The sequence below is a fragment of the Humulus lupulus genome, chromosome 4, assembly GCF_963169125.1.
Source record: "Humulus lupulus chromosome 4, drHumLupu1.1, whole genome shotgun sequence".
Classification (NCBI taxonomy): domain Eukaryota; kingdom Viridiplantae; phylum Streptophyta; class Magnoliopsida; order Rosales; family Cannabaceae; genus Humulus; species Humulus lupulus.
The window spans coordinates 19,906,090-19,976,478 of record NC_084796.1 but is presented as its reverse complement, the minus strand read 5'-3'; the positions used below and the strand labels follow the sequence as shown (position 1 = coordinate 19,976,478).

Genomic DNA, 70,389 nt, shown 5'->3' with positions numbered 1-70,389 from the left:
GTGGTATAACATGTCCTCCATGGCGGAGCTGGAGGCCGCCTTCTCTTTTTCAAGGGCGGCGTTAGCCTCCTCGGCCTTGGCTTTTGCGGTGTCCAGCGCGGCCCGGGTAGTCCTGGCCTCCTAGAGTTCGGCCGTTACAGCGGCTAGGGCGGCCTTGTTAGCCTCGGCCTCTTCCAGCTTGGGGCGGGACGCTTCCAGCTCGGCCCGCGCGGCCGCCAAGGCATCTTTGGCCTCCTGTTCCTGCTTTTGGGCAGTCTTCAGGGCGGCCAAAGTAGTTTGCTGGACGGCCAAAACAGCTTGATGCTCGCCCCTCATGTCCTCGAGGCGAGCCTTGGACCTGGATATGCTCTGGTGAAGAGCCAAGGCACCCTGCAAAGCAAAGAGGCAACTGCCTTAGAAAAGAAAAAAGAAAGAACGTACGATGCATGATAACCAAAGGGTACAAAGTGTAAATCCAGCTTACCGTTAGAGCCATGCCCAGTGAAGACTCCATCACGCTCTCCGGGCTCCTTGTTTCGATCGCCCGCAGGTCCCTTTCGGTGGCGCCATAGTAATGGTCGACGGTGTAGGTTGCCGTCTCGTACACCATCCCCCGAAAGACGTCGGGAATTTTCTTCAGGGCCCAGGGGTCCACCGGAATGCGCACCTCGGAGGCTGCGGTGGCCAAAATCCCGGGCTCCGCCCCCATATCCCGAACAAAGGCCGGAGCTTGTGGAGGAGGCGGGGGCATCTTCTCCACTGCGGCAGGAGGTGGAGGTACCTTGGCCTGGGCAGCTAGGGTCTGGTCTTTCCCCTCTACAGGGGACTTGGTTGGGGTCCCAGCGGCCTTCTTCAAAACCCGGAGCTTCTTCATTTTGGGCCCAGAGGCCCCAACAAAGGAGTTCCCTCCGGCGAATATAGCTCACAGGTCCTATTCCCGGGCTGAGACATTTCCTCTGGAAAAATAAAGACAACATTAATATACAAGTAAGCATTCATGCAAGAACAAAAATAAGGGGGAAAAAAGCGGAAGTCAAGTATATATATTGAAAGGGATCCTACCCCCCGAGCTAGAAGAGGAATCTATGGTCACGACCATCGGCCCCGGAGCTTCTGCGAGGGAATCTAAGACAATGACTTCGCGGGCTGGCATGGGTTCTGGGTCCGAAACTGGCTCAGGACTAGACTCTTCTACGTACTGCCTAAGACCCGGAGCTACGATACCCTCCCGAAGCGAGGGCCATGACCGAAGATTGGTCCCATACTCCTCAAATAAGGCCGACCAAAAGGCTAAAGTGTTGTCTACGACTACGGTACCCCTAGGGCAGCTGCTCTTGTAATCCAGCACGAGTCGGTCGACACATTGGAGTAGGGTTACGTCGTGGTCTGGGTATTTCGATGGCGTTGGACGGGCTGGTTGGGATTAAACCTAGCTAACCGAGGATCGGCGGTGGCCCTATCTAAGCCCCTGAACATGTAAGGATTACCTTGCCCAGAGGGACTTGTGGCTGCTCCAGACCGGATCCTCTCCTCGTCCGTTCTTCGGGCAACCTCCAGCGCCCGCTTCCTCCTCGTCCTTAAGAGGGGCACTTCGTCCTCCTTGTCCCCATCCCTCGTGGCCTCCTCCTCGGGGATGGGCCTCATCTCGCGAGCTGGGGGAGGACCCCGGAGTCTCCTCAGGGCCAAAGTCTGGCCTGGAGAGATCAGTTTGCACGCCAACATTGTCTCATCTGTTATGAGCTGGTGGTAGTCCTTTTCACTGGGGGCAAACCTGCCAGTGTCTCGTACTGACTCCTGAGGATCACAGACTTGTCTGTCCTCGCAAAAATGGCTGCAGAATTATTCTAAGTCAGAAATGGATAAAAGGGGGGAGTTAACCGATACTTAACTTACGAGCTAAGAGAAAAGGTACTTACGAGGACGGTTGAAGTAGTGCAGTTCGCAGTTGCGAAACCCCTTGGACATAAAGAACTGGTCTTTGAAGTCGTTGGGGTGGCTGGGCAGCTCGATGACCGCAGCTGTATTTGGAAATCGGGTCAAGTAATAGAACCCGTCGCCTCGCCCCCGCTGCTCCGGGCTGGCCTTGAGGCTATAAAAAAAATATAGGATATCTGCCGGAGTGGGGACCTCCCACTCCTGTTTCAAGAATAGATATCTCAACCCCGCCAACAAATGGTAGGAGTGGGAGGGGGGGGGGGGGGGGGGGGGGGGGAGCTGGAAAGGAGCCAACCTCACGTAGTTGAGGAAGTCAGTGAAGTATTGGTCCAGCGGGAGGAAGGCCCCAGCCTTGAAGTGCTCGTCACTCCAGGCCGCGAACTCCTCGTCGAGCGGTGCGCAGCTCCGCTCACCTTCTGCGAGAGGTCGGGCAATCAGGGCGCCCCTCCCCAGCTCGATGTTGTGGGAAAGGAATATTCTATTCACTTTCCCCTGGTCAGTGATCTTCGAGACGATCCTCTCGGCCTCAAAGAAAGCATCGGGCGCCACCTCGAGCTCCTGCTCCACGGCTGGCCCAAAGACGGGGATTGGGAAGTCTTTCATCACCTCATTTCCTTTAGATTGTTGGGAGGACGAGCTGCCTGCGATCCTCTTAGGAGCATTCCTCTTGGGTCCCATCTGGTCGCCTAGCGAACAAAAGAAGAAATTTTAGAAAAGGCGACCTAAGCATAAGGGAGAATCTAAAGAGAAGTGTTTCCTTTGCACGGGCTGAGGTAATCTCAGCCCGTGGAGAGTGAGACCACGCGGTTCTATGAATACGCGCCTGTGCTCCCAACAGATCCCCGATTACTCAAAATTCGTGTATCAGGAGGGTCAGGATAGAAATTTTCCTTGGAAGGAAAGTTCCAGTAGGCAAGAGGTGCAAAACCGCCTGTGACGCATGTCCCCTAAGCTACTCGGTTTTGCACCCAAAGTACTGGATATTTTGAACAGGCATACCCAAAAATCTACCCAGAAGGTTTCCCCAGAAAATGCACCATATTGAACCATGCTCCTAAATGTTTTTCTTCTACAATCAATGCCCAAAAATAAAAGCCTACACCCTTCATACCCACAAAAAACCAACAGAATATTGCATGCAGCTACAGGAACTATTTACCTAGGCTACAGTGAAAAGAAAATTTAAAACATGCACAGTCAGAGAACTTACGAAGTGTTTTGCTGTGGGGGAGATGAAAGGGTCGTCTGAGTTGGAGCCTCGCCGGAGTGACTGGTTCCAAGACCTCAAAGGAGTCCTTGCGACTGATCTTCTGGAGTGCTGGGAACGGTAACCGGGAGGAAAAGAGTTTTTTTTTTTTTTTAGGGTGAGAAGAGAGAAGAAGATGGGAGATTTGGAAAATTTTCAAAGAAACGGGTGGCCCATGCGTAAGGTGGCCACCCCTTTTATATACGTGAAAGGCCACGTGAGGAGGGTTGTTGGATGGCCCTGATGTAGGATCCGAGGCTCTCCACTCGAAAGGCAAAACAACAGCTGAGTATAGGTTAGGCCATTTAATGCGGTTCTCGGAAGACGTACCGTCACCAACCACGATGTTCCACGTATTCGGCGCCTGCGTAAAAGGTGGAATATGGAGAGTCCATGGAGAAGCCTAAAAGCCTCTACTATGGCCCTACACGACGTCGTGTACCACGAGCAGGGGCTTGGGGGGCAGATGTACGCCCTGATTTTCCAATGGGCTATTAGCGAGCTAAGATATGCCTAATTACATCAGCCACGCGGATACCCCATGACCGGAGCTTCCGTCGTCAGGTCCTACCTCTTTAGCTCGAGGTAACCAAAGGTTCATCAAGATTACTCAAGGGTCGAGTCAGGACTATGAAGGCCGCAGGTCGAGAAGGCATGTAGCTCGGGGTACGAACTGGAGTTGGAAGCTATGACCTTTTATAAAGTCAACCACGCAATGTAAACGTGCATATATCAGACATCACGTGTCTGATATATCCCTGAATTCTTGGACACGCAGCATGAACGTGCGTATTCAGGAACCCACGACTGGGTTGGGCCGTGCGGCCCATTATCCCCCTTACCTGTTGATTAGACCACACTTCATTTGTCAGGGTTTAGGAATTAATCATGAATGTCACAGAAGTGACATGATGGGTAAGGAGGTCACGGGATGACCCCCCTTTACCAACTTCCAGGTGCCCTCTCCTATAAATATGGAGACCTTGGGAGTTGTAAAGGGTTGGATTCTATTATGTAACAAAGTATCCTGTAAAGAATACCAAAAATATAGCAATAATACTAGCTGGTGGAGTAGAAGGATTTTAACCTTTGAACCACCTAAAAACGTAGTCGTGTCATCAGTCCATTAAAAGATCATTTATCTATTTCGGTTCATGATTAAGCACTAATCACTTTCTCTTATTTTCTTAATTACCTGTTGGCAAAGAACCGCGTCAACAGCATCAAATTTTGTTTGAACTATGGAATGAAATCGCAAAAATGAACTTTCAGCCTCATCTTTAGTTTTTGATAAATAAAGCCAAGTGAACCAAGTAAAATCATCATTAAACAATCCAAAATATTTATGGCTATTAATAGAAGCACCCCATAAATCAATATGTATTAGATCAAAATGCTTAACAACTCTAGAGTTTGACATTTGAAATGGAATACGATGTGTAATGCCCCAAAATCCCTATTGAGGTTTAATGGTCGGATTAAAAGGCCAGGAGGGCCATAATTGATTTATTATGCCATTAAATGATTATATGCATGATTCTGTGAGTTATATTATTATATGATGATAAATGCATGCATGTGGGTCCATTTTTCATTATAAGGGTATTTTGGTAATTTGGCCCGTTGAGGGCATATTTATATATTTTCATGCATGTTGGTGAATTATGGATGAGGCCACATTATTATATGGATATGTTCGAGCCATTCGGCATGAGATGATCCTAGGATGCAATTTAGCGGTTTCGTCATAACAGGGTCAATTACTGGGATATTGGATAATGAGAATGATTATTTGATGATATATTGGGAGTTAGTGAGATTAGGAGGAAATTCTGGGGGTTTTGACTATTTTGCCCCCGGGGACATTTTTGGGACCCCGAGCATTAGGATTTACTTGAGGTTACTTAAGCTTGAAGTAACCTGTCGAAAGGAAAACTATGTTCAAACACCTTTTCTCTTTCTCCTGTTATCCCTTTTTACTGTTCATCGCCTTTTCGAAGGAAACTTGAGTTTTAGGTCTCGAATTCAATAGAGGATTGAGGCATAGCGATTCTAGGAAAGAGTAGAAGCTTTTTAACTGGAGGATTTAGCAAGAAACAACTCAATCAGAGGTAATTCAAGCTTTAAGTTTTGAGTTTTCGAGTTTCTAAGTTTTGAATTGGATTTATGTGTTGATGGGTTTTTGATTTGTTTGAGCCTCGTGTTTTGATAGTTTTGGGCCATTGGGATGTTTGGGAACTTTGATTTTTGGATTTAGGGATGTTTGAGTAGGTTTTTGGAAGGATTTAAATAAGAAAAACGAAGATTTTGGTTGGGTTTCTAGGTGGGGCCGCAGCTCTGTTCTAGGGCGTCGCGACCCAAACTTAGTGCAGAAGTAGGGTGGAGTTGAAGGGCCTTGGGACCGCATCGCATGGTGCAGGTGCTTGTGGCTGGCGCTTCTGTTTGGGAGGCGGGCCATGACTCAGTAGGATGGGGTCGCAACACTTAGGGGAATTTGTGGCCAGAATGATGTTTTAATTGTGGGAACTTGAACCTTAGGCCTCGGGATCATTCCTACTACCCGATTTAGTAGGATTCAATGTCCTAGAGGCTAGTTCTCGGTTCGGGAAGCTTTTATTACTCATTTTATTGATGGGAGTTTATATTTGGTTATGACTAGGTGACCGCTAAGGGACTTAAGGGCCGATCGTTCTCAAGGGTCGTTCTTTTATTATTCCATGCTCGAACCAGAGGCAAGAAAACTGCACCCAATATGTGACATGCATGGTTATTGATGAGGCATGTTGAGTTCTCTATATGTGGATATTGATTGCATTTAAATGCTTAGCAGTCTTGCTTATCTGTGAATGGTACTGACTTATTAGTCAAAATCGGCAATGGTGTCAGTATTAACTGTGAAGCTGTGACTTATTAGTCAAGTTTGGCAGTAGTACTGAACACTGGTCGTATGGGATTCACTTATGAGTCAAAATATGGTATTAGCGTGTTTAAAGCAAGCTGAAAAGATTAGATATAATTGACATAAGCATTATCATCATAAGCATGAAATGCTTGACCGACCTTAAGTTCGATGAAAACAAAAGCGCTTGTCTAGTCTAAAGGCTAGTTATTTAGAGCCAGAGCCAAAAGGCTAAGGTGACCGACATGTCATATGGCTTAGGGAGCGAATCCCCAGAGATTGACTTATTAGCCATCAATTTAAGGAGCAGAACCCTAGAGATGGACTTATTAGTCATCTATACAGGGAACAGATCCTTAAAGGTTGACTTATTAGTCACCTGCACAGTGTGTGACTCAATAGTCACTTATTTGATTAGGTGCAGAGCCCTAGAGATAGACTTATTAGTCATCTATTCAAAGTATGACTTAATAGTTAGTTATCTGATTGGGCTGCAAGCCCCAGCATGATTATCAGAATCTTTATTGATCTTCACTTATCTGATTTGGGCTACAAGCCCAGTATGATTATCATAATCATTTGTTGATATTGAATACATGCAGTAATAAGTTTTTTTGTTGAGCCTTGGCTCACGGGTGCTATGTGGTGCAGGTAAAGGGAAAGAAAAGCTCACCCAACCTTGAGTGGAAAGCTTAGGTGGCAATGTGTACATATGCGGCCGCTTGACCACCACGACCAAGGTGTTTCTCAGGGGAACTAGGGTTTAACCCTATATTTTGCCGCTTAGGTCAGCGGGTTGTAATTTTTACACTGTAATGACCATTTTGGATTGTAAATAACTTGAAAACACTTTTATGGGTCCATGTACAGTTCAATATTTTAAATAAAATATATACATTCCTTTTAATAGATTTTTTTTCACCCCGGCCTATTAATAACACCTAGATGCACATTTATAACCTAATGACTCGTTTAGCAAGTTAAGCATTGTTTAAAGCTCACAGTAACGGTCTTGGAGTAACCAGGGCGTTACACGATGGCTCTTGGCCAATTGATAGGAATTACAAAAATCAACAATCGAGTTTGTGTCCCGAGAGACATTACAAGAAATTAAAATGCGTTGAAATACATCAAAAGAGGGATGTTTGAGTCGTCAGTGCCAAACATTGGGTCAGAAGCAAGGGCCAAAAAGGCAGAAAGAGAAACAGAAGAATGAGAGGCTGGTGAAGATGTGGAATGTGGCTTGTAGAGACCATGATCAAGGATGCCCTTGAGAAGAATGTGATGACTGACCTGAGATTTGACCAAGAAAAAATCAGGACAGAACTCGACATAAGCATGATTGTCACGACATAAATGAGAGACACTAATCAATTTTTTTTGAAATAGCAGGGGTATGATAAACATTGGACAAACAAAGAGGAGAAGAAGAAGTTGGTAAAGAAGAGTTGCCAATATGAGAAATTAAAATTGCTTACCAACACCAACAATTAAATGCTCACCTCCCTGAAACGACATAGCATAATCAAGCATATTTAAATAACGAGAACGGTAGTGGGAAGCACCGAAGTCCATATACCATGTGGCATCACCAACGGTATCAGCTGTAACAGTATAAGCCACAGAGGAAAGAGAGGCAGATGGTTTAGCATCAAGGTAAATAGAGGTTGTGAAGGCTTTGGGTGGTGGCAGTGTTGGTTGATAATTAAGTTTAGCACAATGCTAGCAAACATTAGCTGCATGGCCTGGTTTATGGCAGATTTGGCATTTTGGTTTAGAGTGATTTTGGTTGTTGTTTCCATTGTAGGAGGACTTCCATTGATTATAGAAAGGAGATGGTGGTTTACCGAGGACACTAGTGTGAGATGGGTGTTGTTTAGAGAAGTTTAGAGGTGGACGTGGTGGTTAGGAGGAGTTGGGGGAAAATAAAGGGGTCGGGGACGAAGACTGAGTTGATTTTTGGCAAGAGATAGTCAGGCTAGGTTGGCTTGAAGGGAGTTCAATGGGTTTGCAGTGTCTTGTTTTTCCAAATGAAAATCACAGCTCAAAACACAGGTTATATACTTCCTCCATGGAAGGTCTGTCAGCTCTGGTTTGCATAGAAGTGATAAAGGCATTATGCTTTCGCCCCAATCCTTCAAGAAAATAAATCAAGTTGTCCTTGTATGACACGGGTTCACCAATGGAAGCAAGTGTGTTGAGAATTCCTTTGAACTTTTGTATATAGGCAATAGCAGAGAGTCCATCCTTCTTTAAGGATTGCAAAGAACCCCGAAGTCCTGTTATCCGAGCAAAAGAAGAAGATGAGTAGATTTGATCCAAAGTAAGACATATTTCAAAAGATGTATTGTACCCCACAATCTGAGACGTCATACCTTCAGTGAGGGAGGCATATATCTAACTCATGATCAACCTGTTATATCTTTGCCAAGAGGTATACTCTGGATTCAACATTTTATTTGCAGCATCAAGAAAACGGGGATGATTGAGTCGAGAACCATCTATATACTCCTCAAGAACATTTGCAATGAATATATTCAACAACTGAGTTTTCCATATAATATAGTTATAATTGTTGGAAATGTGCCCTGAAAGCATATGTAGTAGACATTGTTTTATGAAATAAATAAATAAATTGAATTTGTTATGCATATATTTTATGGACTATATTATTCTATGATAATATTATGTAAATATAAGGAAAATTCCTAAGTTCATGTATGTAATCTCAAACACGTATTAGTACGAGAGGATTGTGTTTGAGATAAATGAACTTGAATAGTTCGCAGTAAAATAAAGTTATGGAATCTTTAGATTAATTACTGCAAGTACGGTCCACTAGTATTATGAATACATGTGATCTAGATCCGGATCACTAGTGTGGTAGGACATTTTAGTGGAGGTGCTTTATATATTAGAGAATATATAGAATTGGACCAGATATGTTTATTAATACTTAGTTAAATACCGTTTCGAAGTATTAATTAAATATATCAACTGATGATCATATACAAATAGATCTTAATCTTGAAGTTACTATGAACTCTTGTTTATGTTATATGAGTTCTTTGATTCACTTGTTAGGGTCTGTCAGAATGATCAGGCTAAAAACTTTTGTTTTGGGAACTCATTAATATAGATGGCTGGGAACATAGTATACAGATATGGAATCTATACCTTCTCGCAAGAGATTTAATGATGGTTCTCTTAAGGGTTGACTTTTGGGACTGAAAGGTTATTGAGCTCAAATTCATAATTTAGTTATGAATTAACCTTCACTAGTAGAGTCAATGGTACTTAAGGAAACAAGAGATAATTAAAAGGGTAAAACGATAATTTTATTCCCGATTAATTATGAACCATTATTAGAGGGTCAAGTTGTATGCAATGATTATATCAATGAATGCTTTATGACTATAAAGTACTCAGTAAATGAAATGTCTATAATTACAAAAGTGCAGTCTCATATTTATAGTGGAATAATCATGAGATTAATAAATTAAGATTATTTAATTAAAGAGTTTAATTAATAATCTCAAATTTATTGGAGCTTGCAATTATAGGTCCATAGGTCCCCATAGCGGCTCTATCAACACTGTTCAAGGTAAGAGTTGATATGAAGGGAAAATAGTTTAAAGACACATTTAAGAAGAAACTTGTTCTTCAAGCCAAATATGCAATTATATGATAATAGTGATTAATTAATTAATTACAAATTAGTTGTAGTTAACAAAATTAATTAATATTTAATTATTGTATAATTTTCGAAATTATACTAAATAATTAAATTAAATTAAATTTCAAAATTTAATTAAATAATTAATTAATTGTAATTTTTCGAAATTATGATTAATTAAATATTTATTTTCGAAAATTTTGGATTTAATTAATTGGTAGAATTAATTAAATATCTTTATTTGAGTGGGAGAAAATAATCTGATAAGTTCAAATTGGATTTGAATTTAAAAGATTAATATTTATTCAAATAATTAATTATATTTGATAATTAATTAAATAGATAATTAATTTGAATTCAAATTTGAATTAGTTATCAGGTTGTTAGAACTTATCTGACAAAGTAATTTGAATAAATAATTGAATAAAATTTAAAAAATAAATATCCCTAGAAATTAGGAAGCTACACGTTCACACACAGTCCAGGACTGTGTGTGGCGTGTAGCACCAGTGTTTTTCAGGGATGAGATTTTCAATTTTATTTATTTAATTAATTAATTAATGGATAATTCAAAAATTGGTTTTTAGATTTTTTCATTAATGGAATAATTAATTAATTAAAAAGTAAATTGTAAAATGGTTACAGATTTATTTTTTAAATTTTGAATATTTTCTGTTAAGTAAGACTGATCAGATTATTATTCAAAAAAAAGAGAAGTGAGTGTGAGACAACTCAGAACAAAAAATAGAACGATAGTTTTCTCCTTCCCTGAAAATAAAGAACCAATTCTCAGGCCTATTCTCTTGATCTCATGAGTTGAGTACATCAAGTAGAATCACAAATAAAATATCCTTCATTCTCTAAATGCCCACACATTTCTTGAGGTGTAGAGAACGCTTTGGAAGATCTTGGTGTGAGTACGTGGGAGCAGCTTGGATATGAAGATCGTTCTAAATACGAAAAGATAGCAAGGACACTTGATAGGCTTCAAGATGTATGATTTTTATTAGTATCTTATGATTGATGTATGTATATTAATGGATCCGCATATTTTGAAAGGTAGTTTAAATATGTTACAAAATTTTTGTTGTACACTGGGCCAACCACACCACCTTTCCGCAGCGTATTAGGAAACTATTTCCTAACAATAATCATCTAACTTAACATTGAGTGGTTGATTCATGGAGGGTAACATGGGATGAGGGGGAGTGAGACATGGAGGGATTTAAGGGAGTTGAAATTGCGAAGGGGTGTGAAGACCGACATTAAGAGCGCCAGTGGTAGTAGAAGTTGCAGGGCGAAGACCAGACGTGGCTAAAGGTTGCTGATAATGAGGAGGAGTTTGAAAACCAATAGTATTTACTTATTGAGAAGCTGACGACATGAAAGATGAAGAAGATATGGTCGGCGGTGTGTGACTCATGATATAATGAAATGGTTTATGAAATAGGGATTTCTTGAAGAACGATGCGTATAGTGCACATGGAAAATGTACCCTTTTATGATTCATTCTTGGAATTAGAAAATATTAAAAAGCATTACATAAAACCATGACCTGGAACAGCTAGTACTAGGACCACATCACGTGTAGTATAAAGGAAAAAGGCAAAAGCACACAATAAATAAAATAACATTAAAACAGCTATAATAAATTAAGTAATGCTCTGATTATCAGTATTAGTATAAAAGTAAAATATGAGATTGTCGATATAGATAATGATATGCGTGATGTTGAAGGAAAATGAGAATAACATAATGAGAAAAATAAAAAGTTTAAGGGAAAGTCAGATGCTTGACAATTTTTCAGTAGAATTGTTGGTGGTGATCCCAATAGTCATAGAGCACCATGTAATTTTTGTGAGAATACTTATGCCGCTTACCTTAAGAATTGCGGGACTAGTATTTTATGAAATCATTTAACTAAGTTGTAACGACCCCAAATTCGCTAATGATTTTTAAAGGTCTTGATTAGTGTGCCGGGAGAGCATAATTGGGTTAAATGTGGTTTGCATGAATATATTGATTTAAATGCATAATTATACAATTAATAGTGCTTGTATGACTATATTGGTATTAATGTGATATGTATTTATGGTAATTGTGAGAACCACATTATTATGTGGGTAGGTCTGCAGAGCACGACTCGAGACAATCCTAGGACTAGTTAGCGGGGAAAAGTCACAACAGGGCTTAACAGCTGACTTTGGATAAGTCAGGGGTATTTTAGGTATCGGGTAGTTATTTAGACTATCGGGTTATGAAAATAAATATATGTAGATATATTTGAGGTTAGGAAGTCTAAGCGAGAATATTGGGGAATTTTACCATTTTGCCATCGGGGACGTTTCGGACACCCCGAGCCTCGGAATTGACTTAATGGGATAAGATTAGACTGAGGCTTAAGGAAAAATAGTAGACAGAAATTAAACCGACCTTTATTTTCAGCCTTTCCTCTCTATTCTCTCTCAAGGAAAACACAAGGAGAAAAACATTGAAATCTTAGGGGAATTCAGCTGGAATTCAGTGGATTGAAGGAGTGGTTTAGAGGCTTAGCTCAAGAATCAATCAGGGAACTTAATCAGGACTAAGGTAAGCATTGAATTTCCTTTTCTGTGGTTAGAAATTCTGGGTTTTGGTTGGGTTTTGAGGTGATTGTGATTTTGATGTTTAAGAGCAGAATTAAGGAGGAAAGCTTGAGGATTAGCTTGAATTTGGCTTGGAGAAGTGGTTCAGCAGAAGAGGTAAGTCTCAATTCGTAATTTGAAGGTTTTAATTTGAGTTTTAATGGCTAGTTTGAGTGTTTGTAGTTCTTGAGTTTCAGAAATTGGAAATGGGATTCTAGTGGGTTTTTGGGCTGTATTTCTGTTGGGATGTGTTGTTAGAATCATAATAAAGGTGTTGTGATTAAAGGGTTTTGAATTGGGGAGCTTTGGGATGGCTTTGGATGAGGTTTAGATGTTGGTAATGGTGGGTTTTCCGGGCATGAAGGGAAGGGTCGCGACTCTGTTCTAGAGTGTTGCGGCCCTAGGATGAAGAAGAGCTAGGAGGGCTCGGCCAAGGGTGAGCGCCGCGACACCCAAGGCAAGGGCCGCGTCGCGTGTCTCCTTTCAGGCGTGCCCTTGGTTCTGTTTTGAGGGCAGGGCTGCATCCCTTGGGTGTACACTTGAACATTTGGGGATTTTAGGCATTGGAATGTGGTCTAGAATGCTCGGGATCGATTTCACCACCGTGCTTGGTGGAATTTGGATTCCCGGAAGTTAGTTTTGTAACTGGAAACCCTAATTTGAATAATAATGGAACCCTATACCTTGGTTGTGACTAGGTGATAAAAGCTTAGGCTCGGGAACGGATCGTGCTTGAGGAACGTTGCTCGTAATTCGAAACCGCAAAGATTAAAGGTAAGAAAACTGCACCTGGTTGAATATCTGTGACGGGACTAAGGGTTCCCTATTGTGTATGCTTGAGAAGATGGTATTATGCCATGCAAGCTAATTAGTGAACCAACGGCCTAAGGGTGCCAAGGGTTACACTAGCGCACAGGGTGCGGCTTGGCCACTGGTAGCCAAAGACTGCTTAATATGCACTGAGCTCGGTTTAAGCGGGCCGGAGTCAGTGGGGTAAACAGAGGGTGAGGCCTAAGTTGTCGGCTCTGGTTAATTATGTGATATGAATGTTATAAGTGTTTGATTGCATCCATGATTCTGAATAAATGCTGAATGATTAATGTGGTTTGTTTGATGAGAGTTCATGCTTAGTGAATTTACTATTTGTTATTACTGTTTGTGTTGCACATGTTTTCTTGCTGGGCCTTGGTTCACGGGTGCTACGTGGTGCAGGTAAAGGCAAGGGCAAGCTTGATCAGCCTTGATTGGAGAGCTCTGCGAGCAGAATATACATGGCCAGCTGCTCAGACGCCACGGTTGAGGTTTAGGTAGGGACGCGAGACCCAAAGATTGTCCATTTTGCCTTAGTATGGCAAACAGTTGTTTGTATTATTTTGGAAGTCTGTAACCCAACCTTTTAACTCTGTTCCTTTTGGGATCCCATGTATATAACAGTTTAGTTATATAAAATGAAACTTTTGAGACCAAAACCTTTTAAACCCTAGCTCGTACATGTTTAGAGGCACGTTTTTAAACTAATGACTTAATTAGCAAGTCTTGCAGTTTTATAAGTACACAGTGTAGCGGTCCTGACTATCCAGGGCGTTACAACTTGGTATCAAAGCATCCTAGGTTTAAGGGTTCCTGAAGACATGCTGGACATGTGCATTCGTTGCTAGAGACAAGCTCAAATAAGGGTTCGGTAATGTGTATATGTGTTTATGTGCTTGAAATGAACTATGAATGTTGTTATTTACTGGATTATTAAGAAGCATGAGATACTGATAGGGCCTGGCCCTTGACTGTTGTGTAAGAATATTGGGGCATGTTTATTAGCATTGTCGTGCATGCAAATGAATATATGGATGATTAATTGTATATGGTGCATGAGTGAATGCCTATGTTTATAGCTATTGTGTAACGAGATTGGAGGCATGCTTATTAGTAGCCAGTGCATGAGGATGGATGCTTGTATGTTGGTTGTTTGTGATTGGTTATGTTCTATTGATGGATCTTGGAGAAGTTTTTACCCTGTGATCATGGTCTGACTGCCGAGTCGTTATTTGCAGATTGACTTGGATAGCTATGCGTCCAAGAAAATCTACACGACTAGCCGGCACTAGGTCCGGGACCGGGGGTGATGACCAGGGCCAGATTCCTCCGCCAGTCCCTGAGAACTGGCAGCAGTTAATGGCATGCAGGCTCGATTACAGAGTCAGGACGAGCAGATCCATATCCTGCCACAGCAGGCTCCATCAGGGAGTGCTGCCCTTATTGTACCACCTGCAGTGGTACCATTTGTGCAGCCTGGGGAGGTTGGAAACAGGTGGGAGCCGTTATATGAGCGGTTCAGGAAGCAGCAACCCCCAATCTTTGAGGGTGGACCGGATCCATTGAAAGCCGAGCAATGGCTAACTATGATTACTAAAATTCTGGATTTCATGAGGAAAGAGGGGCATGATAGAGTGGCTTGTGCCACTTATATGTTGAGGGAGGATGCCTGCATTTGGTGGGAAGTGGCATCGCAGACCAGGGATGTTACTACCTTAAGTTGGGAAGGTTTCAGAGATTTGTTCAGTCAAAAGTACTACAATGTTGTTGTCAGAGCAGCAAAGGTCAATGAGTTCGTGAGTCTTATGCAGGGCAATATGACTGTTACTGAATATGCCCTAAAATTTGATAGGCTTGCGAAATTTGCACCAAATCTTGTGCATACTGATGCTGCTAGGCAAGATCGATTTATCAGGGGGCTTAATGCTATGATAGCCCGGGATGTCAGAATCACAATGGTACCTGGAGGAACAACTTATGCCCAGGCCGTTAAGAAAGCTCTTACCGCTGAGGAAGCGGAGAACAAGATATGGAGGGACAGTGCGGTGAGGCGTGAGGGCTGCAGGGCGGTGCCTCCTTACTCGGGGACAAGTAGGGGCGGAGGCCCCAGTGACTTCAAGAGAAAGGCTCCTGACACTTCGACCGCTGCTGGTCCTGATAGGAGGGGTCGGGGTGGCCGTCAGGGTGGCGGTGAAGCATGGCCAACCTGTCCAGAATGTTCGAGGTGTAGAAGACGCCATCTGGGTGAGTGCCGGGCCAAGGCATGCTTTGTGTGCGGAGTAGTAGGGCATCTCAGGAAGGAGTGCCCAACGGTGAAGCATGAAAGGTGGATAGCTTAACTCTAGTTCGAGTATTCACCTTGACTCAGGCAGAGGCCGAGGCTAGCCCCTCGGTAGTGACAGGTCAACTTTCTAGTGCTGGCTTTCCTTTTACAGTATTGATTGATTCTGGTGCTACACATTCCTTTGTTTCTAGTAGAGTGATTGATAGATTGTGTAGACCTAGTGAGTATCAGACTGCATGGTTTGGGACTTTATTGCCTACAGGGGAACTGGTAGTTTCTAGGAGATGGATTAGGGCACTGCCAGTGATGATTGATAGTAGGGAACTCTCGGTGGATCTGATTGAGTTAGATATGGAGGATTTTGACATAATTTTGGGGATGGATTGGTTGGTTAGATATGGGGCTACGATTGACTGTAGGAAGAAGATGGTTACTTTTGAGCCTGAGGGCGAGGACCCTTTCGTTTTTGTGGGTGCAGTATGTGGACCCCGCGTACCCATGATTTCAGCGTTGAGAGCCAGAGACTTGTTGTAGGGGGGATGCATAGGTTTTCTGGCCAGTGTAGTGGATACTGCTAGAGTTATGCCGGCAGGGCTGGGAGAGACCAGATTGGTGTGTGAGTTTTTAGATGTATTTCCTGAGGATCTGCCAGGGTTGCCGCCGCGCAGGGAGATTCAGTTTGAGATTGAGTTAGCACCGAGGACAGAACCAGTATCTAGGACACCGTACAGAATGGCACCAGCGAAACTGAAAGAGTTGAAGATACAGTTGCAAGAACTTCTGGATTTGGGATTCATTAGGCCTAGTTATTCTCCATGGGGCGCTCCAGTGTTGTTTGTTAAGAAGAAGGATGAGACTTTGAGGATGTGCATAGATTATAGAGAATTGAACAAGTTGACTATTAAGAATAAGTACCCTCTACCAAGGATTGATGACTTGTTCGATCAGCTGCAGTGAAAGACGGTGTTCTCAAAGATTGATCTTCGATCTGGTTATCACCAGCTGAGGATCAAAGATGAGGACATACCGAAGACGGCCTTCCGGACACGGTATGGGCATTATGAGTTCTTGGTCATGTCTTTTGGCCTGACCAATGCCCCAGCAGCTTTTATGGATCTGATGAACATGTTCAAGGACGTCTTGGATCAGTTCGTCATTGTGTTCATCGACGACATCTTGGTTTACTCCAGTTCAGAGACAGAGCATGAGCAACATCTCCGGCAGGTTCTACAGAGGTTGAGGGAGCATCAGTTGTATGCTAAGTTTAAGAAGTGTGAGTTTTGGTTGCCAGAGGTGACTTTCCTTGGGCACATAGTTGGGGCAGAAGGGATTAAGGTGGATTCGTCCAAGGTAGAAGCAGTAAGGGATTGGACGAGGCCAAGGAATGCCTCGGAGGTGCGAAGTTTCCTTGGGTTGGCCGGTTATTACAGGCGGTTCGTAGAGGGGTTCTCAAAGATTGCTTCACCGATGACAGAGTTGACAAGAAAGAATCAGAAGTTTGTTTGGTTAGAGAAGTGTGAGAACAATTTCCAAGAGTTGAAGTGACAGCTTATTTTTGCACCTATGTTGAGTCTTCCTTCGGAGGAAGGAAAGTTTGTGGTCTACTGTGACGCATCGAGGATGGGTTTAGGCTGTGTGCTAATGCAGAATGAGAAAGTTATAGCCTATGCATCTCGACAACTGAAGGAGTATGAGCAGCGATATCCGACTCATGATTTGGAACTAGCAGCAGTGGTATTTGCACTAAAGGTGTGGCGTCATTATTTGTATGGGGAGAAGTGCAAGATATACACTGACCATAATAGTTTGAAGTATTTCTTTACTTAGAAGGATCTGAACATGAGGCAAAGACGTTGGTTGGAGCTGGTTAAGGACTATGATTGTGACATCCTTTACCACCCTGGGAAGGCTAATGTGGTGGCAGATGCGTTGAGCCGGAGGGGCCCAGGACAGTTGTATAGTTCCACCCAGATCTTGAGATAATTAGCCGATGAGATGGTCAGAGCAAAGATAGAACTGATGGTAGGCCAGTTAGCCAATATTACTTTGCAGTCGACCTTGTTAAAGAGAATCAAGGAGGGTCAGTTAGTGGACACGCAGTTGCAGGAAGTTAGGCAACATGTCTTAGCGGGGACAGCTAAGGATTATTCTATTTCTGAGACAGGTTTGCTTCGATATCAGGGACGAATTTGTGTTCCAACAGGTGAGCGTTGTGGCGCTTGTCTTCTTTCAGGCGTGCCCTTGGTTCTGTTTTGAGGGCAGGGCCGCGGCTAAGCTTCAAGGGCCGCAGCCCTTGGGTGTACACTTGAGCATTTGGGGATTTTAGGCATGGGAATGTGGTCTAGAATGCTCAGGATCGATTTCACCACCGTGCTTGGTGGAATTCGGATTCCTGGAAGTTAGTTTTGTAACCATATACCTTGGTTGTGACTAGGTGATAAAAGCTTAGGCTCGGGAACGGATCGTGCTTTAGGAACGTTGCTCGTAATTTGAAACCGCAAAGATTAAAGGTAAGAAAATTGCACCTAGTTCAATATCTGTGACGGGACTAAGGGTTCCCTATTGTGTATGCTTGAGAATATGGTATTATGCCATGCAAGCTAATTAGTGAACTAACGGCCTAAGGGTGCCAAGGGTTACACTAGTGCACAGGGTGCGGCTTGGCCACTGGTAGCCAAGGACAGTTTAATATGCATTGAGCTCGGTTTAAGCGGGCCGGAGTCAGTGGGGTAAACAGAGGGTGCAGCCTAAGTTGTCGGCCCTGTTTAATTATGTGATATGAATGTTATAAGTGTTTGATTGCATCCATGATTCTGAATAAATGTTGAATGATTAATGTGGTTTGTTTGATGAGAGTTCATGCTTAGTGAATTTACTATTTGTTATTACTGTTTGTGTTGCACATGTTTTCTTGCTGGGCCTTGGTTCACGGGTGCTACGTGGTGCAGGTAAAGGCAAGGGCAAGCTTGATCAACCTTGATTGGAGAGCTCTGCGAGCAGAATGTACATGGCCAGCTGCTCAGCTGCCACGGTTGAGGTTTAGGTATGGACGCGAGACCCAAAGATTGTCCATTTTGCCTTAGTATGGCTAACAGTTGTTTGTATTATTTTGGAAGTCTGTAACCCAACCTTTTAACTCTGTTCCTTTTGGGATCCCATGTATATAACCGTTTAGTTATATAAAATGAAACTTTTGAGACCAAAACTTTTTAAACTCTAGCTTGTACATGTTTAGAGACACATTTTTAAACTAATGACTTGATTAGCAAGTCTTGCAGTTTTATAAGTACACAGTGTAGCGGTCCTGGCTATCTAGAGCGTTACATAAGTTATATCCAAACAAATCAAATAAATTGAACAAACAAAAGAGAACGTGTTAATTTAATTACAATGAAAATTGACAAGAAAATTTGTAAACAATCTATTTTCAAATACATATTGCTAGAGGAGTTTTCGTTTAGGCATGTAAAGTATGATGGATTAGGCAATTGGTTCATCAGTTAGAACCAAGACTTGAAACCATATTATCTCGCATAACAATTGCTAGTGATATTTATTAGCTTTATTTGAATGCAAACGAAAAACTTAAATGTGTTTTGAAAAAAAAGAAAGAGTTTCACTTATTACTAACACATAGACTTTCAATCAAAATATAAACTATATGTGTTGCACATTGGATTGATAGTGATTGGAAGTTACAAAAGAGAATCATTAACTTTTGCCAAATCACTTATCATGAAGGGAAAAAAATAGGCAAAGAGGTTGAGGTGTGTATTAATGATTGGGGATTCATAAACTTTTTGCAATTACAGTTGATAATACTAGTACAAATAACATTGTCATTGAGTATGTTTTGATAAAATTTAAGTAAAAAAAATGGTATTATTTTGAATGGAAATTTTTTCATTTAAGATGTTGTCCTTAGATTGTTAATTTGATAGCGAGTGATGGGCTAAAAGAAAAAAAACCATTCAATTACTAGCTTAAGAAATGCAATAAAATTTATAAGAGCATCACCTTCTAGGTTGTTGAAGTTTATAGAATGTGTGAAAGTGGAAGGAATTAAGTGTAAGAGACTATTATGATTAGATGTACCTACAAGATGGAATTCTACTTACTTAATGTTTGAGTGTGCTGTTAAGTTCTAAAATGCATTTAAGAGAATGGAGTCTGATGCATAATATATGCATCATTTAACGGAGGATGATTATGAAATAAGGAGGAAAAGGTCACCTCATGATGATAATTGGGATGATGCAATAATCTTTGTTTAGTTCAACTTTTTATGATGCAACCTTGCAATTTAGTAGGTCTTCCTATGTGACCTCAAACTTGTATTTTCAAGAGTTTTGCAAAATTCAAAATGAGTTAATCTCCTTGACAATTACAAGAGATGTAATGCTAGCTAACATGGCAATTAGTATGAAGCAAAAGTTTGAAAAATATTGAGAAAAATCAAAGTCATCCAATAGTGCATTAATCCTTGATATTGTTCTTGATCCTAGGTACAAGTTACAATTTGTAGTTGATTATTATGAAGCTTTCTATGGTGTACCATTGTGTGAAACTTGATTAAGAATGTTGAAGGAAACTTGAGTAGGTTGTATGATTATTACAATGAGATGTGTTGTGGTGTGGGACCAAGCTCAACTATAAGTTATACTTCAGTTATTGGTGCTCATGGAGTTGATGTTTCAACTAAACCTAGGGGGCTCGTGTCCAAGTTTATGTCCAAAAAATGACATCTAGAAGATGAAAAATAAACTAAAAAAAAGATTGACAAATACTTTTGGGATGAAATTGAAGACTTTGTTGAGGGTAGTGTTGAGGTCTTGAAGTGGTGGTTGAGATTCTTAGATAGGTATTTGGTCTTATCATTAATAGGTATATGGTCTTATCATTGATTGCATGAGATGTTTTAGCCATTCATGTCACCACTGTTCCATCATAGTTTGCATTTTATATTGGAGGTCATGTTCTTAGTCCATTTCAAAGTTCACTAAGACTTAAGACTGTGGAAGGTCAGGCTAGTGCAATTTGGGGCTTAAGACTGTGGAAGGTCAGGCTAGTGCAATTTGGGGCTAGTTGAACTGGTGCGATTTGCAACTTGGAGGCGTAGGGGAGGCATACATTTGGTTTGATTTGGTGCTTGGGAGTGTGTGGACAATGGGCTTAGCATATAAAAGGTTAGGGAGTTCGACAGGCAGACTTCGGTGATGGAGTCGACAATGGATCTGAGCTTTGTGGTTTGAACCACTTATGGGTTCGGTCCACGACAAACTCCAACCATGGTGTTTTGAAAATCATAATTTTTTATTTTTCCTTTTTATATTTTGATATTTTGAGATTAATGAGTTCGTTGTTAATTTTAGATATTGAAGTGATAAACCTAAGGAATTTTAGTATTTTCTTGAGTTTGTTCATGATTTGTTTTAGTTTTGATTTTTGTATTTTTTTTAATAAAGAATTTATGTTTAATTTTGATTTTGTTCATAAAAATTATTTTTAAGTTTAAAAACTTAGATATAAATTTTAATTATTCAGATATATATTAAGTTTTAATTTTGTTTTTTTAATTTAAATTAATTAATTTATTAAACTAAAGTATTTTGGTAATATTAACAAATTATGTGACAAAAATAGGACCAAAGCATTGTTTCCATTTATTTTGCAAAATAAAGAATCTCAATTATTATTTAACAAAATATAGGCTGCAATGACATAAAAATTGATATTTTTCCCTAAGCTAAATTGTTTAATTTAAAACTTTGAGGACCATACTACAAAAAACGGTAGAACTTAAGGACTAATAGCGCGAAGTACCTTTAATAAGAAAAAAAAGCTCAGAAATTGTTCCACTCTTTCAATCAGTTCCTCCTTGCTCAAGCAAAGCACAAAGCCAGAACCCCAAACTCGGAAACCTAACTCACTGAATCGTCACTGAAAATCGCCATGGAAGGACAGGAGGGAACTCAGCAAGCTCACCTTGTTCTCGCCAACAAGCTCTTTCTTCTCTCTCACTCTGATGTACAAGACATCGAGAAGGTTCGCCTACGGGACGAGGTCTTGACCTCCGTCAAAGCCGACGGTAATTCATCATTTCCGAACGACTATCTGCTTGTTGTGGTTTGGTATTGTTCATTTTCAATTTCAAGTAAATATCTCCGTGGGTGGTTAATGTAGGTATGGCTCCGTTGTACGAAACCCTAATTGCGGATTCGGTGCTGGAATCGGATCAGGCTCTCTTGGATTCGATGCGTGCAAAGAACGACGAGGAGCTCAAGAAGCTTGACGAGAAGTGAGTTTGCGTTTGTATTTTTTAATTACCTTAGACGATTGGGAATAGAACTTCAATTTTAAATTTTAGGTTTTGAAATTTTATGAGTGGCTTTTGAAAATGACCAAGTTGCTTTGGTTGCCACTAATTTTGAGATCCCGAGCTATTAAAAAAGTTTAACATTTTTTTTCTTTCTATAAATCTGCATTTGGTTCTTTCATGCAAGTGCTAAATCTATAAATTGAAAATTTGGGGTTTTGGGGGTAATTCAACCCTGTAGTTTCATTTTCATAGGCGCACAAGGGATCTTTGATATGCTATAAAGCTTAGGAAGTTGTTAAACAAGGGGTATTTAGTTTTTCTTTGCCCAATTGGCGGTAAACGTCCCTTAGTATTATATATATGTTTATACCATGATAATTGGTTTCGGTTTTAAGCTGATTAGAAATGATTTGGCGAGGACCTTTAAATGGTATTTTGTTTCTGCTTTGTTAGGTTTTAGGGTGGTTTCGCACCGCTGGTTAAGAAAGAGGATATAGAGTTCTTAAAAAGGTTCAGTAATTAGTTGTTGTTGGTGTGTGCAATGTTTTTTTGATACTTAGAATTGTCCTAAACTCACTTAGCTGGCCCGAGTCTGCCATGTGTTCTTAAAGCCAATGTTTTGCCCAGTGCTCAAATGTTGTAGTTATGTACGTTGTTATGAAATACACGAGTGTGTAGAGTGGTCGTGAAGATAAATTATCCTTTGATAGGAATAGTGAGTGTGCACAAAGTGATTTCTAGTGTATTAGCATTGTGCTAAAATTCAGATCAATTTTATATCTATCGGTTGCTTGCAATGTATTTTTAATAGTATTCTATTGTTCTCAAACGATTTTCATGTGGTTGGTTGTGTCTAGAATTGCTGATGCAGAAGAGAACTTGGGTGAAAGTGAAGTTAGAGAAGCTCATTTGGCCAAATCCTTGTTCTTCATCCAAGTTGGTGACAAGGTATATTGGTTGTATAATTTTTTGTTTTTAAAATGTGTATCAATTTCATTAGGCTCTTTCCATTTGTGTCTTATTCTACATAAATTTACTCCCTTGTGAGCCCAGGAAAAAGCATTAGAGCAACTCAAGGTAACGGAAAGCAAAACTGTTGCGGTTGGACAAAAGATGGACTTAGTTTTTCACACTTTGCAGCTCGGTTTCTTTTACATGGATTTTGACCTCATTTCTAAAAGTATAGATAAAGCAAAGAAGTAAGTGGATATGTGAATTCGCACAATCTCTTGTTTGTTTTTCAGCTTTCCATTTGACTATTTGTTAAATTTAACATTTGCTTCATGATGACAGCTTGTTTGAGGAGGGAGGTGATTGGGAAAGGAAGAATCGATTGAAGGTTTATGAAGGCTTGTTTTATATGTCGACCCGGAATTTTAAGAAGGCAGCTACTCTGTTCTTGGATTCCATTTCAACTTTCACCACTTACGAAATTTTCCCATATGACACTTTCATATTTTACACCGTCCTTACAAGTATCATATCATTGGATAGAGTTTCTCTAAAACAAAAGGTATTAACAATCTTTTTGACCTTTTCTTTATTTATTTTCTAAGTAACTGGCATGCTTGCTAGTGTTACTAATTCTATTCAATATGTGATAGGTGGTAGATGCACCAGAGATACTGACAGTGATTGGGAAGATCCCATATCTTTCTGATTTCATGAACTCTCTATATGATTGTCAATACAAATCGTTTTTTACAGCATTTGGTAAGTGTGAATCACATTACTTATTGTGTTACTTGTTTATCAGTAATTTGAAAAAGGTCAGAAATATTGGCTTCGTCGGTGAACTTTCATCTATTTTTTCTTTGTCTAACTCAGTTGAGTTCTTATTTGTGCCTTTTTATGTTTTATTTTTTTAATTTTGTCTATGAATATGATGCGGTAACATAAAATGTATTTGATTTTTCCTTGTTATTTCAGCCGGTCTGACAGAACAAATAAAATTGGACCGCTATCTGCATCCCCACTTCCGGTATTACATGAGGGAGGTCAGAACTGTTGTGTATTCTCAGTTTTTGGAATCCTACAAGAGTGTCACCATTGAAGCAATGGCAAAGGCATTTGGTGTTACAGTTGAATTCATTGACGTGTAAGTTTTCTTTACTATTCATTGACGGTGTAGTGCTGGTGTTTGACTTTGAAAGATGCATCTTTGAGCTTATCAGTGCAAATTGATGATATTGTTATTTCGGGTCCAGCCATTAATTAATATTAAATTTTCATGGTTACAGGGAGCTGTCTCGATTCATTGCAGCGGGAAAGCTACACTGCAAGATCGACAAAGTTGCCGGTGTTCTTGAAACCAACAGGCCTGATGCAAAGAATGCTTTGTACCAAGCAACCATCAAGCAGGGAGACTTCTTATTGAACCGGATCCAGAAGCTATCACGAGTGATAGATTTGTAGGTAGAGAGAGTCGTCACATGGTCCTTATTCAATGATAATGAAATGCTGGAGTGTCATTATCTTTTCATGCCTGTCATCAATTAAAATATGCGTTTATATTGTTTTTTTTTTTTGAGAAACCGTTTATATTGTTATACAAGGATATTGTTTTTCTTGGATGATTTTTTTTTGGGGTGGTGGGGGTTGGGGTTTGGTTGGAGAAAGGCCCAAATGGTTACTATTAATGGCTACCTTCTTTGAACACCACATTTTTTTCCAAGTTTGTGCAACTTATCACTCCTCTCACCTACATCTATCTAAAGATTCGATGCGTATCCAGTAGATCATTTCCATTTCATGCTTTATTCATTTACTTTTTTTATGAAAAAAGAAAGAACAATCCCAGCTTAGCTAAGATCATTGTTAGAGCATCTCCTGGTACTCTCTAAGGGTGCCAATTTGGTTATATATATATTTATATATAAAAAAAAGATGGCAATCTTGGCAACATTCTTACTTGGGACCCACAAATGGTAATTGGCTCGGCGCAGATGCTCTTATAGTAATGGTGACCCCACTTTCAACAAGAATGGCAATTTTATTTTATTACTTTTAGTTTGGACAATTTTGATGACTTGCACGAGACATTTTAGATATTGAGTTTTCTTGAAATGAAGACGTAATTGAAAAAGGAGGAAGCTTGATGACATTTTAGATCACATAATAAGGGGATAACTTGAAAAATAGCCAGTTTTATGATTAGTTAACTAAAAATAGCTACTAATAACATTTAGTTGAATATTATCCACTTTTTTAAGTACATTTCTCATATTACCCTTAAAACACTATTAGAAATTCAATGTAAAAATTTCAATCTTTGCCTTTGTCGTGTCATTTACTTCCCCATTTAAATAAGCTGTAGTGGAGAGAAGACAATATGTGTGTGAGGAGAAGAAGTTGTGAAATAGAAGGGGTATAATGGGTAGAGTCAGTAATATTTTGGGTATTAATCTAAGAGTTTTAAAAGGTGGGTAAAAATTAAAAAGGTTAACTTAAATTAGGTACTAGATGTAATTTTCAACATATAATAAGATACTTAAAAAATGTGTTACTGTTGTGAGACTTACTTATACCTTTGTTGATGTCATGTTTTAAAAATTTACTTAATAAAATTATTATTTAGATAATCCCAAATTGTAAACTTTGACATAATTTTTAGGTATCTACCAAACATGTATACAGTTTTTCTTGATAATAAACATAGTCATAATTGCAATGAATGTGATATACAAGGGCTATTACTACTAGTGTTAACAAAACGAAAAAGAAAGAGAAAGAAAAAGGAGAGGATATAATTTTTCTTTATTGACTTAAAAAAAGAATAATAAATACAAAAAAGTCCTCAATCTCCACTCAACTCAATCTATTCTAGTAGTTTGAGCTTTTGAACCTTTTGTTGTTACAAGCCTTACAAGCCACGCATTTAAAAACAACACACTTTGGCAAAACGCTATGCCCATGAGACACTGTAGTACTATGCACTACTCTCCACGACAGAACAGAAGGAGCTCTCGCCCTCGCTGTCTTTTTCATCACCACCTCTGCAGCTTTCGATTCTTTGTTTCTCTTCTTCAACACCGCATTTTCTTTCTCACATATCCATTCCTTTCTCTGTCGTTTTCCCACTTCCAATCTCCTCAGGCTGTCGTTTGATGCACCTTCTAATACCAATACGACAATAGCAAACTCCAACGACGTTGTTCAGCGCAATGCTTCCCCTCCCCATTATCGATTTCAAGGATTTCCAGGATAATTTTTTCACCCGTTTCAGGCCTTGGCAACGCTCCTTTCAGTTTTGGATTCGAGCTGTTGATATCTATACTGGCTACAAGGTCTGTCTCTCTTTTTAATGTGTAATTGTATATGAATGATTGATTGCAAGCTCTGTCGCTTTGGATTTGTGGTAGTTGGTGGATTTATGGGTTTTGTTGCGTTTGTGTAGGTGTTTCAGGTTCGAGTGAGTTTGGTTAAGGATGCACGGAAGCAGGAGGAAATGTGGGAGAGGCAGCATGAATTTGCGGCTGAGAAGATATATTCTATGTGTGCTGACCTCGGCGGCTTCTTTCTCAAAGTACTTTGCTTCTGCATCTGAATTTTAATTCAATGAAAAGGAAATTGTGAATTTCAGATGGGTTTTGGTCTATTTGCTTGCATATGTTTCGTTTTTTGTTCCTCGCTCATAATTAAGGGAGCCATTGAGTATGTCAGCTTAGTTTATTTTAGTCTAGTAAAATGTGAACTTCCCAATGGGATCTCAATTTGTTAGGTTGATGTATGGAGTATGATGAAAAGGGTCCATAAAGTTGATGGTTTTTCTTTTGGTTTCTTAGAAATTATGCTCTATTTATTACCTTGCCGTACGTGTTCTGTTTTTCGTTTGCTTCTTTCAGTCTTTTCTTTCTTGGTTTGAGTGAGTTGTGTAGATTTTGGTTGGGTTTTGAAGAAATCGAGCAATTTACTATGGTTGTTTTGGTTTTATAGTTTTTGAGCTTGATATCAACATGTCTTGGGTGGGGTTTCAATTAGGTTGCTCAAATCATTGGGAAGCCGGACTTGGCTCCCTCTGCGTGGGTGAGAAGGCTCGTTACACTGTGTGATCAAGCTCCTGCTACTTCGTTTGATGTAGTCAAACATGTGCTGGAGAAGGAGTTTGGTCGAAATGTTTGGGATCTGTTTGAAAGATTTGATGAGTACCCTCTTGGTTCGGCCTCAATTGCACAGGTATTTGGAGTGAATTTGGAAATAGATTCTCTGCTTTCAGGATATTTTTGCTAAGTTTACATTTTTATGCTCAAATTAGGTCCATCGAGCAAGATTGAAAAGCCATAAAGGCGATGTTGTTGTCAAGGTGAGTAGAGCTGTAGAGGAAGTCTAGAGTCTGGATAATCTGTGGGCTCTTACTCTCATTGTCTATAAAATTCTAAATTCTCTCTGGTCTATAATAGGTGCAACATCCCGGAGTTCAGGACCTGATGATGACGGATATCCATAACTTACAGGCTTTTGCTTTATATATGCAAAAGACAGATATCAAATTTGATCTCTTCTCTGTGACCAAGGAAATGGAGAAACAGGTATCACATTGTTTCTGATTTAATTTCTATTAAAACCGGATGTGAAGTATGAATTGAAGCATTAGTGTTGGAATATAATCTTCCTGTACTTATGTCATATTAAGATTGGATATGAATTCGACTTCATGAGGGAGGCAAATGCTATGGAAAAAATTCGACGGTTTCTCTATGAGAGTAACAAAAAGACTCCTGTTTCGGTGCCACGAGTTGTGAAAGACATGGTCACTAGGTTTGTAATGCCTCATCCCAATATATCTTGGTCAGAATTTGCTAATGCGAAATGAGATAATATATCATTATCAATTTATCTGAGTCATACATAGATATAGTTGGTAAATGGGTGACTGTCTTTCCAGGAAAATGTGCACGGGTGTGTTTATTTTATAAAATTATTTATTAATGCTTAGCTGTATAAAATTCTCTCTTAGATTCTCAACACCTTATGTGTTTTTGCAGAAGGTAGAGTTGGTAAATAAATATTTTATATCTCATAACGTGTTTCTGCTTATGTACCAGTCATTCTAAAAAAAAAAAATCACTGATGGAACAAAGCATTGTAGCCACTCTACCTATATGATTCTCACCATAGATTGGGCTATGCTATACTTTTTGTGCAAAGACCAATTTTACGACTCTTGTAACTGATAAAAGCCGGATGTTTTTCTTTTATCTTCTTTCCTCTTTTTTTTTTTGTGTATCGATGTTACACAGTGTCATTACTTGTTCTGAAGTATATGTGAAAAACATTTCAGTGATCTCCTCTCTCTCTCTTTTCCTTTGGGTTTGAGCAGGACAGTTTTAGTTATGGAATATATAGATGGAGTCCCAATCCTGAATCTTGGTGATGAAATAGCAAAAAGAGGAATAAATCCTGATAGTAGCGTTGCAGCAGCAGCAAAGCAGTAAGGCTCTGAACTTCCTTGAGCACTGGTGCGGTTTTTGTTTTATTTCTTTATTGGCTTTTTCAATAGGCCTGTGAATTTCTATTTACCTGCATTTACATTAAAGTTATTCTAGTTTCCTTTCTCCCTCCTAGCTTATTGCCCAGTGTGCTTTTAATCAGTCTATGCCTGTCTTAAGATATGTCCATTCTGTGAGTTTCCACATTTTCATTTGAAAGGGCCTTTTTCCTCAATCTTTACTTATTCTTTTTACTCAGTTCTCCTTGTCTAGTGCTGTCAGACCTTACATAGAGCAATATGGCTTTGATGTAACAAGCTTTCACATAGAAGCATTTTGTTTTAGGCGTACATCAACCAGAGGAAAACAAATTTCTATCATCAGTCTGTGTAATGGGTATGCATGGATAGCGCTTATTTTATTTTATGTTGTTGAAAGTGCAGGAAAATTCTCAAGAGTTTAACACTAGCATATGGACAAATGATTTTGAAGAGTGGTTTCTTCCATGCAGATCCTCATCCCGGAAATATCTTGATATGTAAAGGTTCAGAGGCGAGTGAAAACCCCATTAATGTTCCCATAACACTTTGTTCCTTTTCTAATCTTGTTGTAAAATCGGAGATTTGTATTTTGTTATTACTATTAACCTGTACTTTTTTATATTTGTACTTTCTAGTATATAATTTGCTTTGTAGAGATAATGATAATAGGGAAATTTGAAAATGTGTGACAAAAGTAAATAGATTCTGATGCTAATTATACAGTTTGTGTGTGAAATCAATTTCAGTAACATCAGATAATTTTTCTAAATCAGGTTGCCCTACTAGACTATGGACAAGTAAAGGATCTCCCAGATGCGTTGAGGTTTGGATACGCTAATCTTGTTCTTGCCATTGCAGATAATGACCCTAAAAGGGCAGCAGAAAGCTACAGGTAGTAAAGTATTCTATAAACAAACTGATTCATATGTCTCTTGTCAAGTAACCAATAATTTCCCAATATGAGAATAGATAATAGGACATGATGAGCTAATAACCAACAGAGAAGAAAATGACACCCATGAAGATATGTATAAAAAGATAAAGAGATTTTTTATGCTCTCTCTCAACATATATTAAGCATTTAACATTGAATTTAATTTTGTAACTTCTATAACAATTGATAGATAGGTTGATCAATGTGATTAACCGGGTTATGAGTTTTTTTTAAAAAAAAATTATATTAGTGTGAACATTAAGGGCTGTTTTTCTGTTTTGGTTTCTCTTGTGTTCCGTATCTTTCTGACATGCGATTGGCTTGACATACATCATAGGGAGCTTGGCATATGCACCTTGAGCAAATGTGAAAACGAGCAGCAGGAAATGTTCAGGTTGGCAGAGACAATGTTTGACACAAAATTACCCCCCGGAGTGACAATGCTGCAACCTTTCTCTGAGGATTCTTCTATTAAAAAAATTGCTGTTCAGGTGGGCTTTAGCTTCCTAAGCATTTTTGTCATTCACTTGAGTATTTCCAGGATCTTATTATCTGTTTATTAGCTTATCAGCTAGGATATATATTGCAATGTTATTATTTCTTGTTCTAGTCTTATGGAAGAAACTCTTTTGGTTCCTTTGGAAAACCAAGTAGTTGTACCATTCTTCCATATTTTCTGAAGAAGAGCTTTCGTTGGAATTCAACCCCATTGAGAGGTTTAGGGACAGAAGTTACCATAATGAGTAACAAAAAATGCATAAAAAACATAACTTTGTTCTCAAGGATTTTGAGAAATGAGCTGTTGTGATGCTACCTATGACTGATGAATATGTTTTTTTAGCTTTCTTTACGCTCCACAGTGATTAAATTTAACAAAATGGGTTAATGGAAAATGAAAATTTTGTTGCTTTAAAACGATGATCTTTTCAGGGCTTACCTAGTCAATGTTTTTTTTTTATTTTGTTAAATATAATGAGAATAAATAGCAAGTTAAGTGAATTTGAGTTAATAATGGATGAACAAACAATAAACAACATGTGAAATTTTTACCATATTCAACTACAAATCTAATTTCTTTATGTGCTGTGCTTGTGGTAGTCTTTTCCAGAGGAACTGTTTTCCGTTTTACGGACGGTGCATCTATTAAGAGGACTGAGTGTTGGTCTGGGAATCAACTACTCATGTGCAGAGCAATGGAGACCCATTGCAGAAGAAGCTTTGTACCAAGCTGGGAGATTGAAAGGTGACTCTTTTAATCTCATAATTTTAATAAAATCTGGGCATTTTACAATCACATGGCAAGAAAATCATTTTTCTGAGATGGTATTATGCCATTTTATGTATCTATCTATTCTCATGCTATATTATGTATATCCTGGTCATTTTCACTTTTTATATTCATAAAATGGAAGAATACATTTCTGAAACAGGAACTGAGAACACAATGCCCTGTTTTTTATTCTTCTATGCTTATCTGTTGATTTGGGAATATTTCAGCTGATGATATCGAGCGTAGATCTCGTCGACGCGGTTTAGTAAGAAGATTATTTTGGAGAGACTGATTGGCTTCATGACAAACTCTAGACATGAAGTAGACAGAATTTGTGTAGTTTGTTGACACACTCTAATCTTTTCATAATTATCATATTGCAAAATGTAAGAAGAGTAGGAAAATACCATTCAATTGTTGCATATATTCTGTTTTTTGAAACCACAAGCTCTTAAAATTTAATTAAGTGATTGCTTTTGTTCAAGACCCTTTATAGAGTTGGTGGACAAGGTTCAGAGCAGAGTCCATTGATTTGGCTGGTATAACTTACTGTAATTTTTACTACTATCATCATATATATTGTCATGTAGCTATTAGTTATCATTCTTGATTTCTCTGGCTAGAACTATTAAACTTGGAAGCTTATTTCTGGCTTATATTATTATGAAAAGTTTGGCTTCAATTTGGTTTTAAATGATTTTAGTAAAAACACCATACAGTAGTCCTTTGTGAAGAGAAAAATTAGTATATGCTTTTGTTCGTTGGAGAGGGTTGATTTATAAATATTTATAAAAATATTTGCAGAAAAATATATAAATTATTCTATAAATTATATTTAAAGATCTATTTTTCTTTGTACAATAAAAATATATTTTAGCATACACATTCGTTTCGGGTTGCTGGTGAGAGTTTGAATATTGGCTGTCAAGATATATAGAGTATTGAGAAATTAGAATTGGGCTTAAAACATAAGCCCAGTAGTAGTGGTCACAAGCCCAATAGTAGGCCTAGCCCAATAATCCCAAAAGAAAAGTGTTGTGCGCGATGTCATTCCCGCGCCAAATCTAAATCCATTTTTGTCAAAATCAGATGACACAACTCATCAGAGAGAGAATTACAGAGAAAACCAGGGAAAGAGAGAGAGAGAGAAGAAAATGTATGGGCGAGTAAGATCACCGTCTTCTTCGTTGGAATGCTTGGAGTTGGAAAGGTCTCCTTCCAAGTTTCTCAAGGAAGATTCTGTCTCCGTCTATGGTACACACTCTTCTTCTTTCTCTGTGTTCAATTCATCTTTGTGGATGTGTTTTGGTGTCAATTCCTGAAACTAACCAATGCCTTTCATGTTTATGGTTTTGTTTTGCTTGACTTCTCTTGCTGGTTGACCTGAAAAACAATAAAACATCTGTCTAAGGTTCAATGCGTATCCAGTAGTCGTTAGATCATTTCCATTTCATGGTTTGTTTGTTTACTTTTTGTTGAAAAAAGAAAGAACATACCCAGCTTAGATAAAAACATTGTCATACTGGTGACCCCACTTTCAACTAGAATGGCAATTTATTTTAATTTTTTTACTTTTAATTTGTATGGGGCCATTTTGATGGCTTACCTTACATGAGACACTCTGTCGTCTGTCCCTATAGCCTGGCCCTTGATAATTTACTTTCTTGTAATGAAGACGCAATTAAGCAAATAAGGAAGTTTGAGCACATTGTAGACCATACAAACAAAATTTAAATTATGTGTATTCGAGATAGTATCTTTAAGGTGTAACGTGTCTTGGGCGGCCCCAAATTTATTATTGTGAGACTTATCTGTTCTTGTAATAGTGTAATGTTTTCTAAATTTAGGATAACTTGGACAAATTTTGGGTGTTTATCTTTATTGTTAAAAAATCTTTAATTTTAATATAATTGGACATTCACAAATGTGAACTACAACTGCTATTACTACTAGTGTTAACAAATTAAGTAACCTTAGAATAAAGAAAAACTAGAAGATAAAAAAGAACAGAAAAAGAAGAAAAAAAAAAGAGAGGATAGAATTTTTCGTTATTGACTTTAAAAAAGAAAAAGAAAAGAAAAAAGTCCTGAATCTCTACTCAAATTAAGTAACCTTGGAACCTTTAGTTTGTACAAGCCTTACAAGCCAAGCTACTCATTTAAAACACACTTTGCCTAAACACTATGCCTATGGGACACTCTATACAATATAGTACTATACTCTGCACGACACAAGGAGCTCTCACTTTCATTTCATTGCTACCTCTGCTGATTTTTATTTTTTGCTTCTCATCTTTAACCACACTTTCTTTCATGCATATCCATTCCTGTCTCTGTCATTTTCCTACTTCCCAACTCCTCAGATTGTCATTTGCTATACCTTAATATCAAGACGACAATAACAAACTCTAACGATGTTGAACACAATGCTTCCTCTCCCCATTCTTGATTTCAAGGATCTCCAGAACAACCTTGTCGCCCATTACAGGCCTTGGCAACGCTCCTTACAGTTTTGGATCCGAGCTGTTGATATCTATACTGGCTACAAGGTCTCTAATTGGTTTTTATTTTTTTTTATTTTTATGCATACATATATTTATGTGTATATGAATCTGTAGCTATGGATTTGTGATAGTTGATGGATGGATGGGTTTTGTTGTGTTTGTGCAGGTGTTTCAGGTTCGAGTGAGTTTGGTCAAGGATGCACAGAAACAGGAGGAAATGTGGGAGATGCAGCATGAAGTTGCGGCTGAGAAGATATATTCTATGTGTGCTGACCTTGGCGGCGTCTTTCATAAAGTGCTTTGCTTATTTTCCTTTCTGATTCCATTAGTGTCTTTGCTCTTCTGCATCTGAATTTAAATGGGTTTTGGTGTATTTGCTTGCATATGTTTCTTTTTTTTTTGTTTCATGTCAGGTTAGTTTATTTTAGTTGAGTTTAATGTGTCAACTTCCAAATAGGATCTTTATCTGTTAACTTGATGTGTGAAGAATGAAAATCAGGGTCCATTAAGTTGTTAGTCTTTGTTTTGGTTTCTTAGAAATTATTCTTTATTGATTACCTTACCTTATATTTTCTGTTTTTCATTTGTTTTTTTCATTGAGTGAGTTGTGGAGTTTTTAGTTGGCTTTTGAAGAAATTGAGCAATCTACCATGGGTGGTTTTGGTTTAATAATTTTTTAGCTTGATATCAACATGTCTTGGGCGGGGTTTTAATTAGGTTGCTCAAATCATTGGGAAGCCGGACTTGGCTCCCACTGCATGGGTGAGAAGGCTTGTTACACTGTGTGATCAAGCTCCTGCAACTTCGTTTGATGTAGTCAGACATGTGCTGGAAAAGGAGTTTGGCCGAAATGTTTGGGATCTGTTTGAAAGATTTGATGAGTACCCTCTTGGTTCGGCCTCAATTGCACAGGTATTTGGAGTGAGTTTCGAAATAGATTCTGTTTTCAGGATTTTTGTTCTAAATTTACATTTTTATGCTTGTATTTACTATTTAGGTCCATCGAGCAAGATTGAGAGGCGATAAAAGCGATGTTGTCGTCAAGGTGAGGAGGTCTGGTCTCTGGATAATCTGTGGGTTCTTAGTGTTTATAAAAATCTAAACTCTCTCTGATCTATAATAGGTGCAACATCCTGGAGTTCAGGACCTGATGATGACAGATATCCGTAACATACAAGCTTTTGCATTGTATATGCAAAAGACAGATATAAAATTTGATGTCTATTCTGTGACAAAGGAAATGGATAAGCAGGTATGTTTCTGATTTGATTTCTTTCAGTTTCAAGATCAGATGTGAAATATGAATTTGATAAACATCGGATAATGATAGCAGATAGGAAGTAGAGGGGTATAATATAGGTCATTGTAGTGAAGGGTAGAGAATGTGGAATGATATAATATATAGAGGAGGGTAAGAAGAATTAGTGGGAGTATGTTGAGTGATATTTTGTAAAGTGCTTTGCTTTAGGGAGAGTTGAGGTTTTCTCAAATACCTCATTGCTCTAGTTTGTTCTTATCAATTTGTTCAATTATTCATCTATTCTCAGATTTGTCTATTTTTTATTTCTTTCCACCTTCAATTTATCTCTATTTTTGCCTATTATCTTTGCTATTGATTTGAGGATCCTAGCTGGGGCATATCAGAATCAGAGCATAAGTGTTGGATTATAATTTTCTTGTAATTATGTCGTATAAGATTGGATGTGAATTTGACTTCACGAGGGAGGCTAATGCTATGGAAAAAATTCGACGGTTTCTGTATGAGAGCAACAAAAAGACTCCTGTTGTAGTGCCACGAGTGTTGAAAGACATGGTTACTAGGTTTGTAATGTTTCATCCGAACATATCTTGGTCAGAATTTTGCTAATGCTGAATAAGATAATATATCATTTTATCTGAGTCATACATTGAAATTTGTGGTAATTGGCTGGTTATCTTTCGAGGAAAATGTGCACGGGTGTGTATTTGATGAGAGTATTTATTAATGCTTAGCTTTATAAAATTCTCTCTTCAGATTCTCATAACCTTATGTGTTTTTGTGGCAGGTAAAGTTGGTAAATAAATATTTTATATCTCTTTATGTGTTTCTGCTGCAGGTATAGTTGGTGAATAAGTATTCCATATCTCCTAACATGTGTTCTGGTTATGCATTGATCAATTCTAATAAAAGTTCACTGATGGAACAAAGCATTGTACCTATATGATTCTCACCATAGATTGTGCTATACTTTTTGTGCAAAGACAATATTTTTATGACACTTGTAACTGATAAAAGCTGGATGTTTTTTCTTTTACTCCTTGTTCCTCCTTTTTTTTAATTATTTTTGTCTATGTTAAACAGTTTAATTGCTTGTTTGGAAGTATATGTGAAAAACATTTCAGTGATCTCTCTCTTTTTTAACCTTTGCGTTTGAGTAGGATGGTTTTAGTCATGGAATACATAGATGGAGTCCCAATCCTTAATCTCAGTGATGAAATAGCAAAAAGTGGCATAAATCCCAATGGTAACATTGCAGCAGCAGCAAAGCAGTAAGACTCTGAAATTCCTTGAGAACTGGAGTGGTCTTTGTTTTATTTCTTTATTGGCTTTCCCTATAGGCCCATGAACTTGTATTACTTGCGTTTAATCTGTCTATGCATTTCTATCATTTGAAGCAAGATAATGAGGGATCCATCTTTCATTATTCTGTTTTAGATGCCATGTTACATTTATGTGATTTGTTAGCTTATTGCCCAGTGTGCTTTTAATCTGTCTATGCCTGTCTTAAGTTCTGCCTTCTGTGAGTTTCCACATTTCCATTTGAAAGTGCCTTTTTTCTCAATCTATTACTTATATTTTTTACTTAATTCTCATCGTCTAGTGCTGATAGACCTTACATAGAGCATTATGGCTTTGATGTAACAATTTCTCACCTAGAAGCATTTGTTTTAGGCGTGTAGATCAAACACAGACAAACAAATTTCTAACATCACCAGACTCTGTAGTGGGTATGCATAGATAGCACTTAACAACTTTATTGATAGTGCAGGAAAATTCTGAACAGTTTAACGCTAGCATATGGACAAATGATTCTGAAGAGTGGTTTCTTCCATGCAGATCCTCATCCCGGAAATATCTTGATATGTAAAGGTTCAGAGGTGAGTGAAAACCCCATTTATGTTTTGTTCCTTTTCTAATCTTCTGTATGCTTGAGTTTTCGTATTTTGTTCATACCATTGACTTGAAATCTTTATATTTTTTACTTTCTAGTTAATAGTTTGCTTTGTAGAGATAGTAATGTCGGAGAAATTGAAAATGTGTGCCAAATGTAATTAGATTGTGATGCTAATTATACAGTTTGCATGTGAAATCAACTTTGGACCTAACATCTGAGAATTTTTCCAAATCAGGTTGCCTTGCTAGACTATGGACAAGTAAAGGATCTCCCCGATGCTTTGAGGCTTGGATATGCTAATCTTGTTGTTGCCATGGCAGATAATGACCCTAAAAGGGTGGAAGAATGCTACAGGTTGTAAAGTATTCTGTAAACATATTGCTTAATATGTTGTTTCTTGTCAATTAACCATTAATTTCCCAATATGAGAATAGATAATAGACTTCGGCATGATGAGCTAAAACCAACAGAGAATAGTAATCATGGAAATATAAGGAAAAACAGAATTTTTTTGTGCTCTCTCTGTCTACATATATAATATATTTACATATAAATATACATATTTGGATATGTACAGCATTTAACATTGAATATAAATTTGTATTTTTTATACCAATTGATGGATAGGTTGATCGATGTGATTAACTGATTTATGAGGATTTTTTTATTTTTTACTTTAATGAATCGAAAAAATATGCTACTGTAAATGACTATTTTTCTGTTTTGGTTTCTCTTGTGTTTCAAAAAAATAGGGACCTTGGCATATGCACCTTAAGCAATTGTGAAAACGAGCAGCAGGAATTGTTGAGGTTGGCAGAGGCAATGTTTGACACAAAATTACCCCCTAGACTGACGATGCTGCAACCTTTCTCTGAGGATTGTTTAATTAAAAAAATTGCTGTTCAGGTGGGCTTGAGCATCTTAAGCATTTTTAGTGATTCACTTTAGCATTTCCAGGGTATTATTATCTGTTTATCAACTTATCAGCTAGGATAATATTTTGCATTGTTCTCATTTTTTATTCTTATTTTCTTATGGAAGAAACTCTTTTGGTTCCTTTGGAAAACAAATCAGCTGTACCATTTTTCCCTACTTTCTTGATTGAATTCAACCCCTTGGAGAGACTTGGGGACAAAAAGTTACTTTAATGAGTAACATCAAACTTAAACAAAAATATGCATGAAAACATAATTTTGTTTTTTTAGGATTTTAGAAAGGGAAATTTTAATATGTAAGCTTGATAAAAGTTATAATTACAAATAAATACTAGGCATATTAAAATTTACAAAATAATGCTAATTTTTTGTACATTACCCAAAATGCCATTTTCACTTCTTCCTCATTCTCATTTCTCTCTTCTCTCTTCTCTCTTCTCTCTCTTATTTCACTCTCTCTCACCTCACAACACCACCACCACACTAAATATTATATTTCGAACAGATTTGGACATGATTTTTGGGTTTTGCGATTTTTTTCAGATCTGAAACTCTGAAATCTGTAAAAAATCGACACTACTCGATGGTGGTTCGATGGCGCTCGATGCCAGCTCGATGAGACCTTCAAAATCATGATTTTTCATGAAAAAATGACTTAGCTCGATGGTGGTTCGATAGTAGTTCGATAGTGGCTCGATGGTGCTCGATGCCAGCTCGATGAGACCTTCAAAATCATGATTTTTCATGAAAAAATGACTTAGCTCGATGGTGATTCGATGGTAGCTCGATAGTGGTTCGATAGTGCTCGATGGTGCTCGATGCAATTCTTGTAAGAGACATAATTTTTCACTCGGGTGTCTGTTTGGGGTGATTTTTTTTTTTATTTTGGGTATTTTTTCAAGATCTACACGTTTGACATGTTAATATGCACATTTTGGAAGTGTAACACTTGTAAAAAATAGAAAAGTGCAAACATACCTCATGTTTAAGACATCTTTTGGTATATTTTTAAGTTTTAAACTTCCCAAATGTGCATATTAACATGTCAAACGTGTAGATCTTGAAAAAATACCCAAAATAAAAAAAAAAATCACCCCAAACGGACACCCGAGTGAAAAATTATGTCTCTTACAAAAATTGCATTGAGCACCATCGAGTCATTATCGAGCTACCATCGAACCACCATCGAGCTAAGTCATTTTTTCATGAAAATCTTGATCTTGAAGGCCCCAGCGAATGGTGGCTCGATGGTGCTCGATGAGACCTTCAAAATCATGATTTTTCATGAAAAAATGACTTAGCTCGATAGTGCTCGATGCAATTCTTGTAAGAGACATAATTTTTCACTCGGGTATCCGTTTGGGGTGATTTTTTTTTTGATTTTGGGTATTTTTTCAAGATCTACACGTTTGACATGTTAATATGCACATTTAGGAAGTTTAAAACATAAAAATATACCAAAAGATGTCTTAACCATGAGGTATGTTTGCACTTTTGTATTTTTTACAAGTGTTACACTTCACAAATGTGCATATTAACATGTCAAACGTGTAGATCTTGAAAAAATACCCAAAATCAAAAAAAAATCACCCCAAACGGATACCCGAGTGAAAAATTATGTCTCTTACAAGAATTGCATCGAGCACTATCGAACCACTATCGAGCTACCATCGAACCACCATCGAGCTAAGTCATTTTTTCATGAAAAATCATGATTTTGAAGGTCTCATCGAGCACCATCGAGCAAAGTCATTTTTTCATGAAAAATCATGATTTTGAAGGTCTTATCGAGCTGGCATCGAGCAATGTCGATTTTTTGCAGATTTCAGAGTTTCAGATCTGAAAAAAATCGCAAAAAAAACCCAAAAATTATGTCCAAATCTGTTCGAAATATAATATTTAGTGTGGTGGTGGTGTTGTGATGTGAGAGAGAGTGAAATAAGAGAGAGAAATGAGAATGAGGAAGAAATGAAAAGGGCATTTTGGGTAATGTGCAAAAAATTAGCATTATTTTGTAAATTTTAATATGTCTAGTATTTTTTTTGTAATTATAACTTTTATCAAGCATACATATTAAAATTTCCCTTTAGAAATGAGTTGTTGTGGTGCTACCTGTGAATCATGAATATGTTTTTAGCCCTCTTAATATTCCATAGTGATTAATTTGATAAAATGGGCTAATGGAAAATGTAAATTTTGTTGCTTTAAAAATGGTGGTGTTTTCAGGGTTACCTAGTTAATATCTGTTTAAAATTTTGTTTATTATTATGAAAAGAATGTAGTAAGTTACGCGAATTTAAGTTGAGAGTGGATGAACAAGCAATAAACAAAGCATGTTAAATTTATACTTTAACTACAATCTAATTTCTTTACGTGCTGTGCTTGCTTGTGGTAGTCTTTTCCAGAGGAACTGTTTTCCGTATTACGGACAGTTCATCTATTGAGAGGACTGAGTGTTGGTCTGGGAATCAACTACTCGTGTGCAGAACAGTGGAGACCCATTGCAGAAGAGGCTTTGTACCAAGCTGGGAGATTGAAAGGTGGCCTTTTTAATCTCATAACTGAATAAAATCTGGGCATTTTACAATCACATGGCAAGAAAATAATTTTTCTGAGATGGTATTATGTCATTTTATGCATCTATCTATTCTCATGCTATATTATGTATATCCTGGTCATTTTCACTTTTTACTGAATAAGTGCTTTTCTCTTGTTTATATTAATAATACATTTCTGAAACAGAATCTGAGAACAAAGAAGCAAAAAAGAGAAAAGCAACAAATCATCCCATCCCTAAGATCTACGATCTGTTTTGTTGTTTCTTCTTCTATGCTTATCATGTTGAATTGGGAATATTTCAGGTGATGATATCAAGGGAAGATCCCGTCGCCGTTGCCGTGGTTTGGTAAGAAGATTAATTTGGAGAGACTGATTGGCCTCATGACAAACTCTAGAGATGAAGTATGTAATCTGTGTAGTTTGTTGATTCTTGATACTATTGATCTTTTCCTAATTATCAAATTACATATGTAAGAAGAGTAGAAAAATACCATTTAATATAGTTGCATATGTTCTGTATTTGGAAACCACAAGCAAGCCCTTCAAATTTAATCAAGTGATTGCTTTTGTTCAAGACCCTTAATGAAGTTGGTGGACAAGGTTCAAAGTAGATCCCATGATTATTGGGCCCGTTTGGTAAAATATTTGTTTTTAAATTTTTTAAACACAAAAATAGAAATATTATTTTATTTTAGTTTTTTTATTTTTTTAAAATAAAAATATGTTTGGTAACTATTTTTGTTTTTTGTTTTTAAAAACAAAAAATAATAAACGTGTTTGATAACTTTTATTTTTATTTTTTGTTTAACAATGTGATGTGTTAATTTGAAGAAGAGAAGGAAAAAATGAAAACTGTTTAAAAAAAATTTGAAAGTGAAAATTTTCTATTTTCAAAATGTAATAAATTTTGTTTAAAATTTAAAAAAATAAAAAATAAAAATAAAGTTACCAAACACTATTTTATGTTTAATTGTCAAATTTTTAATTAATTAAATAAAAAACTGTTTTTTTAATAGTTACTAAACAGCACCATTGTTAATGGCTATTGTTTTATTAATTTTTGATATTTTTTTGGTAGTACTATTTAGAGTTGGAAGCTTATATCTGACTTGTGTTATTAAGAAAATTTTGGAATGAATTTAGTAATTCAAGTAAGACAATCTCTAATGCAAGATGTAAATTTTGTGCTAAATTTGGCACAAAAAATGAGTTAATGTTATATTTTGCTCAATATTTGGAATCGTGTTTCAATGCACATGATGCAAATTAATTAAACAAAGTTAACAATTCATTTAATATTTATTGATAATATACAAAAAGTAATAATTTTTTTCATTTTTTGTTGTAAAAAGTAGTAATTAATTGTTAATTAATAAATTAGTAGCAATATATTAAAGAAAAAAAATGACATTAATTGTTGTTGATCCATGCTATCTATATCTTGAACTTTTAGTATGTGTCAAATTCTACACATTTTTTTTAGAACATCATTGAAGTGATAATTTTGCTAAAATGTACTACATATAACAATGCACTATCTTTTTAGCACTTCATTGAAGATGTTCTAATGACACCATAGAATACTTTGTGAAGAGAAAAATTATTATGTCCTTTGTTTAGAGATTTGATTCATACATATTGTTCGGTTATTTAATATTTTTTTCATTAGCACTATAGTTCATACAAGATAGTAATTAGTAATTAATGACAATTAGATCAAATTATTCTCCGAAATGTGAATTAGTAGAAAAAAAATGTAAGTGCATATAAATAAAGACTAAAAAGTAGCAAGGACATGATTGTAACAACTTAGTTATACTAAAACACTAATTTAATATGTCCCTATACTCGCATAGGACATAGTTACACATCCTAAATTTTAAATCTATATAAAAATTATGTCTTGTCGTATGACATGTCTTGAGAGTGTTTTGTTTTGTCGGTCTTTCGTCTTTGCGAAGAGTGTGGGTTTTTGTTATGGCTTCATCTAGTTCGAACATGGATTCTCTCGGGGCAAGGTGGGACGAGTTGCAGATTGATGATGAGAATGAGAGGGGCTTAGCTTTTGATGGTTTCGTGGACAATGATGATGATATTGATACGAGATGGTGTTTGGTGGGAAGATTGTTGTATGAACGCTCAACGGATTATGACTCTTTCAGAAACGTTATGGCGTCTCTCTGGCGCCCGGTGAAAGGTATGTTTGTCAAGGAGCTCGAGCAAAACAGATATCTCTTCCAGTTTTTCCATGAGCTGGATGTTAAGAGGGTGATGGCAGGCTCGCCGTGGACTTTCAATAGAACGCCGCTGATATTGGAGAGGCTGAGTTTGGGAGGAAACCCCCGCACGGTTGAACTCAATATGCTTGAAATATGGGTGCAGGTCTATGATCTTAAGCCGGGGTTTATGTCAGATCGGGTACTCAAGGCGTGTGGAGCTTATATGGGGCAATTTGTAGAATCTTGTCCAAAAAACTATACAAGTATATGGCGTGAGTATCTTCGAGTTCGGGTCCGGATTAATGTTGAGTTACCATTGAAGCGCCGTCTGAAGGTTTTCACGTCCCAAACTGATTTTTTCTGGGCCAACTTTAAGTATGAACGTCTACCCACGTTTTGCTTCATTTGTGGCATATTGGGGCACTCGGAGAATTTCTGTCACAAGATGTTTGATGAAGGCGATGAGAATATGGCTAGACCGTATGGGCTGTTCATGCGAGCTCCGGAACTTCGGGGTCAAAAACAGATCGGTGCTCGATGGTTACGGGACAACATGGCCCGTCCTCTTGATCAACCATTGGATCGGAATATTCTGGTCAATATAGAGCGCCATACCGGGAGTCTGCGGAGAGAAGGGGCTGCTCTGGGATCACATGATTCCGTTAACCATGGAATAAATTATGGAACAGTTATGGAGCAGGATATGGCATTAAAGAGTGGAGATCGTGGTGCTAATATGGGAAGAGCTATGGATGTTATGAGGGGAGATTGTGGTGCTAATATGGAAATAAATATGGAAGTTATGAGGGGAGATCGTGTGCATGGAGTGGATGTAAATAGGCAGGAATTTTCTGAAGTTAATGTTGGATATGCTGCCAATAATGATGTGATTGGAGAGAGAGAAGAGTTGACCATGGGGTATACTTTCGTGGACCCAAAACGGCGTAGGATGGCTGAGTTGGAAGGAGAGGACCGAGAGAATAGCATGGACTTGGGCCAAGGTGATGGGCTTATGCAAAGTCGTGGATCCGAGAGTGCTTTGGGCTGGAGGCCCAATGAAAATATGGGCACTACTGTTGCTGTGTTGGGCTGTGAACGCTCTAATCAGTTAGCAGGGAATATGGCCGTTGTTACTCAAGAGGGCCCACCGGGTTTAGTCCATTTTCGGCGTCTAACTACAGAAGCTACTCATGCTGAAGGTGGTACACAGCTTCAAGGCTGTGAGACAGATGTGAATGATGGTGCATCTCCAAAAAACGTTCATGGGGCGGGTTCCACTGGTGGGACCCGCCGAGCATTATGAGTATTATAAGCTGGAATTGCCGGGGGCTTGGGAACCCACGGGTACTTCAATTCCTTAAAGACTTAATTGGTCAAAAGAAACCCGAAATTGTGTTCCTTTGTGAAACTTTGTGTAAGAGGGACAAAGTGGAGGCGTTCAAACGAGCTATTGGTTTTGAGGGGAGTTTTTCGGTGGATTGTACTGGGCATAGTGGAGGTGTTGCACTCTTATGGAAGTTCCAAGATGAGGCCTCGTTACTTAGATTTGATGCTAATCTTGTTGATGTGGAGGTCCAATTAGGCGGCCACCCCAAGTTTCGTCTCACTGGGTTTTATGGGGAGCCAAGTCGCCATTTGAGAAGAAATACTTGGGAGAAGATTAGAAATCTGGCGGACATGTCTCCTTTGCCTTGGTGTGTAATGGGAGATCTCAATAATGTTCTCTCTACTCGGGACAAGAAAGGTGGACGACCGTATCCATCTTGGTTGATTAATGGCTTCCAAGAGGTGGTTGAGGATTGTAATCTGGTAGATATGACCCTTGTGGGTCATCAATTCACATGGGAGCGTGGTCGTGGGACGGATGGTTGGGTGGAGGTCAGATTGGATAGAGCTTTGGTCTCTCACAGTTGGTTTTCGTTATTTGATAGAGCTCGCCTGTATAACATGGGCTCTTCGGCGTCAGATCATAGCCCAATTTGGTTGGACTTGGGTTGTAGAAAGGTAACCCCGTATATGTACCAATTTAGATATGAGAATGCTTGGGCTCGGGACCCTTTATGCCGTCAAATTGTGAAGGAAACTTGGGGAGCTCCTCTTTCGAATCCACTACTTCAGAAGATCAAGTGTTGTAGTTCTTCTCTTGCGAAGTGGGGTCGAAATATTACGGGTCGCTTCAAACATAGGATTTCTCGGTGTAAAGCTATTTTGAAGAACACACAGGGGCGGCGAGATGTGATCTCGATTCAGAAACATAAAGAGACTCAGGAGCGGCTTTCTGAGGTGTTGTCTCAACAGGAAATTTATTGGCGCCAACGGTCTAAGCAACTGTGGCTTAATGCGGGTGATCTAAACACAAAGTATTTTCATGCTTCTGCTAACAAGAGAAGGAGGCGGAATCAGATTGTTGCACTCAGGGATGACGATGGAGTCCTTCGTGACTGGGAGACTGGTTTGGGCTCGGTGATGGTAGAATATTTTAAGAGGATCTTTTCGGCCTCTCAGACGAGTTGGGAGGTGGTTACGGAGTGTATACAGCCGTCTATATCTGAAGAGGTAAATTGTGGTCTTGTGGCTGGCGTTGATGGGGAAGAAGTTAAGCAGGCTTTGTTTCAGATGCATCCTGACAAGGCTCCTGGGCCAGATGGTTTCTCTCCTGGTTTTTATCAACAATTCTGGGATATCGTTGGTGAGGATATTATCAGAATGGTTCAAGATTTCTTTATAAGTGGTGTTCTCCCAGATTACCTTTCTGACACAAATATCGTCTTGATCCCTAAGAAGACTTCCCCCGAGTCCATGGGGGATTTGAGACCTATTGCGTTATGTAATGTAGCATACAAGATTATTTCAAAAGTTATGGCTAACAGATTAAAAAAGGTACTTGATATGGTCATCTCAGAAACCCAAAGTGCGTTTGTCCCTGGAAGGCTTATAACTGACAATATCATGGTTGCTTTTGAGATTATGCACTATTTGAAAAGGAAGAGTTCGGGGAAGGATGGCTTTATGGCAATAAAGCTCGATATGAGCAAGGCCTATGATAGGATTGAATGGAACTTTCTTGAAGCCATGATGAGACGAATGGGGTTTGGCGAGTATTGGATACATCTGGTTATGCAGTGTGTTCGCAAGGTCTCTTACAAAATCACGGTTACAGGTCAGAATTTGGAGGCGTTTATTCCATCTAGAGGCTTGCGTCAAGGGGATCCTCTATCTCCGTATCTGTTTATTCTCTGTGCAGAAGGATTCTCAGCATTGATCTCCACATATGTTCAGGAAGGGCGGATTACGGGCTGTAGTGTAGCGCGAGGTGCTCCAGTTATATCACATATGTTATTTGCAGACGATAGCTATTTGTTTTGTAAAGCCACTGGGGAGGAAGCGTCCCAAATAAAGGATTTGCTTCATCTATTTGAACTAGCGTCAGGACAACAAATAAATCGCTCAAAGTCTTCAATTTATTTTAGCACCAACACTAAAGCTGAGATGAGAGAAACAATATGTTCAACTCTCGACATTCCTGAAGCAGGGCCTACTAGTCTTTATCTGGGTTTGCCTAATACCGTGGGGAGAAATAAATCTGCTTTACTTGGGTATCTCAAGGACAAGATGAAGAAGAGGATACAGCAATGGGAGGGTCGTTTTTTGTCGAGGGCTGGCAAAGAGATCTTGATTAAATCGGTGGCTCAATCTTTGCCCTCTTATGCGATGAATGTCTTTCTACTCCCTCTCAAAGTTTGTCAGGATATGGAGAAACTTATGGCGAGATATTGGTGGCAGTCAAGTTCATCTGGAGGCAGGGGGGTTCATTGGAGGAAATGGGGTCGTTTGACTGCGCATAAAGTTCAGGGAGGAATGGGTTTTAGGGATTTGCATAATTTCAATTTATCCATGTTGAGTAAACAGGGGTGGAGGTTACTTAGTCGACCCAATTCTTTGGTGGGCCGTGTGTTCCAGGCGAGGTATTATAAAGACAGTAATTTTCTGAGTGCGACTCTGGGTTCTAACCCAAGTTTTATCTGGAGAAGTCTATTTGAGGCTCAAGCAACTGTTCGGTCGGGAGTTAGGTGCCGTGTGGGTAATGGATGTGATATTGATATTTGTTCTGCACCTTGGTTGCTTGATCCAAACAATCCATGGGTCACGACAATTCATCCCTCGCTTAACTCAGCCAGAGTTTCTTCCTTGTTGCATGTTGATTCCCTCGCATGGGACGAGGAGCTGGTAAAGGACGTTTTCAATGAGAGAGATGCCGGTTGTATTCTTAGTATTCCTCTCAGCCCAAATCGAACAGTAGATACTTGGTATTGGTCGTTTGAACCCTCAGGAAGTTTTACGGTTAGAAGTTGTTATAGAGCTCTACAGAGAATCAAACATGGTGAAGCATCGGAACTAGATCGTAATTTCTGGAATAGTATGTGGAAGACTCGGGTTCCGCCCAAAGTAAGGGATTTTATGTGGAGAGCTCTTTCTGGTTGTTTGCCCACTAATGTTCAGCTGTGTATCAGGCATGTCCCTGTAGAAATGGTCTGCCCCATTTGCCTAGAACAGAATGAGTCGGTGACCCATTGCCTTGCTGGGTGCCGCTTAGTTTGGCCCTGTTGGCAGCAGCTGGGTTTCGATATATTAGCTCCAAGTTCAGAATCATTTCAGGCATGGGTTAGGGGTTCTATCTTTCAACTGAATGATGATCAGAGATGCCGCTTTTTTATGCTATGTTGGGCAATATGGAGGCGTCGGAATGAGTGGGTATGGAGGAAGAAAAGAGGGTCTATCCAAGAGATTCTCTATGTGGCCGATTGCACTCTTCAGAACTGGATACAAGCTCAAGACAAGGAGCTGACCCCTATGCCTTCGTTCCTATCTGGTGAAGATGGAGTTTCGTCTTGGAAGAAGCCGCCTGTTGGAAAGCTAAAAATAAATACAGATGCAGCAATGTTTATTGATTCTCAGTGCTTTAGCTTCGCAGGCGTTGCCAGGGACGAAGATGGGAAGGTGGTGGAAGCAATTTCTTCGTGCCGATCGGGGGTGGTTTCGCCGGAGATAGCAGAGGCGATCGGGATACGCGAGGTATTGAGCTGGGTTAAGCGGAAGAAATGGCCGAATGTGATGATCGAAACAGATAGTCTTCTGTGTGTGCAAGCTCTTCGAAGTTCTATTGTTATGGAATCATACTTTGGTGGGATTATTGATGATTGTAAGCTTCTCTGTGAGAAGCTGGGTTCGGTTTCAATTTCATTTGTAAAGCGCTCTGCTAATAGAGCTGCTCATGCAATTGCAAGGGCTGCCTCTGTAATAGCTGACCGTGTTTTGACTATTGAGGGTCTACCCTCTACTGTATTGGCTATTGTCCTGGAAGAAAGTATTTAATAAAGTCCAATACTTTTATTCAAAAAAAAAAAAAAACACTAATTTAATAATATTTTTTTAAGAGGATTAAATTTTCAATAAAATATAAATCCTTACTAAATATGTATAATTTAAATGTATTGCTCAGATAATATTCTTTTTACAGTACATTTAAATCTATCGAAAAATTAGTGTTGGACTGAAAGATGACAAAACATAACACAAGCCCAATAGTAGGCCCAGCCCAATAAGAAACACTTGACCAAAAAAAAAGAAGAAAGATGAGTGCTGAGCACACTTTCATCCCGCTCTTTTAAGAGTTTGCCGCGCCAAATCTAAGCCAATTTTGTAAAAAAAAAAATCAGATCAGACATCAGTCGTCACAGGAGAATTACAGAGAAAATCAAAATGTTTGGGCGAGTAAGAGCAGCGTCTTCGTCTTCTTCTTCGTTGGAAAGCTTGGTGTTGGAGAGACCTCCTTCTAAGATTGTCAAGGAAGATTCTCTCTCCGTCTATGGTACGCACTCTTCTTCTTTCTCTGTCTACAATTCCTCTTTTTGGATGAGCTTTTACCGATTTAATGTTCGATTCCTGAAATTAACTTGTTCCTTTCATGTTTATGGTTCTTTTTTGCTCGATTTCTCCTATTGGTAGACCTGAAAAACAAGAAAGCATGGATATTGAATGATTTCTTTAACTTTTGAATTTTGTGCTGTTCTTTGACTAAGGGAACTTGTTTGCTCTTTAATGAATATCGAGACTATTTTATGTGATTTAACTTGTGTGCATCTAATCTTCAAAGATATCCAATCCCTTTCTATAGTTATTATTATTAATTTTTTTTTAATGTTAATAAGATATTTTTGTTCTGGTTTTCGGGTACCATATTGCTCTGTTAAAATACTTTGTATCAGATTGTCCCTTTGCAACAGTTAGTTTGATTTGAAGAAATGACTTGTTTTCTTGTACCGTGTTTAAACTCACGAGTTCTTATAAATTGTACAACAAGACATGGGCTGGAGCTAAAGTGTTTGTATGTTCTGGTTCATCAGTAAAATGGTGTAGATAATAGGATTGAGTCATTATAATACACTTAACAAAGAGTTGCTTGTTTAGTCTTTAGCTCTTAACTTGGTGAAAGAAAATACAGTAGGATGAACAAAATCTCAAAAACATCATTCAAGAGCTCCCAAGTCATGATTCTTGTTCTAAATTGCCATTTTCATTTGGTGTAGAGGCCACACTTGTGAAGCTTAAACTAGGTTCTCAGCGCAATTTGAGTTCACAACCTCCCAAGGATGAAGGGGGCGTAGATGCTGGTTTGTCTTCATGCTCAAACAGTTTGGAGCCAATGAAAATAGATGTGAATTCTTCTGCTAGTGCTTCAGAGAATTGTCCAGAGTTCACAAGCTCACTCAACGAGCTGAAGGATACAATGGATACAGATCGTCTTTCTCCTTCAACACATTTAAATTCTAGAGTAATTGATTCAGTGAGCAGCACTAAACACAAAGAAGAAAGCATTGCCTCAATTTTTTACCTTTTTTCTAAATTTAAAAATGCTCAAAAAGCTGTTAGCATATCATCTGAGGATCCATTGGCAGTGGAGAATGGTTATGCTGTAAGTTTTTCTCCAAGTTTAAGCACTTCTCAATCTCTTGATACCACAGTGCAGCAGTCAGAAAAGGAATTTGTCCCTTCATTACCTGTTTAGCCATTTGTTAACTCTGAATTGGGTTCATGATGTCTAAGTTTATAAATATTGCTGATATTTGATACTTGTAATTCAAAATGGGGTTAAGAAAAAAGGAGGAGTTGTTACTTTTATGAGCTACATTGCTGTCAATTTCTTATTTTGTCTAGTAAATTTTTAATCGTATTCTTCTTAATCAAGATAAGCCTAAATCTTTCATTAATTAATAAAATGCTCAAGACAGTTAGCATAGTCCATTTTTGCTGCTAAAAAAAAAGTTATCTCTCTAATTGTTAAGGTCAATAGGGTTAGTAATCATGATTGATGTACTTAAATAGTTGGATTTGAATCCAATGCATGATATGTTCTGGCTACTAAGATTTGGTTTGATTGCTCTTTTGCAATGAATGAGGAATTGGCTAGGTAACTCGAGCGTGCGGAACGTTACCGATTATGTTTCATAATTAAAATTTATATCCACTTACCAAATAGAGTATTGCTACAAGACACTTTAATGTGTTTAAGTGGACTTCACCTATTATAATTTAAAATTAGAAAAATCTTCAAATATATAATATATATATATATATTAAAATATTACACTACAAGACTTATTTAGCACACTGCACTGAAGATAATCTTATATTGATCAAGAATTTGAATGCGGCTAGTTTAGTGTTAAGGGAGGGATGAAGTAAAGATGGATGTTTCAAATTTGAACTTAAATCTCATTATTTATTTCTAATGGATACCAAGAGTGCTTGACCATATAAAATAAAAAGAGAAATGTTAAATATACTATATATTACTTTCTTATGACACTTGAATTCCACTAATAATTTAAAAAAATATTACAATATAAAAAATTGAATAATATCTACATGTTATGCAGGAAGGAAAATGCAAAAGAGAGTGCAATAGAGTTATAAGTTAATATTTTGGCCATATACAGATTCAACTTTAGTTATTGCAAGTTAAAGAGTGAGTTTCATGTGGTATCAAAGTTAGCGAGTTTAGTTTTTTACTTATTTTTGCCGGATTGGTAAGATTCGGGGGCAACAAATTTGTGTTCTAAAGCACTAGGTTGTCTACCATTTCATGTGAACAAGCTCAGTCAACAAATTCAAATTGCATTAAGTACTTGCATGATTATGTTTAATACAATACAACCCTCCAATTCAAGCTTAAAGATTATGCTCTAATAAACCTGTTGATGAACAAAGTTCTGGTCAAATGTCATTTACTTTATAGAGAAAGCACTAGACAAACAAAACAACTTATTATCAGATTTAATTATCACTTTCCCTTTCTTATTGCGAAAGATGTGAGTATCATTTTTTTCTCTTACAGTTTTACAGTCAAATTGAAAGGAATCAACACCATCAATTATTATCCGATAAACAAACTCAACAGACATGTAAAATATTGAATTTGCGAAAATGGATTGAGTACCCTAGGTGAACAAAATAACCTCCAAAATTACAGGCCTCAGTTTGATCTTCGATGAAGGATCACTCCCTTAGCCATGGGGCCAGAGTTGATGTCCACTGAATCACTTCACCCTCGTTAAACCAGAGAGCTGCAGAGTGCAAACAATTGTGAGACAACACAGGAGATAATAAAGCTGGAACAATGTTGCCTTTTTACTTCCACCTATTTGAGTTAATAAGCTCGCATGCCTTTTACTTAATACTCATCATTCACCATGACAAGCATTATTACTTCTTCATTAGAGACAAGCCATAGAATCCCAACTCAAAACAGTAGGAAAGGAAAATCATAACATAACAAATAATCTACAGTACAAATATTTTTGATATTGGGAGAGGGGGATTCGAATTTGGGACTTCACAGAGAGAGATGTAGTACCACTAGACTATATGTCTATGACCACATTTACAGTACAGATATTCATTTCTTAGGACCGACACCATTTTACAGTACAAATATTCATTGTGAGTATATAGTATTACAACAGTAAGGCAGTAAAGGCCATACCTATTTCACGCTTGCCATTTTCAGGGCTGTCACTCCCATGAACCACATTCCTGCCAGTAAGTTCATATCAGACCTTGTTCGTAACTTTATAATTCATTGCTAAATACTGTGCAGCCAAACGAAAATCAGTTTAATAAAACTCAATTTGAAACCAATGCATAAACATAAAGCACCCCACCTTCCAGTTTGCACAGCAAGATCCCCTCTTATAGTTCCAGGTTCTGCTTGGAGAGGATTTGTAGACCCTATTAACTTACGAGCTGAAGCCACAACGCCAACACCCTCCCATGCCTGGCTATCATAGTAACTTTATCAGAATTCTTGAAACGATATAAACTACAGAATACTTTAAATCCATTTGGTTTATCAACAAGGGTAGGACACACACACAAGCAGAGAGAAAGAGAGAGAGAGAGATGTCAAAATGGTAAAACCATACCATACACACAACTGGACCTGATGTAATATAGTCAATCAGTGTCGGGAAGAATGGCTTAGCACTGAGATCCTTATAATGCTCCTGCAGCAATACAAGTTACTAGTCGGAATCATCCCAATTCAACTCCATACATTCTCCAGATTGAGTGTTACATAAATAGACATCATTTCATCACTAAATGAATCTTATTATAAACAAGTTCCAATTCTCCATTTTAAGTGACCCATTTTTTTTTCCTCTTATCGTGAAATAGGCCATTTGCCTATCCCATCACAAGTGGACCAGAAAATATAACATCACTAAATTACTATAGTTCTCAAGGAGTACATAATGAGCTTCTTCATAACAAGACAAGAGTAAGAGCATTGACAGACCTCGGCTAATTCTTTGGGGCACTGGAAGAGCTTTAGTCCTATCAATTTAAACCCCTTCTTTTCAAACCTTGAAATTATCTCTCCAACCTAAAGAATTCCCAAACAGACAGTTAGAATGTTTCAAATATGAAGATTTTTCTCATTGCACATCATCAACTAATTTCCTATTTTAATTGTAGAGAAAGCATAAAAAAACATTAAATAATTTTAATAAAAATTTGCATACACTTAATACCAAAGAACAAAAAAAACAGCTTTAACTAAGCCATTCAGTTTTGCTTTTATAAAAATCAAGTCTTTTTCTTTCTCAGGTTCCCAAAAAGTTAAAAAGTTAAAAAAATCCTTATGGAACAGGGATAAGACTCACAAGGCCACGTTGAACTCCATCTGGTTTTATCATTATGTAAGACTCCTCAACATTTTCCTGCAGACCAAAATTACAGAAGAGATTATCAAACCATTCAATCAAATAATCCAATCTCTCAGACAGTTTTGCTTACTGTAGTTCCAAACTCAAACAAATTTAAGAAAATTACTGAAAACACAAATGGGTTTTTCTTTTCATTTATTAAAAAATATTGAAGACGGAGGGGGAGAGAGTCAAACCAAGGAAGCAACCAAGTGAGGAAGGAAAATATGGGGTTTGGTAAGGGTTTTACGTGATGAGATATTAGAGAAGAGATGTGAATTAGAAGAAAATGCAGCTAAATGGCGGTATTGGGTGCGTATGATAGGTTTGTGGGAGCAGGATAAGCTGCAAGTTCTCTCAGGTTGGGAGCTCCGAATAGATGAGGAAGAAAGGCACGGTCTTCCTCCGCCAAACACAGTTACAGCCTCCATTCTCTCTCTCTTGCTTTTCTCCACACGTGACGAGAGTGACCATAATATATACTGAGAAGAAGTGAAAAGAAACGACAATAGAATTTTGGTATTGAAACTACATGTCGTATAACCGTTGATTGTGCGGTAGTTACTACTAGTTAGGTAAAAATGAGATGGAGGTCGTTAGGGAAGGGAGAAAAAAAATAGAAAAAATAGTTTTTTAAAAAAAAATTTATATAGCTTTATTACTCGTTGATGAATAATTAGACCTAAGATGTAAGAAAATATTTATTTATTTTTTTTTAAAGAAAAAAGTAAAATCAAAAGCAAATGCTAAAATACCAATTTTGTATACCACATGCATGAAAAAAATAAAATTTTATTTTTTGGATAAAATAGACAAAGCCTAGTTCATGGTTTTGATTTTTTGGTGCTGGATGAATTGTGTTAATTTTATCTTAATAATATAATAAAGCTAACTATAAACAATTAAAATAAAAATCAACCGCTTTGTTTGCTTCGTATTATAATTTTTATATTTATGAAATTGGTATTTTGTCAATAAAAAATTAAACCAAAAATCTACCTTTGTTTTCTTCGAGAAAAGAAATCAACCACTCTGTTCTAATTGTAACAATTGGTTTTGGTTTTGTATCTTTAAAAAAACCAAAAATATATTTATACTCAAATTATAAATAGATACTTTTCATAATTTTTTCTCAATATAGAAATATTTTTTTTTTATAAATAGTTAAAAAGAATGTCATATCAGTGTGAATGTGTAGTGAGTATTAACAAATATGTAACTCACTTATTAATTTAGTTTAAAAATAAAAACCAACCAACTTAGAGTGCCGTCCTAAGTTTCACAAGAACTATGTTCTTAACATCAGTGTCATTATTGAGTTTTCAAACTTACTTTAATAAATTCTATGGAATATTTTACTTTTCAATTATATTATTTTAATTTTTACACATATCATAATCGTCTTATGGAGAATATTTTTAGAATAGATGCGGTAAGATTATGCCAAAAGTTTCCGCGTCTTTGAGCCATAAAAATGGAACAATTTTATATTTAGTCTCTATTATTTAATTTTGTTATCATTTTCAATTTGTTTTTTTATTATATAAATGTATTATAATTATTAATTTACTCCCCAAGGCAACTTATGAACGATATGAATAAAGTCCCAACTTCCATGAAATTGAGTTTTGAAACACAACACATCACATTGACCTACGAATTAGAAGAATTAAGCAATGCCAGTCCGTTCTGATCATTATAAATTAAATAATCAATATGTACAATGTCAACTTTTCAAAAATGAAAAAATAAGAATAATTAGAAAAAACACAACAGGACCTCCTTTTTATTTAATGTGTTTTGACCACCCAAAAAAACAGAGCAATATTCAATATTGTACTCACATTGAATCTTGGGCATTACTTATTATTTTCACACAACATAAGCAAAATAAAATAAAAAAGATTTGATTCGAAGCACACATTTTTCATTGTCGTTTTTCCAGATGAGATGAGGAAATGGGCTCAGCATTTCCAGCAAGAAGCAGCCACAATGGGCCTAGATTTCCACCCAAGAACAATGCAGCCCTTTTCTTCAACAACAGTATACCCTTCACAGGCCTCTATCTGGCCCAACCATTGCTTTGCTAGGCCCAATATCTTAATGGGCCCAGCTTGAAACCCGGCCCGGCTCATTCTTCTTCTCCACTGGTCCACTCTCTCATGCCTTTCCACTCTAGCTGGGCCTTCACAGCTGATTATGTTCTTGATCTCCTCAGCGAAGTAGAACTGTTCGATCTTAGCTCTTTTGGTGTCGTACTTGGGTAACATGGCGTCCAACGAGTCAAAGATTGCAGAGTAGTAATGAAGAGCCTCCATGAACCTTCCAAGAAAGAAAGGCCCATTATGGCTCGAGTCCTGCTCGACCAGAACTAGGACTTTAGGACTGAGTTCGTGAATCGTTTGGAGTACAGAATTGAGAGCTCCTCTGCTTTCTTTGACCACGCAATGGAGCTGGAGTACGCTGTTCACCGCAATAACTTCGTCGTTTGAAGTTTTGATGTCTTTAGTGGTCAGATTCTCTAAGTTACTCTTCACTACTGAGAATTCTAAGTTGACCCCTACACTGTTTGCGAAAAGTTCTAGCTCATCTCCTATCATTTGGAATCGTTCAATGCAGAGCCCAACCGCTGTGATTCTGAGTCTTTTCGGTGGTTGGTGTGTGTTGGCTCTGTCGGCTAGGCTTTGGATAAGCGCAAGCCATTGTTGTCCACGTGCTAGACCAAGGGTCATCCCCAGGTCCACGACGTGGACGTAACTCTCTCCCTCAAAGGCTTCCAATATTGAAGCGTTAGCAACGAAGTGACCAAATTTAATATGTGGGCAAATTTCATAAACAAGGCGTAAAGCTTCTTCTTTCTTTTCTGATATTCCAACGTCCATAATGTTCATCATCTTAGGTGGTGGTGGTGGTTGTGGTGCAATGAAACCGACTGCCCCAAGTGGGTTTACCATGGCTAGGCGATCAGCTAGCCCTTGGACAAAGCATGAAGCTACCCGTTGGAAGGAAGAGCCGAAGACCAAAGCATTGGCTCGCAGCTCGGATAACAGAGCAGAGGCATGTGACTTGTCTCGACAAGCAACAGCTTCTGCACAAGCAATGAGAAGCTGGACAAGCCTCATTTCATCGGCTTCTCCTTCTTCTGTAGCTCTGTTATCTTGATCAGCAGCTTCCATGATAGCAGCTGCAGCCTCTTCGACCGCCTCTGCTGCGTGATATATTTGTTTATAAGTCCATATGTGATCGCGAAATTGCAGCGTCTGCATGCTACTTAAGCTACTAGTACTGCTGCTGCGGCTCATGCTGCTGTTGGAAGTGTCATTACTATCATTATTTCCTCCACCTTTATAAGGCGTATTATTGCTCGGAATAAATTCCTGGAAGCTTGGAACTCGTTTCATTCTCTTGTTTTCTCTGGTATCGTATGAGAAAGGGATAATCGAGGTGGTGCCGCGGTTTTCCCATAAGGATGGCATGTAAGGAAAAGGATAGCAAGCCATGGCTGAGAGACTGAGTTCCACACCACTCAGCTCCTTAGTCTTTTCACCATTGATGTGCTCCTTTGCGAGGAGATGGTGAATATCAGCCATTTCTTAAACTAACCCTTTTTTAGCCTTCCTCTTTCTCTCTCTTTGTTTTAGAGGTATATTCAACAAGGCCCTGAGGGACCGTATTGCAAGACAATTATGGTTTATATAGACATAGACAAACTAAAAAAACTCCACTGCATGAGGATTTCTTGTTAGGCGTGGTTTTCAATACTTTTAAAAAAAATGCAGTGAGACATTAATTTTTTTTTCTACGTTTATGGAAACTGTCTTCACAAAAGGGAGCACTTCAGGACAAAAGAGCATCGATCAATCAAGGAAAACGATGCCTGTCTCTTTCCAGAGTGTTTGGATTTCGTTCTTGTTTTGCAGCATGCAAAGTTGGCTGGTATATATTTTCACTTGACGACAAGGGAATACATTCAAAAGGGTATGTCGTTTTCTAAATTGTCCTTAATTTCCTCAAGCTTGTACCTTTTTTCATCTGAGAATATTTTCTTAACTGTACGTATCAATTTCAGGGGAGCCCCTTGAAATTGGTTGAAACAAGTGGAATCTTCTACTACACCAAAATTACCAATATTTACTTATGGAGATGGAGTAAGTTTCTCCACTCAAGATTTAGCAGAACTGATCAATTCTATTCAGATAAAGTTCTTGGAAGGTATCAAATTATTCTCATTTCTTTCCATGCAACGAATTGTATCTTTTTTGGTGGGCCAAGTGATTCAAAAGATGCTCTATTCCAATAGTATTGCAAGTTGCATTACATCTTGTATGTCCCGGTCTTTAGCTATCTCTCTCTCTTCTTTTAAATATATATACAAAGAATCTTAATCAATATTCATATGATGATAGCTTCACTAAATGTAGAATTTGAGGTCAAGTTTTACATTTTATTGTTTGCAGCATATTATCAAATTGAACACGTGAATACTCTCGCCGGATAGTATGGCAACATTCAGAAACTACAAGCACATGTGTTAAAGTTTTCTGCATCCGTATGTTTTTAAGCCTTCTACGCGTAAATGTAAGTGTATTATATACATATATATAAATATATTTATATACATATATATAAATATATTTATATACATATATAACATATTCCAAGAATAAGTAATTATAATATACTAGTATTTTTTTTTCCTATATATATAATAATTGTTGTTCGTTACAATCGGTGGAAGCTTCCATATTCCAATAAATGCTTCATTCTAGAACAACAAGGGAGCTAAGATCATCATACTCTGCCGTTTAGTCTTAAAACGATCATCTTAGACCGTGATCTAACGTAGGACAGCAAGAAAGACTCCTTGGACAGTAGTTTTGATGGTGTTAGTGCACATTAGATTGTTTCACATCATAAACAATTTTCTAGGGTCAAATGCTATTTTATACACTAGGACTGCATATTCTTTTCCTTGAAATCAGACATAACAATGAAGAATGAAGCCAAGTATTTTAGATTCTATTTACTAGTCATTATGACGTATGCGGCAAACAAGAAAATTATAGCTAATAAAGGACTTTTACTATTTCATGTATATAAAATAATATAGTATGTACACTAATCCCTTGTAATTAGTGTTGATATAATATTTAAATTAGTCTCCCTGAACTATGGATTTTATTTAATGATAACATAAAGATCATCTCTTTCTCTTTCCTTGGATGTCTTTGTTATGGAGCCCTTCCTAGTAATACATGCAATAAACGACACCTAATAGAACTTAGTTAAGGTAAGCTGTATTAATATATATTAAGTTATACGCACAAGATTGGATACATCATACATAGTAAAATATAGAGGAGAGTGACTAATAGATTTGAGGCTATATATGGGGGAAAAAGAAAATGACTTTTCTTAATCTGTACTGTCCATGGCAAGTGCCAAAGAGCATCTATCAATGTATTATCTGAGAAGTAGGTTTATGGGGGTATTTATCAAGACATCTGTCAAAGTATATACTATATATATAGGGGAATCTATGTGGATTTAGGAGTAAGCTAGGTTCCTTGTTATGGAATCAGAACTTTAGTATCTAAGTTCGTTGAAAAATAAGGTAATGAAATATATTTCTTGTTATGTATATTATATAATAAGTAAGATACTAATGTTCGGCATTTATTCCAGCAAGGTACTAAGTTTAAAAATACGAAGAAGAAGAAAATCAAACAAACAAAGAGGATATAAACCTTGTCTCAAAATAGGTTTCCACGAATATTTTATTTATTAAAATTTTGCTCATCTTCTCACAATTCTTAGTTTTACTCCAAACATCATCTTTTCTTTGCATATTACTCTATGCTACTAAATCTTTTCTATGGGATAATATATATGAGATCCAATTATCCAAATCAGTAGTACTACTTAAAAAAGTATCTGTTTTGTTTTTTTGGAAGTATATATATATATATATATATATATAATATTTTACCACAAATCTAACCTATAAAATGTTTTGTTTTCCCCTAGGTCATGCATTCATGTTGTATTATGAGCTACACCAGCATCATGGTACATGACAATGCTAGCTTATTGAGCTTATAATGATTCAATAATATTCTAGAATAGTAGAAGAAGAAAGAGATTTGTATCTGATTTTTTATTTATTTACTTGGAACAGTTGACAATCAAATCTAGTATAACTATACAGCAGTATTCTAACAAACAACTCACAAGTCTAACAAGTTCTCAATTGTTATAATAGTCCCTCACAAACTCATAGTGGTTACATCTCTTATAATGGATATTCTTTAGTGAGAAGGAACATGCCTAACATCCAATGCATTTTTAAGAACATTTTCTTTAACGAAGTAGAGATTCATCTCAACATGTTTAGTTCTTGCATGCATGGAGCACAGAATTAGTAACAAGCATTATTTGATTAAATTACCACACCACTGATTAAATTACCACACCACACCATAGCAAATATATTTTATTATCAAAGGTTTATATCTTTTTGGACATTGTGTTTTGTCCAATTACATGTTTGGACATTGTGTTTTGATAAATAATTTTTTAAACTCTGTATTTTATAAAATGATTCAAATAGAACCATAAACTCGAATTTAGTCAAAATTTTATAAACTAAAATTACAAATAATTTACTAAAATGAAAAATTCAAAATAAAAAAAAATCACTATGTCTAACAATTGTTTTGCTATATTCAAATTTTTCTTCAAAATTGGGTTTAGGGATCTATAATTTCGAGCTGTTTTACAAAACACATGGTCCATACAAGTAATGAGACAAAATACAGATTGAAAAATGGATAAACTCTATAATCAATTGAATTTGTTGTTGTTCTTAATGATGTGTCATATGTCTTGTTTGTGCTCATATTATATTATGTATAGGCGTGTCATGTTTGTATCGACTTTTAGGCATGCCTATTTAATTTTTTTAAAAAACAGTTTTAAATAATTTAAGACTAATTAAGGGTGTGTTTGGTAAAAAAATATTTTTTGTTTTTTTAAACAAAAAATAAAAATACTTTATATTTTTTATTTTTTTTATCTTAATAAATAAAAATATGTTTGGTAATTATTTTTTCTTTTTAAAAAAATAAAAATCATATTTGGTAAGTTATATTTTTATTTTTTGTTTTAAAAAATAAAAATTTGTTTGATAATTCATGTGATGAGAGATAAAATAAGTGAAGAGAGTGATGAGAAAAGAAAGTAAATTGAATATAATGAAAGAAAAAGTAGTGGCAAAACAATTTTAGATTATGATTAAAAAAATTGTTCAAATACATTTTGAAAGTAACGTATTTTTGTTTTCAAAATTTTTAAAGATTCTTATTTATAAAAAAAAAAAAAAAAGTAAAAATAGTTTTACAAAACATATTTTTTGAAAATATTTTCACTTTTCTAATTAGAAAATAACAAAAAACTATTTAAAAAGGGTTACGGACAAAGCCTTATTAGCCCAAAAAGAGCTCCAAACATTGACCTGTACTTATTTTTTAAAGAGGAAATTATATTTTATATAAGATTTTTAATAGATTGTGCAAAAATATGGCTTTTAAAAAAAAAAAAAGTTAATCTATGACTTTTTTTTTAAAGATTTTTCACTTTTATAGGTTTATTTTATCATATTTTTGTATAAAAGTTGGTTTATGCTATAGTTTAACTCTTAATCAAGTTTTATTAATTTGGAAGTGTATGTTTGTAATTTAATTATTATCTTTTTAGCTTATTTGTTTTTTTATATTGTTTTTATATTAAATTTTTCTTTGGTTGTTTTGTAAATTTTTTTTAATATGAATTGTTTTTAAATTTTTTTTATTTATTATAAATATATATTTTTTTAGATTGTACGTTTCTTTTTCAAATCTTGGGTAAGGTAACTAGCTACTTGATTGATCTTTGACAGTTATGTAAAAAAAATCCTAGAGCTAGATTAAATAACATGTACCAGGAGGGGTAACCAATTATCACGAGAGGAGTAACTTTCTGCCATAAGAGGTGTAACTAGTTACCACAAGAGGGGTGATGAGTTATTCATATTAAATATGAAAATAAACATCAAATTTGAAGGAAAAAGAGGAAGAACACTTCATTAAAAAAGGAAGAATAATTAACTATGATTTTAGTAACACAGGTAACCAGTTACTATAAAGTACTCATAAATATACACACACCAGAACATGAAGGTAACCAGTTATCCCCAGAAAGATACACATAAAGAACGTGAAAGTAACTAGTTACTCATTCACATTTTCATATTTTTATTAGTTTTCTTTCCAAATTTTGGTATTCCTATAGGTGTTATAGTAAAAAGAAAAAGCTGAGAAAATTGATTTGATTTTTTCTTACATATAATGGAAAAAACTATAAAAAAAATTACAATAATAAAAGATAAAAAATAGTAAAATAATTATGTAATGTTAAAATATATGTGTGAAAAAAATGAAAAAAATAGAATGAGAAAAGAATAAGTACAAAAATAAAAAAAATATGAAAAAAAAATAAAAGAAATGATGAAGGAAAAAAAACAGATGAATAAATAAAAATGAAAAGAAGAAGAAGAAAAATAATGGAAAAATGAAAATAAAAAAAATATAAATGAAAAAATTGGTATAAAAAAATGAAAAAAAAATGGAAGAAGAAAAAAAAAGCTCATATGTATGAAAAAAGAAAAAAATGGAAGGAGAAAATAATAAATACAAAAATGAAGAAAAAATAGAATGAAAAAAATGAAAAAAAAAAGAGGAAAGAAAACAGAAAAAATATAAACAAAAATACAAATCAATACAAATAAAAGAAAAAAATAGATAAATGAATAAAAATAAAAAGAAGAAGAAGGAGGAGGATAAGGAAAAAAAGAATGAAAAAATAACTGAAATTATAATAAAAAATTGAAGGAAAAAATAAAAAATAAAATTACATTTAAAATCAAAGAAAACATAACTATGATAAAAAATGTGGCATTTCCATATTTTAGTTAGCTACTAATTGTGTTTCTCATACTTTAATTTTTTCTTTAATAAATTTTCTTATACAAATTAAGAAAATTATAATTTTCATATTTTTGTACATTGATAATATAAAAGTCATATTTTTTTAAAAAAATTCCCCCTTTTAAAATTTCTAGTTGAAGAATACCTCTGTCAAAAAATATTACAAAAATACATTCTTCTTCTTTAACCTTCCTATCTTATCCTCAAGTTGATTCATAATTTAACTTTATCTTCATTGTGTCTAATTAAAAAATTTCTCTTCAATTTATTAATCTTCAAATTTGATTTGTTTCACTTATTTTAATGAAAAGAAGGTGAATTGTGATGATATTAATTTAGTCAATTCATATCAACAAAGTGGTGGAAACTTAATTTAATTAGTTATATACATAAATTTAGTTAATAAAATTTTAAACTGAGTATTTATTAAGTTCCTTTAACGACTAAGAGCACTTACATTGGATGATTTAAAAGAATGAAATATGTAAAATTTACCTAAGAAGTGCTAAAACATTGCTCCATTGGGTGATGTATTTTAACTTTTTTTTTACCTCCAACTACAGTACATAGTTAGATATAGTTAGATATAGTGAACACTGTTTTTCCTTCAAAATATTATTTTATTAATTAATCAACTATCTCTCCACTTTCTTTGCATATACAAAGAATATATATATATATCTTGGTAACTATTATTCTATTTACCAATTATTAATAAGTAACTATTATTATAATAATAAGTATCAATTATTTTTATATTTAATATTTTAATATATTTTATTTTTATTTTAGCACAACATTACATATATTTAATATAAAATATAAGATATTTGTAAGTTAATCATATATTTTATAATATTAATAATTAAAATAAAAAATTATAAATTGGTATTGGAAAATATATAAATTAATAGTTGTAGAAAATATTTGAAATGAATAAAAAATGTTTGAAAATATAATATTTAAATGATATAGAAGAAAAAAAAATAGAGAAGCTGATGTATGGTATAATGTAAAATTTAGAGGTAAAATGGAAAAATGTGTGTTTTGAGGAGGTATTTTAAAGGATGGAGTAGAGTACCTATTGGAAGTGTTCTAACCAAGGTAAATTCAGGATCCGTCCTGAGCTAAATTGAGTTCTAGTCAAAATGTAATGTGAGGTCTTTTTAATATATTTTAAAATAAAATTTGTATATAATTTTATTTTTAAAAAAGTGGGGCTATTAGTGTGGGTCTAGCCTGCCGGTCAACCCTAGAGCAAAGGTTTTCCCTTAGCAATAAAATCTTTTTGAGGATTATTGCATTCTGAACAAGATTCCAAAAAATGGGAAAATATACTTAATAGTGACATATGAGAGAACTTGTACAAGAATGAGGGTTCTATTTTTCAGTTTTATAGTTGAGTTATTATCACTTGTATGCACATTTGAAATAATATTTTGCATATCGTTCCTGTAGAGTCCAAGAACTTTACTTAGCTAAGTAGATAGTAGTCTAATAGTAATAGTAGTATTATTGTTATAACTGTGGATTTTGGTTCAGACCGGGATTTATTTGGACACTCGTAGTAGTGCTTGTAGATTTTCTAAGTTTAACCTATAGTTTAAGAATATTAATTTTAACCTAAGGTTTGATTAATATGATTGATATTGAGGGTAATATTTATTATATTATAAGGTTTAGATAAGAACCAATTAGATAATAGCACATGTTATGTATATGTTATTAATGATTAAGTATTTTGAGGATTAAATTTATTAAGGGTAAAATTTGAATGCTCTAAGGTCAGTCAGCAGCTTTGAAAACGTAAAAGGGCTTAGTCAAGGCTGTTTACTCATTTCAAATTAAGCTAAAAATGTGTAATTTCGTGTTTAAATAATCAGCGTATGCCGATATATCGCAGCTATAGGGGGCGATATATCGCAGCACGAAGATACGAAAAACCCGAAACGATGCACGATTGCCTCGGGCATACTGGCCCAGGCGATATATCGCCCCTCTCAGCATAATTTGAAAGTTTTTGAAATCGTTTTCCATTCAAACCTTCAACCTCTTGATAAGTCCAGCACCTTTCTGAACGAGTCTTCAGCCTCTGCTGAACGATAATTCAAATTATTTTCACTTAAAAAGCCATTATTTTTATTCAAGTTAAATGAGATCTTTTCATTCCTAAACTCTATAAATAGGACCTAGTACCCAGCCATTATTCATCTTTTACTCTAAGTTCAGAGGCTGCAAGTTGCTAGGTGAGTGTGAGAGTGTAAGCACTTGGGTTGGGAATCATAAGCTTATCAAACACTTTGGGAAGTAAGATTCTATACACATTTCGGTGAAAGGTTTAGATTGATCATATAAGTCTTCAAGGTATTTCCAAACTCTAGTCCATTTCTGTATTATGTTCTTTAAGTCTCATAGTCTTCTACTCAGCCTTCTAACCTTATTCTTTATTCTGGTTAGGAAATTTAAGAACTTGCATATAAGTTTTTGGTAAGTATATTCTCAATGGTTTAGTCCTTCCATTCCTTTCATTTCTTTTCTTCAATAGACTCACCCTTTCATAAATGGTTTTTAGGAGTGTTCCAAAGTCCCAACTCTGTCCTCATATCCCGGTATTTTTGGTAAGGAAAATATGATAGAATTTATATGTTATATGCTTTTATATGTTATCTTATGATTTTATGTTATGCAATATGTTATGATATGTATGATTGTAGACTTGGGCATATGAAACATATGACTAACAAGCCCCATATAGATTATGGGCATATGACTTGCTTAGCTAGCAAGACCCCACTAATCTAATGGGCATATGTCTTGTTTAGTCTATGGGACCCCAAGTAATAATGGCCATTATAGTATGTATGTGATATAAGTGTTATGTTTTGTTATGATATGTTATGTTTTTATGTTTTTTATGAAATTTATGTATATGGACTATGTGTTAGATTTTTCCTTGCTGGGCATTAGGCTCACTCTTTTTTGTTTATATGTGCAGGAAAATAGTCTTAGTGGCGGGAAAGGTTCTTGGAAGCTTGGAGAATGTGTATTGAGGCGGAATGGATTCAAGAGCCGAGCGTTCGATTCGAGGATGTAATTTTGTTTTTTTTTTATAGTTTTTACATGTATTTTCCGCATTTTATTATGTAAATCTCTTTTTAATTATGTCATGTTTTGGTTTTAAAACAATGGGATCTCATATCCTACTTGATATTTTATGTAAGGTACATCTTTATTTTTACAAGTTTCCTAATAAAGTTACGGTATTTTCTCTTGTAAGTTTTATTAAGGATTAGTGTTTATGTATAGTTTTCGTTAATGGTCCATAAGTCTAGAGTAGTTAGGTCATTACAGTTCCGTATCTCCCAAAGATCATGAATTTGATAATGAAAATGTGATTTTGTTATGGATGTGAGAAATTTTTTTGGAAACTGATAAAAAAACATAAAAAGATGGAAGAACTTGAAGATGAATAAGTACCTTCAAGATATTTTATCAAGGTCATTCTTTCGAAATTCAAGTAATCAGAAAGAATTTTTCTCCAAATGCATGACATGGTACATGATTTAGATATGTTTATCACATGACATGTAAGCAAGGCCAGCCCTGAACCAGATTAGGCCTTGAGCCCATGTCAATGATAGGTGACTAAGAAACTTCTTACTCTTTAATGCTACATTTGAAACTTTTTGAACGCTACTAACGTTCTCTAGTCTCGCAACACGAAAATTTCCTTGTAGATCTTAAAACTCTTTTAACAACGTAATACCAAAATCTTTATTTTTTCCCACAACAAATGTGTACGTAGATTTTGTAACTTGCCGAATTGCAATATCATCTTTTTTAATAAATTGGGAACAATAATATGTCAAAATTTGATTAAATTTCCTATATTAGTTGGTAGTCAATGAGCCCGACATCACTACAATAATAGAATCTCCAAATTGTACAACTTACAAATTACAAATTGAGTCTTGAGCCAGATTGGGCCTTAAGCCAAATTGGGCCATGAGGCCATGTCAAAGATAGGTGACTAAGAAACTTCTTACTCTGTAATGCTACATTTGATACATCCTCAATGCTACTAATGTTTTATAATCCCACAATACGAAAACTCCCTTGTAGATCTTGAAACTCTTTCAACAACTTAATGCTAGAATCTTTATTTTTTCCCACAACAAATCTATAAAGTCTCCAGATTTTGTAACTTGTTGAATTGTAATGACATCTCTTTTAATAAAATGGAACACTAAGATGTCAAAACTTGATTAAATTACCTATATTTTTTGGTAGTCGACGAGCCCAACATCGCTCAAATAATAGAATCAACAAATTGTATTAGATATATCTTTAATCTTAAAACAATCTATCTTTAAATCTTAAATACTTTGAATTGTTTAAGAACTTAGGAAACTTGGTGAGTGTATCATCATTCATTATGGATAGTACTCTTAATCGTAGGAATGATTTGTGCAAGTTCTCAATAATCTTTAATCGCCTTTGTTTGATCAACATGGTTGAATCCTTGATTCCATAATAAGGTGCACAAATACTTAGCTTTAGATAACTCCTCAAATACCTTAGGGTCATAAGATTGCTCAATGCCCACAATCTTGCATATGCAAAAAATGACGATCCTTATGAGAACATTTATTATTGAAACAAATTTCGCCAAAGATAAACATGGCTAAATCATGTATAAGATCATGCACGAGAAAAGTTGACTCATGTTAACTTGATGGTTGGAAAAATGACTTTGAAATTAGATCTTGGAAATACTCCTCTCCAATTTCTTCAACTCTCTTTTAGTTTTTAGAATGTAAAAGACCTTTAGCCATCCACAACAAGATTATCTCTTGTTTTTTCAAAATGATAATCTTTCAAAAATAGAGAGCTGTAAGTAAAATATTGCTTTAATTTTGAAGGTAGAGAAAAGTAACTCAACCACAAAGCTAGTTTTAACTTTTTATTTCTTTCATACAACTCCCATATATCATTGGTTATGATGTTATCTCATTCCTTTTTGTTGTGCAATCCTTGTAAAAGATCACTAATTGATTTTATTGCTAAAGGACAACCCTTACTCTTATCAACAATTTTCTTCCCAATTTCTTATAGATATGAATACTCATTTGTGTTTACATTAATTAAGGCATGCTTTAGAAATAGCTCCCAACCATCAACGTCAGATAATGGTTTTAGCTTATACATTAACCCTGCTTTCATAATTGATGCAACCATTGTGATACGTGTTGTCACAATAATCTTGCTTCCTTGCAATCTAGATTTGAAAGAATTTCCTAAGACATCCTCCTTGGTAGGATTCTCATCCCAAAAATCATCAAGAATAAACAAAAACTTCTTTTCACTTAGTGTATTCTTTACTTTTTATTGAAGGTCATGCAATTCCTTAATTTTACATTTCTTAGAAGTGACTTTTCGACAATTGATCTCATCACTTTCGAGTAGTCAAGTTTACCATCTTCTACAATAATACATGATGTGGTATCAAATATTCGATTGACTGTTTGATCTTTGTATACAAATTGAGAAAGAGTAGTCTTTCCAATACCACTTATCCCCGCTATGGGAATAATAAAAAAATTATAACCATTAGCAGGGTCAGCCCTGAACTGAATTGGGCCATGAGTCAAATTAGGACATAGTCAAATTTTGATGTGGGGCTCTTTTAACAATTTTTTTAATAAAACTTGTATATAATTTTTTAAAAAATTAAAAATTGGGGGCCCTTAGGCTAAGGAGGTCTAAGCGTGGTCTTACCCTGCCTTAGTCGAGAGATAAACATTGCTAAATCATGTATAAGATCATGCACGAGAAAAGTTGACTCATATTAACTTGATGGTTAGAAAAATGAATTTGAAATTAGATCTTGGAAATACACCTCTCCAATTTCTTCAACTTTCTTTTCGTTATTAGAATGTCAAAGACCTTTAGCCATCCACAACAAGATTATCTCTTCTTTTTCCGAAATGATAATCTTTCGGAAATAGAGATCAATAAGCAAAACATTGCTTTAATTTTGAAGGTAGAAAAAAGTAACTCAACCACAAAGCTAGAAAATTTTTAACTTTTTATTTATTTCATACAACTCCTATATATCATTGTTTAGGATGTTATCTCATTCCTCTTTGTTGTACGATCCTTGTAAAAGATCACCGATTGATTTTATTGCTAAAGAAAAACCCTTACACTTATCAACAATTTTCTTCCCAATTTCTTATAGATATGAATATTCATTTTTGTTTGAATTAATTAAGGCATACATTACAAATAGCTCCCAATAATCAATGTATGATAATAGTGTTAGCTTATAAACTAACACTACTTTCATAATTGATGCAACCATTGTGATACATGTTGTCACAATAATCTTGCTTCCTTACAATCTAGATTTTAAAGAATTGCCTAAGGTATCCTACTTAGTAGGGTTCTCATCCCAAACATTATCAAGAATAAACAAAAACTTATTTTCACTTAGTGTCTTCTTTACTTTTTCTTGAAGGTCATGCAATTCCTTAATTTTACATTTCTTAGAAGTGACTTTCTCGAAAATTGAACTCATCACTTTCGAGCAGTCAAGTTTACCATCTCCCACTTTAATCCATGCTGGGGTATCAAATATTCTATTGACTATTTGATATTTGTATACTAATTGATCAAGAGTACTCTTTCCAATACCACTTATCCCCAGTATGGGAATAATAAAAAAATTATCACCATTAGCAGTGTCGGGTCAGGGCCGAATTGGGCCATGAGCCAAATTGAGCAAGTTAAATTTTGATGTCAGACCCCTTTAACAAATTTTTTTAATGAAACGTGTATATAATTTTTAAAAAAATTAAAAATTGGGGGCCATTGGGCTAAGGGGGGCCTAGGCGTGGGCTTACCTTATTTTAGCCCAGAGGTAAACATTGTTAAATCATGTATAAGATTATGCATGAGAAAAGTTGACTCATATTCACTTGATGGTTGGAAAAATGACTTTGAAATTAGATCTTGGAAATACTCCTCTCCAATTTCTTGTACTCTCTTTTAATTTTTAGAATGTAAAAGACCTTTAACCATCCACAACAAGATTGTCTCTTCTTTTTTGGGAATGACAATCTTTCAGAAATGGAGAGCAGTAAGCAAAACATTGTTTTAATTTTGAAGGTAGATAAAAGTAACTCAACTACAACATTGGAAGAATTTTAACATTTTTTTCCTTTCATACAACTCCCATATATCATTGTTTAGGATGTTATCTCATTCCTCTTTGTTGTGCTTTCTTCATAAGAGATTACCGATTGATTTTATTGCTAAAGGAAGACCCTTACACTTATCAACAATTTTCTTCCTAATTTCTTAAAGATATGAATACTCATTTGTGTTTGCATTAATTGAGGCATGCTTTACAAATAGCTCCCAACCATCAACGTCAGATAATGGTTTTAGCTTATAAATTAACCCTGCTTTCATAATTGATGCAACCATTGTGATACGTGTTGTCACAATTAGGGGTGCACATTTGGACCTGAAAACCCAATAACCCGCATGACCCGCACACAAAATACCCAAAAATATGATAAAACTCGCGAAGTCGGGTCGGTTCAGGCTTAACCCGAGGCTCAATCGGGTTCAGGTGGCCAAACCAAGGGCCTCGGGTTCGGGTATAATCGGAACCCGCCCGAAACAGTGTTCAATTTTTTTTTAGTTTTAATCCTCCTCCTCTCCCCCCGTACCCGACCCCCCCTCCTCTCCCTCCCTCCCTTTGGCGGTGCCTCACCACTACACCACCACCAAGCCCAGACGGACGACGCCTCCCTCTCGTCTCAGAGTCTCGGCGCCGAGTCTCCTCTCCTCGGTGGCTAGACGCGGCGGCTCCGTGGGTTTGGCGGGTCTCCTTAGCGGCTAGGCGCGGTGGCTCCGTGGCTTCAGCGGCTAGGCGGCGTCACAGGCGACAACGACTCCTCCTCCTCCCTGCCAGGCCAAGGTTAGTTTCCCTCATTCTCATATAGTTATATATATTATATATATATTTAAATTTAATTATATATATTTATATTATATTTTTGTGATATTATTATAATATATATGTATATGTGATGATTAATTGATTTTGATGAATATAATATAATGTTTGTTTGGTTTGCATTTGGTGAATTTGTATTTTTAATTTTGATATAGGATTTTGAGTTTTGATTTAATATAAAATTATAAACTTAAAATTGCTGAGATAAAATTGAAATTGCTATTTGGAATTTGATATTTAGAATTTTCAATTACTTTGCTTGATTGTGTATGTAAAATTACAATTGTTATAATTATTAGTTTAATGTATATTTGATATTTTGAATGTTGGATTATTTTGCTTGATTGTATTTGTCATTTTCTAATTGTGGTTTGGTTTGGTTTGGTTTGGTGTTTGTAATGTTGGATTTTAGTTGTAGTGGATTGGACAGGATTAGTGGATTTTAGGTATGCTCTGTTGTTAATCATTATATTATATATGTCTTTGTGCTCTGTAGATTATGGATATTGATCAAGATCAAGTACATGAAACTCCACCACCACCTCCACCTACCAATGATGAAATTCCTACAGATCAGGCACATGGTACCCCTAAAAGAAAGGGCAAAAAAAGAGAGAAACCTCCTTTAGCTCAAAAAAAAAAAAAACAAAATGTTCAAATATTTGGGAGCATTTTGAAAAATTGCCCCCAGTTGATCCTAACGACAAAGAAGAGATACCCAAGTATATTTGTTGTTATTGTGACAGTGAGTTCTTTTGTGATAGTAGAAAGCATGGGACTAGTCATCTGTGGAATCACTTTAGGAATGTTTGTGAGTTTAGTCCATATAAGGTTGATGAGAAAAAGCAAAATATTTTAAGTTTTGAGCCGGTGAAAGGAGGGAAGGAGGGGGAAACAACTTTAGGTCTGATGGCTTATAACAAAGAGGCATGCAGGCTTGCATTATCAAAGTACATTATGTTGGATGAGTTACCTTTTAGACATGTTGATGGGGAGGGTTTCCGACAATTTGTTAGAACCATACAACCTAGGTTTGATATCCCTTCTAGGATGACTGCTGCTCGGGATGTGTTGAAATTGTATGCTGAAGAGAAAAAGAAATTGAAAAATATTTTAAAGCATGAGAGGGTATTCATCACCACTGATACATGGACTTCTATTCATAATTTGAACTATATGGTCATCACGGCGCATTGGGTTGACTCTGATTTCAACTATCAGAAAAGAATCATAAATTTTTGTCAAGTGGTAGATCA

General features: G+C 36.4%; 6 protein-coding genes across 11 annotated transcripts; 4 read left to right on the top strand and 2 right to left on the bottom strand.

Annotated features, from left to right (window-relative positions):
* The first annotated feature begins 21,277 nt into the window (after positions 1-21,277).
* LOC133830129 (26S proteasome non-ATPase regulatory subunit 6 homolog) lies at positions 21,278-24,433 on the top strand. The gene is made up of 8 exons (XM_062260050.1): positions 21,278-21,541; positions 21,637-21,751; positions 22,630-22,720; positions 22,826-22,971; positions 23,066-23,285; positions 23,377-23,485; positions 23,702-23,870; positions 24,013-24,433. Exons 1-8 carry the CDS (start codon positions 21,406-21,408, stop codon positions 24,185-24,187), a joined length of 1,161 nt encoding a protein of 386 aa, XP_062116034.1. The 5' UTR covers positions 21,278-21,405; the 3' UTR covers positions 24,188-24,433.
* Positions 24,434-25,636: 1,203 nt separating this feature from the next.
* Positions 25,637-31,090, top strand: LOC133830128 (uncharacterized). 2 transcript variants are annotated; one of them, XR_009891924.1, is made up of 13 exons: positions 25,637-26,058; positions 26,169-26,297; positions 26,753-26,947; positions 27,027-27,074; positions 27,172-27,300; positions 27,405-27,529; positions 28,092-28,202; positions 28,644-28,752; positions 29,015-29,133; positions 29,513-29,666; positions 30,274-30,418; positions 30,673-30,831; positions 30,931-31,090. XR_009891924.1 is itself a non-coding variant. In XM_062260049.1 (12 exons), the coding sequence occupies exons 1-12, from the start codon at positions 25,936-25,938 to the stop codon at positions 30,735-30,737; spliced, it is 1,452 nt and encodes a 483-aa protein (XP_062116033.1). In that variant the 5' UTR covers positions 25,638-25,935; the 3' UTR covers positions 30,738-30,933. The 2 variants fall into 2 exon arrangements, 1 of the variants encoding a protein (XP_062116033.1); XM_062260049.1 differs by having other exon boundaries at positions 25,638-26,058; positions 30,673-30,933.
* A 139-nt stretch (positions 31,091-31,229) lies between these two features.
* LOC133830127 (uncharacterized) lies at positions 31,230-40,165 on the top strand. 5 transcript variants are annotated; one of them, XM_062260046.1, is made up of 13 exons: positions 31,230-31,699; positions 32,901-32,993; positions 33,115-33,243; positions 33,666-33,860; positions 33,946-33,993; positions 34,072-34,200; positions 34,645-34,769; positions 35,367-35,477; positions 35,978-36,086; positions 36,339-36,457; positions 36,856-37,009; positions 39,434-39,578; positions 39,900-40,165. In XM_062260046.1, exons 1-13 carry the CDS (start codon positions 31,697-31,699, stop codon positions 39,968-39,970), a joined length of 1,431 nt encoding a protein of 476 aa, XP_062116030.1. In that variant the 5' UTR covers positions 31,230-31,696; the 3' UTR covers positions 39,971-40,165. The 5 variants fall into 5 exon arrangements, with proteins under 5 accessions (XP_062116030.1, XP_062116029.1, XP_062116031.1 ...); XM_062260045.1 differs by lacking the exon at positions 31,230-31,699 and adding an exon at positions 35,881-35,936 and having other exon boundaries at positions 32,268-32,993; positions 36,046-36,086; XM_062260044.1 differs by lacking the exon at positions 31,230-31,699 and having other exon boundaries at positions 32,282-32,993.
* A 7,357-nt stretch (positions 40,166-47,522) lies between these two features.
* LOC133830131 (uncharacterized) lies at positions 47,523-49,002 on the top strand. Its single transcript, XM_062260051.1, has 2 exons — positions 47,523-47,685; positions 48,404-49,002. The coding sequence occupies exons 1-2, from the start codon at positions 47,577-47,579 to the stop codon at positions 48,880-48,882; spliced, it is 588 nt and encodes a 195-aa protein (XP_062116035.1). The 5' UTR covers positions 47,523-47,576; the 3' UTR covers positions 48,883-49,002.
* A 973-nt stretch (positions 49,003-49,975) lies between these two features.
* On the bottom strand, positions 49,976-52,535 carry LOC133830126 (nucleoside diphosphate kinase 2, chloroplastic). Its single transcript, XM_062260043.1, has 7 exons — positions 52,279-52,535; positions 52,040-52,096; positions 51,673-51,759; positions 51,299-51,379; positions 51,038-51,150; positions 50,860-50,909; positions 49,976-50,440 (listed from the first exon to the last, which is right to left on the bottom strand). Exons 1-7 carry the CDS (start codon positions 52,510-52,512, stop codon positions 50,373-50,375), a joined length of 690 nt encoding a protein of 229 aa, XP_062116027.1. The 5' UTR covers positions 52,513-52,535; the 3' UTR covers positions 49,976-50,372.
* A 1,334-nt stretch (positions 52,536-53,869) lies between these two features.
* LOC133830125 (GRAS family protein RAD1-like) lies at positions 53,870-55,671 on the bottom strand. The gene has a single exon (XM_062260041.1). The coding sequence runs from the start codon at positions 55,669-55,671 to the stop codon at positions 54,046-54,048; it is 1,626 nt and encodes a 541-aa protein (XP_062116025.1). The 3' UTR covers positions 53,870-54,045.
* Positions 55,672-70,389: the final 14,718 nt, after the last annotated feature.

Excerpts from the sequence above, each read along its gene's own strand:
- LOC133830129 (XM_062260050.1), top strand. The coding sequence starts at position 21,406 with ATGGAAGGACAGGAGGGAACTCAGCAAGCTCACCTTGTTCTCGCCAAC. Across the intron at positions 22,972-23,065 it reads AGTATAGATAAAGCAAAGAA|CTTGTTTGAGGAGGGAGGTG; the intron begins GTAAGTGGATAT and ends TCATGATGACAG. Across the intron at positions 23,286-23,376 it reads GAGTTTCTCTAAAACAAAAG|GTGGTAGATGCACCAGAGAT; the intron begins GTATTAACAATC and ends AATATGTGATAG.
- LOC133830128 (XM_062260049.1), top strand. The coding sequence starts at position 25,936 with ATGCTTCCCCTCCCCATTATCGATTTCAAGGATTTCCAGGATAATTTT. Across the intron at positions 26,948-27,026 it reads GTTCGGCCTCAATTGCACAG|GTCCATCGAGCAAGATTGAA; the intron begins GTATTTGGAGTG and ends TGCTCAAATTAG. Across the intron at positions 29,667-30,273 it reads TTAAAAAAATTGCTGTTCAG|TCTTTTCCAGAGGAACTGTT; the intron begins GTGGGCTTTAGC and ends TGCTTGTGGTAG.
- LOC133830127 (XM_062260044.1), top strand. The coding sequence starts at position 32,859 with ATGTTGAACACAATGCTTCCTCTCCCCATTCTTGATTTCAAGGATCTC. Across the intron at positions 33,244-33,665 it reads TTGGCGGCGTCTTTCATAAA|GTTGCTCAAATCATTGGGAA; the intron begins GTGCTTTGCTTA and ends GGTTTTAATTAG. Across the intron at positions 37,010-39,433 it reads TTAAAAAAATTGCTGTTCAG|TCTTTTCCAGAGGAACTGTT; the intron begins GTGGGCTTGAGC and ends TGCTTGTGGTAG.
- LOC133830131 (XM_062260051.1), top strand. The coding sequence starts at position 47,577 with ATGTTTGGGCGAGTAAGAGCAGCGTCTTCGTCTTCTTCTTCGTTGGAA. Across the intron at positions 47,686-48,403 it reads AGATTCTCTCTCCGTCTATG|AGGCCACACTTGTGAAGCTT; the intron begins GTACGCACTCTT and ends CATTTGGTGTAG.
- LOC133830126 (XM_062260043.1), bottom strand. The coding sequence starts at position 52,512 with ATGGAGGCTGTAACTGTGTTTGGCGGAGGAAGACCGTGCCTTTCTTCC. Across the intron at positions 52,097-52,278 it reads CTCACTTGGTTGCTTCCTTG|GAAAATGTTGAGGAGTCTTA; the intron begins GTTTGACTCTCT and ends TTTGGTCTGCAG. Across the intron at positions 51,380-51,672 it reads GCCCCAAAGAATTAGCCGAG|GAGCATTATAAGGATCTCAG; the intron begins GTCTGTCAATGC and ends GTATTGCTGCAG.
- LOC133830125 (XM_062260041.1), bottom strand. The coding sequence starts at position 55,671 with ATGGCTGATATTCACCATCTCCTCGCAAAGGAGCACATCAATGGTGAA.